The sequence below is a fragment of the Sorghum bicolor genome, chromosome 7, assembly GCF_000003195.3.
Source record: "Sorghum bicolor cultivar BTx623 chromosome 7, Sorghum_bicolor_NCBIv3, whole genome shotgun sequence".
Classification (NCBI taxonomy): domain Eukaryota; kingdom Viridiplantae; phylum Streptophyta; class Magnoliopsida; order Poales; family Poaceae; genus Sorghum; species Sorghum bicolor.
In genome coordinates, this window is record NC_012876.2 from 44873783 (window position 1) to 44945871 (window position 72089).

The 72089-nt window shown below is 46.0% G+C and overlaps 1 protein-coding gene and 1 pseudogene across 19 annotated transcripts; both read right to left on the reverse strand.

Annotated features, from left to right (window-relative positions):
* LOC110436757 (probable adenylate kinase 5, chloroplastic) lies at positions 15558–46120 on the reverse strand. 19 transcript variants are annotated; one of them, XR_002454592.1, is made up of 21 exons: positions 45853–46117; positions 45613–45744; positions 43538–43666; positions 43320–43454; positions 38608–38754; positions 32771–32845; positions 32581–32683; positions 22546–22613; positions 22309–22434; positions 22044–22079; positions 21873–21953; positions 21635–21773; positions 19734–19813; positions 19570–19635; positions 19020–19167; positions 18414–18921; positions 17086–17115; positions 16891–17000; positions 16653–16790; positions 15959–15988; positions 15558–15867 (listed from the first exon to the last, which is right to left on the reverse strand). XR_002454592.1 is itself a non-coding variant. In XM_021464217.1 (19 exons), the coding sequence occupies exons 1-19, from the start codon at positions 46036–46038 to the stop codon at positions 15843–15845; spliced, it is 1788 nt and encodes a 595-aa protein (XP_021319892.1). In that variant the 5' UTR covers positions 46039–46120; the 3' UTR covers positions 15558–15842. The 19 variants fall into 19 exon arrangements, 8 of the variants coding, with proteins under 8 accessions (XP_021319892.1, XP_021319890.1, XP_021319889.1 ...); XR_002454590.1 differs by lacking the exon at positions 19020–19167 and having other exon boundaries at positions 22546–22583; positions 45871–46120; XR_002454587.1 differs by lacking the exon at positions 19020–19167 and having other exon boundaries at positions 45871–46120.
* Positions 46744–47955, reverse strand: LOC110437266 (annotated as a pseudogene).

Consider the following 72089-nt stretch of genomic DNA (forward strand, 5'->3'; position numbering starts at 1 on the left):
CTTCAACAACAGCAGCAAGTCCAACTCAAATTCGAGGACAAAACCTACAACCCATATTTGAAGAAGAAGAAGAAGCTGAAGATCTAGAAAGTGATCAAGAGGCCATCGAGCATCCAAGACTCAAGCAAATCATTCAACGAGATCACCCCGTCGACAACATCCTTGGGAGTCTTCGAAAGGGGGTATTGACACGTTCTCATTTAGCAAATTTTTGTCAATATTACTCTTTTGTTTCTCCTGTGGAACCAGTCAAGGTTGAAAAGGCTCTTGAAGATGATGACTGGGTGATGGCCATGCAAGAAGAGTTGAATAACTTTGAAAGAAATCAAGTTTGGACATTGGTGGAAAGACCCAAGACGAACGTGATTGGCACCAAGTGGGTCTTCCGCAACAAGCAGGATGAAAATGGTGTGGTGACTAGGAACAAAGCAAGATTGGTTGCTCAAGGCTACACTCAAGTAGAGGGCTTGGACTTTGAAGAAACATATGCACCAGTGGCAAGGCTTGAGGCAATCCGAATGCTTTTAGCCTTTGCTGCCCATCATGACTTCAAGCTATATCAAATGGATGTCAAAAGTGCATTTCTCAATGGTCCTATCCAAGAGCTTGTCTATGTTGAGCAACCACCGGGTTTTGAAGATCCCAAGTTCCCCAACCACGTCTACAAACTCCAAAAGGCGCTCTATGGGCTTAAGCAAGCACCAAGAGCATGGTATGAATGCCTTAAGGAATTCTTGCTCAAACAAGGCTTTGAAATAGGCAAAGCTGATCCTACCCTTTTCACTCGCAAAGTCAATAAAGATATATTTGTGTGCCAAATATATGTCGATGACATAATATTTGGTAGTACTAACCAAGAGTTTTGTGAGGAATTTAGTAGGATAATGACCAAGAGATTTGAGATGTCTATGATGGGTGAATTGAAGTTCTTTCTTGGTTTTCAAATCAAGCAATTAAAGGATGGAACTTTCATTAGCCAAACTAAGTACACCCATGATATGTTAAAAAGTTTGACATGGCGAATGCAAAGCCCATAAAAACTCCCATGCCAACCAATGGACATCTTGATCTTAATGAGGAAGGGAAAGCCATCGACCAAAAGGTATATCGCTCCATGATCGGCTCTCTACTCTATTTGTGTGCATCTAGGCCTGATATTATGCTTAGTGTGTGCATGTGTGCTAGATTTCAAGCTAACCCAAAAGAGTGCCACTTAGTGGCTGTTAAGAGAATTTTGAGATATTTAGTACACACTCCTAACCTTGGCTTGTGGTATCCTAAGGGCTCCAAGTTTGATCTACTTGGGTATTCGGACTCCGATTACGCCGGTTGCAAAGTGGATCGAAAAAGCACTTCGGGGACATGTCAATTCCTTGGACGGTCCCTAGTGTCTTGGAGTTCTAAAAAGCAAAATTGTGTAGCCCTTTCCACCGCCGAGGCCGAGTATGTTGCAGCCGGTGCATGTTGTGCTCAACTACTTTGGATGAGGCAAACCCTTCGTGATTTCGGATGTCGTTTTACCAAAATCTCATTATTGTGTGACAATGAAAGTGCCATAAAGCTTGCAAACAATCCCGTAAGCCATTCAAGAACTAAGCACATTGACGTCCGACATCACTTCTTGAGAGACCACGAAGCCAAAGGAGATATCGAAATTCGCCATGTGAGCACCGAAAAGCAACTAGCCGATATCTTCACTAAGCCTCTTGACGAGACAAGGTTTTGTGCTTTGCGTAGTGAGCTAAATATACTTGATTCTCGTAACGTGGTTTGAAATTTAGCACACCTTTGATTGATCAACAAGTATCTAGGCAAAAGGCTTGCAAAAAGGTTCATAATATGGTTCAAAATGCTTTATCAAAAGAGAACTTGCATTTTATGGTCATTACTTGTTCTTGTTTATCTGTTGCTGACCATAACTTGTTAAGTGTGTTGTATCCCTCCTTCCTTTCTCACTTTTTGGTGCTTGTTGCCAAAGGGGGAGAATGAGAGGGGGGTATAATTTTTTTTCCTGGCCTTAATTGATTGTGTGCATACTTGTCATACGCATCACATATATTCTTGTGACACTATGTGCAGCACCCCACAGAAGCATGGATGTAGGGGGAGCCCCATCACTTAACTTTGTATGTGAAACGTGAATTTTGGCCTCTTATGCCATTTTGAGAATTCAATTCTCCATTCACATATTTAGGGGGAGTCTCTACACCCATGACTTCAAAATCTCAGTTATACTTTGAATATTTTTGTAAGCTCTAGTTGTGTTGTCATCAATCACCAAAAAGGGGGAGATTGTAAGTGCAATCAAGCCCTAGTGGGTTTTGGTGTTAATGACCACACAATTAGAGGACTAATGAGATTTGTTGAGATGATAAGCAGGTAAAATAAGAATGAGGATAACACATGAGATGTGAGATAGAAAAAGCCCAATTTACCAAATGTGTTGGTCCTTTGATGGAGTTGAACGAAAACATTCGGTGAATCATAGCACCCCAAGTTTTCAACAGATGAATGGCGTTTCGACTCAAGTGGCTACAAAGTTTTTATCTTTTGTTGAGTTTTAGGAAACGCCGCACTATCAAGAGGGATGCAAATTAAGTTGGTAAGATGAGGATAGGGGTGCTCAAGTCAAATTTAATTAATGCGCATGAGAGACACACTTGCACTCACAGGCACTCAGGAAATTTCTTCTCTGCCAGGGTGACCTGGTAGTACCAACCCTCAGGGCCGGTAGTACCGGCAGTGCCAGCCCTTCTCCTGAGTTTAGCGAGAAAATGAACTACCGGTAGTACCGGGCTCGGGCCGGTGGTACCGGCCAGCACCAGTAGTACCGGTGTGAAACGCCGGTAGTACCGGCAGGCCAAATCTGCGCTGACTTTGATTGCGGAGATTTGAACTGCCGGTGGTACCGGCCTTCCACCGGTGGTACCGGCAATGGTCGGTAGTACCGACAAAAGCCCGGTGGTACCGGTAGGCTTATTTCTCGCAAATCATAGAGACTTCTTACCGTTAGATCTGAGGGCCGGTAGTACCGGCGTCTGGCCCCGGTAGTACCGGCAGTTGTTCAGGACCTATGTATAAATAACTTTTCCCTCATTTCTAACCGTTGGCTCTTCCATTCCTTCGTATCCACATCTGAGAAAATAGTCTCCAAGCTTTGACTCACCCACTCTCTCTCCCTCTTTGCTCCTAGGCTTCAATCCTTGAGAGATTCGAGCTAGAGAAGTGAGATTAGAGAGTTGGGAGCTTCGATTCGTGACTTGAGCACTTGGTTTCTTCGTCTTGCCCGTTGGTTTGCATTTGTTACTCTTGGGTTCTTGGAACCCTAGCCGGCTAGGCGTTCTTCGTGGTTGCCCGTGTTGTTTCACTTGTGAGGGCACCCCGAAGTGTTTGTATTACCCTTTGATTCTTATTGAAAATCTCTAGCTAACCTTCGTGGTTACTTCAGGGAGGAGACCTAAGTGGTCGGACCTTTGTGGTCACCTCAACAACGAGGACGTAGGAACTCCTTAGTGGGGATTGCCGAACCTCGGGATAAATATCTTGTCTTGCTGTGGAGGTAGCTTCGACTATCCTTGTTCTTGTGTTCTTCGTGTTCTTCCTCTCTACCCCTTTTCATAGGAGAACAAGGGCCGATCTACGTTTTGGAGAAGAACCGAGTCAAGGGAACTTCAACATCATCCTCAACTACATCTAGGAGAGTGGGTTAACTTCAAGATCTGAAATCAAAACTCATTATACTCTGATTTCGTAGCTCTCTTAGGAGGCCGGTAGTACCAGCAGTTTGTGTCGGTAGTACCGGCTGTCTTACACCAGTAGTACCGGCCCAAACTGTCGGTGGTACCGACAGGCATTTAACTTCTTCAACTTGAGTTTTTGAGTTTCAGGTTTTTAGATAAGCCTATTCACCCCCCCTCTAGGCTACCAAGGATCCTTACACATTGCCTCGGCCCACATCTTCTCCGAAGTGTTGTACTCATCAAGCATGGTTCTAGCCAAGGTGATCAATGTTCGGTTCTTTCTTTCTACTATCCCATTTTGCTGTGGTGTGTATGTTGAGGAGAATTCATGTTTGATCCCAACTTCATTACAATATTCTTCAATGTTGGTGTTGTCAAACTCTTTCCCATTGTCACTCCTTATTTTCTTGATCTTGACATCAAATTGATTTTGGGCATTCTTTGCAAACTTCTTAAATATTGATGCAACTTCGGCCTTGTCTTGCAAGAAGAATATCCAAGTGTACCGGGAGTAGTCATCCACTATGACCAAGCAATATTTGTGGCCACCAAGACTAGCATATATGGTTGGTCCAAATAAATCCATGTGCAATATCTCAAGCACTCTTGAAGTAGAGAGATAGGCCTTGGTTGGATGAGTGTTTGCCACTTGCTTGCCCGCTTGACATGCACTACACAATTTGTCCTGCTCAAATGTCACATCCTTTAAGACTCTAATCAATTCTTTCTTCATCAGCTTCTTGAGTGTGCCCATTCCAACATGTACTAACCTTCTATGCCATAACCACCCAAGAGAGGTCTTGGTGAATAAGCAAGTCTTGATGTTAACTTCATCGGAGGAGAAATCAACTAGATATAAGATGTTGTGCCGGAAGCCTTTGAATACCATCTCATTGTCATCCTCCTTGGTCACTATCACTTTTTTCTTGTTGAATAGGCATTGGAAGCCAAGATCACAAAGTTGTCCAACCGAAAGCAAGTTGAAGCTAGTGAAGACACATAGAGCACATTGGTGATGGAGTTGCAATTTGATATAGCAATCTTTCCTAGACCCTTGACCTTGCCTTTTGAATTGTCACCAAATGTGATCTTCTCTTGATTATCTACATCTTCATCAAGTGAGGTGAACATCCGGGGATCTCCGGTCATATGTTGAGTGCAACCACTATCAATTACCCAATGTGATCCACCGGTCTTATAGTTCACCTACACACAAGAGATGAAGCTTGAGTTTTGGGGACCCATATTTGCTTAGGGCCCTTAACCTTCTCAACTAGTTTCTTTGGCACCCAAATCTTCTTTGGCCTATTCTTGTTGGGTGGCCCCATGAAGCTAACCTTGACCTTGCCACTCTTCTATTGCCTTACAATGTTGTGAGCATTGAAAGCAAATGGTCTTGCATGCTTGGGCAAAGGAGGTGGTAGTGGTACCTCACACTCATGAGCAAAGTGACCTTCTTGTCCACACTCAAAGCATATCTTTGGCTTAGGCTTGCTTGGTTGATTATGAATTGCTTATGACTTGATAAGCTTGCTTTGTTGAGCCTTGTAGCCAATTCCAATCTTGTCCATCTTCATAACGGTGTTCATGAAGAGCTCCCTTTGTAGGTCCTTCCCTCTAGTGAACTTGGCTAACCCCTTGGTGAGATGTTCCTTCTCTATCTTGAGCTTGTTGTTCTCTTGAGTTAGCCTCTTGATGATTGTCATTCTTGCTTTCTAACTCTTCCAAGATGAAGGACTCATCTTCTTCTTGCTTGTCATACAACAAACCAAGCTTGAGATATTTATTCTCTTATTTGAGCTTCTTGTTCTCATAAGCAAGGTCCTTGTCTTGATCAAGTGACTCAATCACCACAGTTTGTGCTTGGCTTGCTTTTGCATTTTCTTCCTTGATGATGATAGTGTCCTCATAGCTCTCGGCCACTACCACATTCTTGCCTTTGCAACCAACACATTTGCTAATGCTCTCCACAAGTAAGTCATCACAAGATGTGGCTACATCAAGCATAGCAATATGGTTAGTAGCAACATGTGTTTTATTAATAGCAAGATCATAAGCTAGCTCAAGATTGTCATTGTTTGCTTTTAGAGTGGTGAATTCTTCCTTGAAAGCTCTATGTCTAGCAATGAGCTCATCATGCACACTCTCAAGATTATCATGTTTATCTTTGAGCTCTTTTAGAGAGAGTTTGAGCTCCTTGAGCTTAGTGGTCATGATCTCATTTTGGTCTCTAAGCTCATCACTATATTTAAGCTATAGAAGAAGAGAATCACTAGAGCTTTCATCATCACTTTCATTGACGGAGGAGTCACCACTAGAGCTTTCAATGTCGGTGAGCCAATCACCAACAATGTAGGCCTTGCCATTCTTCTTCTTGTGGTACTCCTTCTTCTTGCCACCTTTCTTCTTGAATGCTTTCTTGTCATTCTTCTCCTCATCACTTGAATCATCTTGGCCTTTGTTCTTCTTCTTGAATTTGACCTTCTTGGGTTTAGGACATTGATGAGCAAGATGACCAGGATCACCACAATTGTAGCAATCCATCTCGGAGATGGGGTTTCTCTTGCTACTTGTGAAGAACTTCTTCATCTTGGAGTCAAAGTTGACTCTATTCTTATTGAACTTCTTCAACATCTTGGTTGTTCTTCTCACCATGAGGGTGATGGAAGCATCATCATCACTTGAAGTAGATGACTCAACTTCAATCTTCTTTGATTTGCCCTTATGAGAAGCCTTGACAGCCAAGTCATTCTTCTCTTTTTTGGCCGATGAGGAGCTATCTTTGGGGTTCATGTGCATGTACATCTCATGAGCAGTGATCTTCCCCAAGATGGATGTTGGTGTGGCGGTTGAGAGATTGCCTTGATGAAGCATGGTAACTATGTTCCCATATTTCTCAATGGGGAGAACACATAGTATCTTCCTTGCCACATCTACCGGACTTATTTGATTGAGCCTAAGTCCATTGAGCTCCTCTACAATCACATTCAAGCGAGAATACATTTCATTAGCATTTTCTTTGGGAAGCATCCCAAATGTATTATGCTTGTTCATGACAAGGTGAAAGCGCTCCTCACGCTCACTTTTGGATCTCTCATGGAGCGCACAAAGTTCCGACCATAGTTCATGGGCGGTTTTGTGGTTCCGCACACGGTTGAACACCTCTTTGCAAAGACCTCTAAAGATGTGGTTTTTGACCTTTGCATTCCATTTTTTGTTTTCTTGCTTTAGTGGAGTAAGAGCGGTGTTCTTTGCCGGAGGGGTGAATCCTTCGGTCACGACTTTTAGGCACTTAACATCACAAGCTTTGAGGTACGACTCCATCCGTATTTTCCAATATGGAAAGTCATTGCCATCTAACATGGGTGGCGGTCCATCCGTGTTAGACATCTTTTCTCTAGGCGATGAAGCCTAATTTATGAGCACTAGGCTCTGATACCAATTGAAAGTGTTCGTGCAAAAGCTGATCTGCAAACACAAAGGGCTAATACCCGATCTAAACGTTAAGGCGTGCCAGCCGATTTGACCTTACAATCGACAAAGGTGGTAACTCGAACACTTTGGTCCCAACAATAGCGATGCGCCCGGATTTCACGTCCAAGAGGTGCTCACGCGGAACTTGAGAACACGCCGAGTTTGACTCGACGAATTCCTAAGAACTCGTAGTAAAAAGAAAATATGACGAAGTCGCCGAAAAAAGTAGATGCTGGAATATGTGTAAAAACTTGTGTTTGATTGATTGATAGATATCTTGTTACATTGCCACGGGGTCTAGATTTATACCATCTCCCAAAGAACTACAACCAGATACGACTAGAACTCGAATTCCAAATTAAACGGAATTCGTATACAAAACAAACTCTAATAACTAAGGAAAACATTAAACTGTCCTCCACAACCGATCGGTACACGGTTATGAGCCAATCGGCAACCCCTGCGCTTTCCTTCAGACTAGGCAATAAATGACCTCAAATGAAAAACTGTTGAATGCAAAGGAGTTAGATCTCATCATGGTCTACCTTTTATACATAGTTAATTTTTGCATTTGTAAGTTTTAGTAAACTCTAGTCACATGTTTTAAAAATCCAAGGTGTGACTTGGTCAAGCCTCGTCAAACGAGGCACTAAATGACCTCAAATGAAAAACTTTTGAATACAAGGGTGCTAGAGCTCATCAAGATACACATTTGATACATAGGACATTTTTGCGTTTGAGAAAGGTTTGGTAAACTCTGGTCACAAAGTCTTGAGTCTCACACAAACTTTATGAATCTATATGTGAGACCTATGGATTTAGAACTACACTTTCATCACGCTTTGTCAAATATAAAAATGTCCTATGCATCGAATGTAGATCTTGATGAGTGGAACAAACTTGATATTCATGACATTTTGAGTTAGGGCCGTCTATGGTTTCGTAGTGTGTAGCTATGAGAATTTGAAATTTCAAAATTTTAGTGGTCGAAACTCTCTCATATGAAAAGTTAACCATTACACCAAATGTGTATCTTGATGAGCTGGACAAACTTTGTATTCATGACTTTTGTAGCAGAGACTATCTATGGACCGGTCAAAGTATCTTTTCAGAAAAATCTAAGATTTGACTAGGTCAAACCAGGTCAAACTAGGCACTAAATGATCTCAAATGAAAAACTTTTGAATACAAAGGAGTTAGATCTCTTCAAGGTCTACCTTTTATATAGAGTCCATTTTTGCATTTGGAAGTTTTAGTAAAGTCTAGTCATATGTTTTAAAAATCCAAGGTGTGACTTAGTGAAGCCTGGTCAAACGAGGCACTAAATGACCTCAAATGAAAAACTTTAGAATACAAGGGTGCTAGAGCTCATCAAGATACACAATTGATACATAGGACATTATTGCATTTGAGAAAGGGTTGGTAAACTCTGGTCACAAAGTCTTGAATCAGACACAAACTTTTTGAAACTCTATGTGAGACCTGTGGATTTAGAACTACACTTTCGTAACGCTTTGTGAAATGTAAAAACGTCCTATGTATCAAATGTAGATACTGATGAGTGGAACAAACTTTCTATTCATGACTTTTTGAGTTAGGGCCGTCTATGGTTTCGAAAGCGTGCGTGTAGCTGTGAAAATTTGAAATTTCAAAATTTGAGTGGTCCAAACTTTGTATTCATGAATTTTGTAGCTGAGACTATGTATGGTCCGGTCAAAGTGTCTTTTCAAAAAAATCCAAGATTTGACTTGGTCAAATCTAGTCAAACGAGGTACTAAATGACCTCAAATGAAAAACTATTGAATACAAAAGAGTTAGATCTCATTAAGGTCTACCTTTTATGTATAGTCCATTTTTGCATTTGGAAGTTTTAGTAAACTCTAGTTACATGTTTTAAAAATCCAAGGTGTGACTTGGTCAAGCCTGGTCAAACAAGGTACTAAATGACCTCAATTGGAAAACTTTTGAATACAAGGGTGCTAGAGCTCATCAAGATACACATTTGATACATTGGACATTTTTGCGTTTGAGAAAGGGTTGGTAACTCTGGTCACAAAGTCCTGAATCTCACACAAACTTTATAAAACTATATGTCAGATCTGTGGATTTAGAACTACACTTACGTAACGCTTTATCAAATGTAAAAATGTCCTATGTATCAAATGTAGATCTTGATAAGTGGAACAAACTTGCTATTCATGACTTTTCGAGTTGGGGTCGTCTATGGTTTCGAAAACCTACGTGAAGCTGCGAAAATTTGAAATCTCAAAATTTGATTGGTGCAAACTTTGTGTTCATGAATGTTGTAGCTGAGACTATTTATGGTCCGATCAAAGTGTCTATCAGAAATATCCAAGGTTTGACTTGGTCAAACGTAGTCAAACTCGATACTAAATAACCTCAAATGAAAAACTTTTGAATACAAGGGTGTTAGAGTTCATCAAGATAAACATTCCATACATAGGATGTTTTTGCCTTTGAGAAAGGATTGGTAAAATCTCATCACAAAGTCTTGAATCTCACACAAACTTTTTGTAACTATATGTGAGACCTGTGGATTTAGAACTACACTTTCATAACGCTTTTTCAAATGCAAAAGTGTCCTATGTATCAAATGTAGATCTTGATGAGTGGAACAAACTTGCTATTCACGACTTTTCGAGTTAGGGCCATCTATGGTTTCGAAAACATGCGTGTAGCTGTGAAAATTTGATATTTCAAAATTTGAGTGGTCCAAACTTTGTATTCATGAATTTTGTAGCTGAGACTATGTATGGTCCGGTCAAAGTGTCTTTTCAAAAAAATCCAAGATTTGACTTGGTCAAATCTAGTCAAACGAGGTACTAAATGACCTCAAATGAAAAACTATTGAATACAAAAGAGTTAGATCTCATTAAGGTCTACCTTTTATGTATAGTCCATTTTTGCATTTGGCAGTTTTAGTAAACTCTAGTTACATGTTTTAAAAATCCAAGGTGTGACTTGGTCAAGCCTGGTCAAACAAGGTACTAAATGACCTCAAATGGAAAACTTTTGAATACAAGGGTGCTAGAGCTCATCAAGATACACATTTGATACATTGGACATTTTTGCGTTTGAGAAAGGGTTGGTAAACTCTGGTCACAAAGTCCTGAATCTCACACAAACTTTATAAAACTATATGTCACATCTGTGGATTTAGAACTACACTTACGTAACGCTTTATCAAATGTAAAAATGTCCTATGTATCAAATGTAGATCTTGATAAGTGGAACAAACTTGCTATTCATGACTTTTCGAGTTGGGGTCGTCTATGGTTTCGAAAACCTACGTGAAGCTGCGAAAATTTGAAATCTCAAAATTTGATTGGTGCAAACTTTGTGTTCATGAATGTTGTAGCTGAGACTATTTATGGTCCGATCAAAGTGTCTATCAGAAATATCCAAGGTTTGACTTGGTCAAACGTAGTCAAACTCGATACTAAATAACCTCAAATGAAAAACTTTTGAATACAAAGGTGTTAGAGCTCATCAAGATAAACATTCCATACATAGGATGTTTTTGCCTTTGAGAAAGGATTGGTAAAATCTCATCACAAAGTCTTGAATCTCACACAAACTTTTTGTAACTATATCTGAGACCTGTGGATTTAGAACTACACTTTCATAACGCTTTTTCAAATGCAAAAGTGTCCTATGTATCAAATGTAGATCTTGATGAGTGGAACAAACTTGCTATTCACGACTTTTCGAGTTAGGGCCATCTATGGTTTCGAAAACATGCGTGTAGCTGTGAAAATTTGATATTTCAAATTTTGAGTTGTCCAAACTCTCTCATATGAAAAGTTGACCATTACACCAAATGTGTATCTTGATGAGCTGGACAAACTTTGTATTCATGACTTTTGTGGCTGAGACTATCTATGGTCCGGTCAAAGTATCGTTTTAGAAAAATCTAAGATTTGACTTGGTCAAACCTGGTCAAACTAGGCACTAAATGACCTCAAATGAAAAACTTTTGAATACAAAGGAGTTAGATCTCATCAAGGTCGACCTTTTATATATAGTCTATTTTTGCATTTGGAAGTTTTAGTAAACTCTAGTCACATGTTTTAAAAATCCAAGGTGTGACTTGGTCAAGCATGGTCAAACGAGGCACTAAATGACCTCAAATGAAAAACTTTCGAATACAAGGGTGCTAGAGCTCATCAAGATACACATTTGATACATAAGACCTTTTTGGGTTTGAGAAAAGGTTGGTAAACACTGGTCACAAAGTCTTGAATCTCACACAAACTTTATGAAACTATATGTGAAACCTATCGATTTAGAACTACACTTTCGTAACGCTTTCTCAAATGTAAAAATGTCCTACGTATCAAATGTAGATATCGATGAGTGGAAGAAACTTTCTATTTATGACTTTTCGAGTTGGGGCCGTATATGGTTTCGGAAATGTGAAAATTTGAAATTTCAAAATTTGAGTAGTCCAAACTTTGTATTCATAAATTTAGTAGCTGAGACTATCTATGGTCCGGTCAAAGTATATTTTGTGAAAAATCCAAGATTTGACTTAGTCAAACCTGGTCAAACTAGGCACTAAATGACCTCAAATGAAAAACTTTTGAATACAAAGGAGTAAGATCTCATCAAGGTCTACCTTTATACATAGTCCATTTCTGCATTTAGAAAAGTTTCAGTAAACACTAGTCACATATTTTAAAAATTCAAGTAGTTGAAAGGTCCTTGTTTGGTTTTGGTAATTGAGCGACAACTTAAGTGGACTAATAGTGTTTATGTCAGATACACAGGAGATTAGTCCACAGGTGATTATGTGATGATGGAGGAGCTCATTGCATATGAGACATGACATGGAGTCATGTGACCAAGGTGGAGAAGGTCAAGATGAGAGGCTAACTCCCTTGGAAAAATATCTGTGAAAATGTTAACACAAATGCACATGGTGGTGTACACTTGGTGGTGTTGGCACATTTACAAATGAGGTGGAGTTCCTAGGGTAGAGAGGGGTTTGGGTTCCTCGGCGCTTTTGAGAAAATTAAGTGTATATTTTCTATTGCGCCGGTGGGAATTTTAGAGAAGTTGTGGGAGTGTTTCTCACTCACCGGACGCAGGTGTTGGCAACACCGAACGCTGCCCCTATGCCCCTATGTATTTACATTCTTTATATACTTGTGGTTGTGTAGTTGCTTTTGTAATTACTTTAGCTTGTGTAGCTTGCTAGTTACCGTCTTGCTTGTGTAGCTAGTAGTTCCCTTTCGTGGCTAATTCGGTTTGTGTAACCTTGTTAGTCACATTACTTAGTTTGTGTAGCTAAGTAAGTTGCGCTCTCTAATTTAGCATTAGTTGCCTTGTTATTGAGCTTGCTAGTGAGCATAGGCTTTGTGCGCTTTGCCTTACTAGTTTGTGTAGGAGCTCTCCCGGTTTGCAAAGTACTAGTTGCATAGGTTTGTGTGACCTTGCTTTTAGAATTGGTTATATGAGCTATTGCTAAGGTAGCACCTTGTTTTTTTGTTTAGGATCTTTTACAAGGTGCTAGAGAAGATAGAGGGGTGTAGTCTTGGCTAGGCCGATAGATTTAATTCCGTATTTAATTCGGTTAGCCGATGCTTTAAATTTTTGAAAGGACTATTCACCCCCCTCTAGTCTGCCATCTCGACCCTTTAATTGGTATCGGAGCTAGGTCTCTCATTTGTGGTCTTCACCGACCCGAGAGGATGGTGGCTTATGGGCTAGATGTTGAGTGTCCACACTCTTTTGATAGCACACACTTTGCACGGTGGAGAAATTGGATGCAACGCAATTTTATGTTTATTTCTCCTCAAATATGGTGGATGGTAGATATAGTCTTTTCTAATGTGTTGGATGAAGATGATCTAACTCAAGCTCAAGAGAAATGCCTAGATCTAGACATCCAAGCTACTAACATCATGTATAGATCTTTGGATGATTGCATATTCGGAGAGATCATTGACATGAAGACCGCCCATGAGATTTGGGTATTTCTCAATGAGAAATATGGGGCAATCTCTGATGATGATGATGATGTGCCAAAGGTGGAGGCACATGAGGATGTTGAGCATGACCACAACACCGTGGTTGTGGAGGATTGCTCCACCTCATGGTTAAGTGATGATGACGATCAGTCAACCACAAGCTCACTTTACAAGATTGATGATGATGTCACAAGTGAGGCAAATGATGATACTACTTCATGCACACTTGATGGTGAAGATGATGGTTAATGCTCAAGCCATGACTATGATGCTACTACAAGCCCATCCACTACACCACATAGCTTAATGTCACAAGGTGACACCAAGGTATATAATGCTAATGTGGTTGATCATGTTGTCTCATATGATGAGCTGGTTAGTAGACTTGCTAGCATGGCCATGTCTTTAGAAAATGAGAAAGCTAAAACTTTGAAATTTGAAAATGAAAACTCATTTCTAAAGACCACATGTGAACAACAAAAGCATCTACTCTATGTTATTACTTTTTCACATTGGCTCATGTGGAACTTAGTGTTGCTCATGATAACTTAATACTAGATCATGCTTTTCTCACTAAGAGGCTTTCTAATGAAGAAACTAAAACTAGTGAAAGCTCATCATTTGGGTCAAATGATCTATCACATATTGTTACTAATCCTTGTGATGTAGGCAAGAAGCATGTATCCACCTCTTGTGATGATTTATTATCTATGCAATGTTCTTCACAATTAGATGCTTGTTCTACTTCTATGTCTTGTGAGACTAACCTTTTGAAGGAGAACAATAAGCTCAAAAGTGAAGTGAAGAATTTGAGAAACAAGTTGGAGAGGTGCTAAAGCTCAAAAGTCACCTTTGAGCATATATCGAAGACTCAAAGCAATTATGGTGACAAATGTGGCTTTGGCTTCAAGAAGAAGATGACAAAGGGCGGAAGAAAGCAAGATAAGAGATGAAGAAACAAGAAAGAGAGAAGCTCTCTCATTTCATGTGCTATCGGTGCCATGAAATGGGACATCTTGCTAATGGTTGCCCAAACAAGGAGAAGCTCAAGACGATGAAAGAAGAAGAGAGGCTAAAGCATGTCAAGTGCTTTAAGTGCCGCACTTGGGGTCATCTCACCTCAATATGCCCAACCAAGCAATTGGTGAAGCAACAAGAAGAGCCTCAACCAAAGCCACAAGTAGAGCAAGAAAAGAAGCCCCAAGCTCAAGTCAAGTTCAACCATCACGGTGATGACTTGATGATGAAGAAGAAGAAAACAAGAAGAGGTGGAAGAGCAAGGCATCCAATGCAAATCCAAGATGCCAAGATGATGAGCAAGGATAATGGAATCTTTGCCTCGAGGTGTCCTACCAAGCTTGAGAAAAAGGCTCAAGCAACTCTTAAGAGGCAAGGCAATGAGAAGCAACATACGAGCAAGGAAGAAAAGGCTCAATCCAAAAGAAGTTGCTACTTATGCCGGGAAAGGGGACACATGGCGCATTCATGTCCCCTAGGTGAGAATTCTAAGCCTATTTCAATTAATAATCATAATATGCTTAGAAAGGATGATGATGGTTCCTCTATGGTTACTATTACAAAACATCCCACTATTCATACTAAGGCTATGCCTAAGTATGTTGCACCTAACTTGAGAGGACCCAAACTAGTTTGGGTACCATCAAAAAGTGGATGAATCTATGTAGGTACCATCAGCATTGGAGGCTTGATTCAATTGATCCTATAATTGTTCATCATATGATTGAATCAAGTATTGAAGCCTAGTGCACATCCAAACCCAATGTCATGACAAGATAGTGAAGTCCAAATGTGCTACAACATACAAGTATCATATTTTAGTTGTGGTATTTTATTGGATTATTTGATGGCTTGCAAATACTTGAGTTGAAGCTTGCAAATTAGATGATCATGAGCTAACCAAGGTTATTATTTAGAGGGTACAAAATCTACCAGAAAAGTGACAATTATTGAATTGATCTAGAGTCACTTCAATTGAAAGGTCCTCAAGTTAGAACTGTCAAACATGAGAATATTGATTCACATGCTCAATGACATGCAAAATTTAGATAGCAGCCGTTCAACCTCTAAAGTCCCCTCCAGTCAACTTGGGCCCAAGAACCAAGCTGACGGGTATAATGACTATATTTCTAATCAATAATTTGCTGGAGTCAAAGATGGCTGGTAAGTGTAATACATTGATTATTTTGCATTTAGGTAAGGGTAGACATGCAACAACGAAGCAAAAAAAATTGCATTGGAGTTTTCATGGGATTTCGTGTTTCCAGAGAAGGCATGGATCTATCTATATTTGGGACTGGATGGAGTATGTTGCTACTATTAGACAATAAGCTGACCCAAGGAAAAGTCTCAGCAGAACCTTTTATAACTCCAATAAGCATTTCAAGCATTAAATCAGTATATATAGATATGGTGGAGAATCTAAGGAATGGGGGAAATAGGCGCTGCACTAAACAAAGGCAGAATGGGGCAAACACATGCTAAACCAACGAATCAGAGCTTTTCATAAGTGATATATCATCTTGCAAATAGAAAACTTTCTAAATTTGATTCTTCTGTTTTAACCTGATAAAATATACCAAGAAGGATTGCATCGTCATACAGTAGATCGCTTGCCTTAAAATATACCATTTAAGAAACCCCTACACAGTGATTGAACAGTTCAGTATCCCATTTTCATACTGGAAAAAAGTTATATTTGAATAGAGAAACAAAAATAGCGGCATAAGTTACCAGAATCCAGAAGGTGTCTTTTCTTCTTCCCTGCATCAAATATAAGAAAAATTATTCCAACTTATTTTACAGTGTTGAAAAGGTATCCAGAACCATCTCCCTAATAGATGGCCATTGCCAGCATGATATGTTCTTTTTCTCAGTGCACTACTCCAAAATTTGTGAAAGCAATTCTTTTATGAAGGGCCATTTCCTTGTGAGTCTTGAAAACAATTCATGTGAGATAATATTCAACTAAACCAGAGCTCCTGAACCCTAAGTAGTATGATAGCACTACATGAAAGATTATTTTGAGTATAGATATAGGTATATAGCAGTACTCTTGTTATGAGATGAGCTGCAATAAGATAAAACTCAGTAAACAGAAAATGGTCCGTGACAATACACAAAAGTGTGTGTAGATTTGCCAGCAATTGAACCATATAGAAACTCAATGTGGACACCTTGTTACGATGATACAAGGGAAATTGCATGTGTAGTCTGATTCATAAGTGTTAGACAAGCTGTTAGACAAGTCTGATTCATAAGTGTTAGGCATAGCATGGGCATGGCCACGTCACGTGGTGCCCGCCACTTTCTCATTGCCCCATGGCTGGAAATTCAGTAGCTCATTTCACTTCATACCCCCACCCCCCCACCCCCCACACACACTATCGAAGTGAAAAAAATAAATATTAAGTGTTCCCAGTCTTACTTTTTCCGTCCTGTGAAAGCGCAGGTAATATCATCAGGAGTTGGCTTGTTCGTGAATTCGGCTATAAGAATATACTTCTCTTTCCCATTGAGCTCGTCAACCCTTCGATAAATCTCATATCTATTTGGATAAGACATCCTGAAACAATAAGCTAATATAAATCGTAATGGTTGAAACAAAACAGAAGCAGTAGCAAGACAGTATGCTATTTGGAAGAATAAAAGTTGGTTAAACAAACCTTAAAGCTCCCATAATAGGATAGAATGAACCAGCATAGTAGAGAAGCCGGAATGAATAGCACGTCTCGAATGATGCAGCATACTTCAGCCTAATATCCCTTCCCATTGTCTGATCATCACAAATTAAGAAGCCAACTCAATAGTCAATACTGGCAGCTAAGGTAAGATTAACATTAAGTTAAAAAATAACTTACTTGCATCACACCACTTGATCCAGGCATATCCTGGAAATGCAAATTTGGGGACATAATTAGCACCCAGTAATTTTTTCTCGAACACGCAGGAGAGTTGCGTATCATTGTGTTAATAGAAGGATTTTTTTCTGTGACTAGTATTAATAGAAGGATAAGAGTCATACAGAGACCCAAAAACACACACACATAAACTAACAGGAATTAATTACCAGAAAACAGAAAGGTGAGACCTGACCCAGAACCAAAGGCACTCTAAACAACACCTCTTGCTGTGAGCAGGGTTAATCCCTTGGCTCCAGCCAAGCACCAAAGATGGGCTTCATCCCTATCAAGGTTCAAAGCAGTAGCCTTTATGTATAATCCAGAAATATGGGACTTTGAACCACTAAGATTGGAAACTGAGAAAACATAAATGTTACTCCTCCAGTGTCACATTTTTTCCTTAATGAAATGATACAGAATTCTCTCGTGTTCAAGAAAGAAATGTGACATGTGACAACTACTATGACATTCACATCAAATTAAAAATTTTCAAATATGAATCCAGTGATACCAAATACTCCCTCCATCCCAAATTACTGTTGAATAATTTGCTGCTGGACTTGCTAAGAAGTCTGCAACTGCAGACCAATCTTCAGTCAAGGCTGCAGCTAGGTGACTAGAAATGTGAAACTAAAGACCAGCTTTGAAAGGTTGAACAGCAGTCAAGCTGTAGTGGGAACACTTGACTAGGAGTAGTGAGGACACAGATTTTTGGTAGGCTATTGTGTCCTTAGCTAATAAGTATTGCAGGCTTATCCTACAGCTAGGATAGTAGACTTTGACTGCAATACAGCAGCCCACCTTCAGTAGCTTCAGTTCATACACAAACTGAACCTACCCCTTTGTATATATAATAGCAGCCCTAGTAATGTACTTTTCAGTTCAGTTGCCACAAACCAAAGAGCAGAGCTCTGGCCAGCGCTGGTGCTTGTGCTATGTGTGTGTGTGCTTGAGCTCAACCCCTTCTTCTACCTCTAGCCACAGTGAGTGTGTGGGTGTGCTGGTAAGCTTACTGCTTACCTGTGCAGCGATCCCATTACCGTGTGGGAAGATCGTTAACAGAGCAACCAAAAGGGTCAAATTCCACATAACAGTTATTGTCAGTGGCGAAACGACGGACAGAAACAAGGTTTTAATGAGATCGGGGGAAACAAGGACGTTGTTTAGATTAAAATTGTAAGGAAGGTGAGTGGTGCCGGTGGCAGTGATAGGAAGTAAATTGCCATTGCCAACAACAATAAAAGAGGGAGAATGAGCGGGAGGGGGGGAGAAGGAAGAGAGAATACCAGTGTCGGACGCCATGTGGCTGGTAGCACCGTTGTCGAAGTACCAGTCCCGCTGTGGCGGTTGAGTAAGAGACATAGTCTCAAAGCTTGCTGCAAGGGCCTGCTGATCCCAACCAAGAGGTGGAGGAGATTGTGGAGCTGGGACAGGGGCGAGAGGAGGGACGCCCTAGTGGCCAGCCCATTGGGCGGGTGGACCAGCAACATAGGCGTGATGCATAGGTGGCGCCGGTGCATGAGGAGTAGGAGCCCGGGGACCAGGCCACATATAGATGGACCCAGTCCACATGTTGTAGTAGTTGGCTGTAGTAGCCACAGGGGGTTCCGCTGCCTCCGATTGCAGACCACCAGGGGTGACCGAAATCGAGATCGGGTAGACCAGTCTACGCATCCTAGGATTGGAGCCTTCTTCCTCCGTTGATGACTCCACAATCACAAGATCCAGCTCCGACGGAATCAGGGCCAGGTTCGAGAACCAGGCCACCACTTTGAACACGTCACGACGCCCAGCCTATCCGGAAGAACGCCAGCAATCCAGCAGTGATCACAAAGTATTAGTTCCACTGTTGCCAGTTCCCAGGCATTGGCGGGGATGCCGCAGATGTCCACCTCCACAGGGGATCTCAAGGAGGCCGCCGTGGAGTTCAGGAAACGCGTCCAGCGCATGACATGGAGTCAAAGTGACAAGGAGATGAAGGCACAGCCGCCATTGTAGACGCGCTTCGCTAGCACAATGCTCAGCAATATCAAAAGGAACCTCGCATCCCCAAAACGCTTGCTTTAGCATCTACTTTAGCATCTCTGGAATATACTGTAATCCTTTCTTAAGGACCAAGTATGCTACCCTATATGTATCTTACATACTACACAATATTTCAATAAATTTGGTTAATGAAATCTAAATCTAGCCCCAAACTTGTGATTTGGTTCCAACAAATTTTAGCTCAGTTTCATCAGATGAATGTATCTTACATACTACACAATATTTCAACAATGAGGCTCTCTTGGGATTAGTTTAAATTTTCAGAACTGCTACCTCCAATATCCAACCAAACAGGCACGCTTGGGCTGTTAAGATTTTTTCGACTAAGCACGATAGCATTGATTAGAGGGAGGCAATAAAGCCAAAAATCAAATAAGTTTATTTGTAAAAGAAAACCTTTAGGCGAGGATTTATAAGAATCACAGGCCTGTCACCAGCAGCATCAGTCATAGCTCTCATATCCTGCAATTGTTTTTAAAAAAATGACAATGAAGATCAAGGAGGTGAATATTATACAAGTATTTTTAAAACAGGAGTGGAACAGGAAATAGAAGATTTACATCAATTATGCAGTTTCCAACAGCATTTTGCGGAGCAATGAGGACAAACATATCATCTTCTTTGTCAACCTCACTAGCACCTATAGTTTCGGTAAAAAACATTATGGTATTAAAAAATCAGGATTCCCAAACAGACAAATGATGTGAGGGGAACAAGAAATTTTTATATCCTATGATATCTTCTGAGCAATAATTTAGTACCTAGAAGAATCAACTGTACAAAAAAATTAAATTATAATATTAATTTCAACACAAGATTCAATGGGTGATGATTCAACCTAAAAACAAGAACATGCATTGCACGTATTTCATTAAGAGAAGGAAATATCATGCATATACTTGCTCACCACTCACTGCATAGGAAATATCAGGCCTTGTATATCAATCGACCAATCTTTGATATGTTTCTCTATTAACAAAGTCTCCAGACCGGGCATTGATTTGATGATTTTTGTCAATTGGAGTGCTACATGGCCAACACCCAAGCATTCCAGTTTCTTCTAACAAATCAAGAACATATTTCCTTTGAGAGAGAACAATCCCCTTAGGCGATCTAGCAATCTCAATTCCTAGGAAATACCGAAGTGGTCCTTACCTAAGGCTCTTCCTAGATTCTCCTGTAAACATTTGCTTTTCTCTGCATCATCTCCAGTAATCACTATGTCATCCACATGTACTGCCATAATGGTGATAAATGTCCTATGCTGATTATTAGGATATGTATATATTAGGATCCATTCGAGATATTAGGATCAATTAGAGAGACACCCTAGATTAGCTAGTTGCTAAGTATAGCCTAGTTTCCATGTACAGGTGATAACCTGCTGTATTTGTACCTTCCATGTATGCCTAATTGGCACTATATATGAAAGGCTCCCCACCCACATTGGGTGTGTGGTGATTCTCTACATGGTACCAGAGATTTAGGTTTTCCTCCCTCCCCACCATTTGTGCGCCTCCCCTCTGCCTCCTAGGTTGCCGCGCCTCCCCTCTGTAGCACCACCCCTCCCAGGTCGCCATGTCGACCTCCTCTACCTCCTCTGCCACCACGGCAGCCCCTGCCACCTCCTCTGCCCCAGCTCTCCTCGTCGCCCCCTATGCGACGATCTCTGTCAAAAACCATATTCTGCTGACCCTGGAGCTGAAGCACCCCAATTTCAATCAGTGGTCGCCGATCTTCACCTCCCTCTACGGGAAATTCGGTCTCCTCCTGCATGTTGACGGCACAGAGGAGGCTAGACCTACTGACCCTGCTTGGGTCATCGTCGATTCCTGCGTCCGCTCCTCGGCTCTGTCGGGTCCGACGTCCATGGCCTCACTGCTGCACCAGACCAGACCATGCGCGAGCTTTGGGTCGCCATCAAGCGCCTCTTTGAGGCCAACAAGGCGCCTTGCGCCATATTACTAAGTCACGAGTTTCATTCCATGATGCAGCCAAATTACTCTGTAAAGGAGGGTAACCAAGGAAGACACACGCCATGGAACGAGGAGACAATTTGTGGCGAGTCGTGGCACTTAGGTTAGGGTAGATATTGAAGGCACCTAGTTGGCTCTATTGTATTGTGACTGGCTGTCTATATCCAGCACCCGGGTGTGTGGTGTGATTCCTATACTTCTCTGCAACCACTTATGTTCCATACCCATAATTGTCAGTGAATAAGAGATTAGGCATGAACTCTACAACCAAAAGACCATCTAACCACCTGTCCTGAAGAAAGTGGAGGCCCTGAACCCAATCTCGGCCGATAAGCAAGTATGAAAAAAAGGTTTTTAAGTCACTTTCGACTTCCATGTGGAAGGTGACCTAGGTACACAAGCGTGATGATTCAATCTAAATTTACAATACTTCATTTTATTTGATAATTGATAATATCTGAGTATAGAATAAGTGGGCAACAGACCTAGTGCCCCAATATTAATGAAGGTGCCCTTTGCCCCATAGTCACCCCAGTCCATGAATTCCAAAATTTTTCTGATTCCTGCCAGTTGGAGTGGGATGCCAGCAAATGCACCTTGCCCCATGGAGCCTTGAACACAGACCTGCTATCAAGTGACTAGTCACGTAACTTTGTTACAAAGGGAGGAGAAAGGAGGGGACGGCTGAGCAATAATATACGCATTTGTTGCAAGGATAATCACCTTGACACGTTTTCCATCGTCAGCAAAGGATAGAGAAAGTTCTCTTACAAGTTCCATAAGGGTTCCTATGCGATAAACATCCTACCCATAAAAGAATTTGGTTGCAGTTAAAATCAGCAGTGTTTTCTGACAGACAATACAAAATATATAAATAACCACGTGTACTCTTACCACTTCAGGGTTAAGCTCAGGAATATTGATATCTATCTGCATGTTTGGGGAAGTGAGGACAGAGATTAGCATATACCAGTTTATTCTTAAAAACAATAGGTAGACAAACTTGAAATAAGAATTAGATTGTTCAGTTACATGAATTAATCACATGAAGCTCTATGCAACAGAAACTGAATAAATAAATAACACAAGGTGTGTTATGTCCTACTGTAATTATAATCTTTTAAACAAATTAACATAAATGAAAAAGATAAGTAGCAACCTGCAACCGAGTCTTTTTATCTTCAATAGCAAGTTTTGTAGCTTTTACCACATCGTTGTAGAAGTATTCCCTAATTTCCCTAGAATGTGGAATGTTATTCAACCTTGTTGGAATTCCACGCCATTCCTGGTTAACAGCCGTAGGGTGCATATGAACCATACAGATCCAAATCTTTGTAGTTCACATTAAAAATTCTTGCACAAGTCAGATGAAACTAAAGTATTATCTTGTGCATACATTTTTTGAAACTGTATCCACAGAATCTGGTCGTTTTCCTATAATAAATGAAAAGGTTTGATCATTTCCTATGAATAATAGAAGTGTGTGTTAATGTAACTGTTAGAAAAATAAAAACAATTAGACCTGAAAATATAATGCTTGATCAGTAAAATGTTTCAAAATTCCTGTGATTGGGTTCAAAAAAGAATGGAAAGTTAAAGTGCAATACCATGAAACAGTAGCTAAAGATGTCACCAAAGTCTTTTTTATAAAGTAAATACTGTTAGGATTTATTTAATTTAATTAAGAGAAAAGCGTACAATTGTACAACAGAAGAAGGGGGAGCTACGGATAGAGCCCTCCTATCTTGGGCCATTTCAAGCCTATGCAAGACTTCACGTGCTTGAGCTAACTGAGTTTTTATGTTTCCAACTGTTTTTGCACTCCAACTCTTTTTCCATGAGAAGGTCACCTTGGGACAAGTTCATATTAGGCAGGTCCAACTCTTTTTGCACTGCAACTCTTTTTTTGTGCTTGAGCTAATGTGATGACGCCTGTTAGAGTATGTGTAATGCAGGCCCATGTGGCTAGGCCCATGAGGCCCATGTATTTCTAACTATATGGCCACCCTGGTTAGGGTTGGCCTAAGTAATGAATTACAGTTCTCTAACATGGTATCAGTAGGCTAGGGTTTCTCTTCCCTGCTCTCTCCTCTCCAGGCGCCGTTGCCACTGGCCGGCGCGCCGCTGCCGGCAGCCATGGCCGGCCGGCCACCTCCTCCTCTCTCTTACTTCCATCACTTCCCCTCCCTCCCTACCTCGACTTGGGCACAGATTACGGCCGCTCCTAGACCAGGACCCGCCAGCGCCGCCGCCTCCCTGCCCGCGGACGCATCGGTGGGTGCCGCGCCAGGAGCAGGCGCTGCCGACGCTGGGGGGCCAATGACAGCGTTCTCCAGGGCACGCCCGTCAGGGATCCGGCCGCCGCCGCCGCCTACGCCCGCGCCGCCGCCACCACCGCCGCAGCTGGCCTCGGGATGCCCCTGGCGGCGCCCACTCTCCCTCCTCCTGCGCCTTCTCTGCCCGCAGGGGCGCCTCCTGCACTAGAGTTGGGCGGGAGGCACCTGGCTGCGCCCGATCTGCCCGGAGGGGCGCCTCCTGCACCTGCACTAGCAGTGGGCATCAGCAGCTCGCTCCTGGCCACGGCTGCTCTACCCAGGGAGGCCGCGGGCGCAGGCGATCTGCTCCAGGCAGCGGCCGCTTGCCCCGGTGCTGCCTTCCCCGCTCCGCCCCCACCCACGTCCCGCTCTGCCGTCGCAGCCGCCCTCGTCACAGCCTGGGCTGCTGCTGCGGAGGGCATAGCCCGCGTGCGTGAGGCCGCCATCGCCTGGGAGCGCGAACGTGATGCGGATGATGCCTTGGCTCGCCAGATCGCCGAAGCGGAGCAGCTCCTCGGCCTACCTGCCTCGCTCGACGTTGGGGCCACGTCCTCGGGATCGGCTGGTTCCCGCGTGTCTAACACCGCGGTCCTCTGGCACGACCCGGCCGACCCACTCGTGACCCAGCTTCACTACCAGGCTAGAGGGGTCCAGAACATTCGGCTCCTGGTCCCGATCATCCTCGAGCCGGAGTCGCCTTCCTATGGCCGGTTGTGGGACCTGCTCCTCCTCACCCACCGCCGCTACGCCCTCGACGACCACGTCCTCCTCGACACAGTGGGCGTGGCGCAGACCGCCTCGTGGCTGCACCTCAACAGCATCGTCCTCTCCTGGATCTTGGGGACGATATCCCTGGACATCCACGACCTCGTCCGCAACACTCCGACCGCTTGCGGGGCCTGGCTGGCGCTCGAGGGCCAGTTTCTGGGTAATGATGAGGCTCGGGCTCTACGTCTCGATGCATGCTTCCGGACGTTCGTCCAGGGCGACCTCTCCGTCAGCGAGTTCTACCGCCAGATGAAGGGCATGGTGGACTCCCTCGGCGATCTGGGCTAGCCCGTGGAGGACCGTATCCTGGTCCTCAACGTCCTTGCAGGCTCAGCGCTCGCTACGCTCACCTCCGGACGTGGATCACTCGTCAGCGGCCTTTCCCCACCTTCCTGCAGATCCGTGACGACCTCGTCATGGAGGAGCTCCAGCAGGGAGTTCAGGCCCCCTCGACCTCCACGCCAGAGTCCTCATCCTCCTCGACCGCCCACGCCGCTACTCCTCCACCCCGTTCGACCGCTCCGCCACAGTTGTCGCTCCTTGGTCCTCTCCCTCCCGGGGTGCGCGGGGATGGGGGGGCCGTGGCGGCCGCCGTCGCCGCGGCAGAGGCCATGGAGTTGGTCGTGGGGGCACCACAGCACCGACACCTCCACAGGGTGCACCCTGGCCATCCGACAAGAACCCATGGTCAGGGCGCATCTCCATGTGGCCGTTCCAGGCTTCCGGTGGCGAGCCTCGCCCGTCGGCGGCCATGCTCGCAGGTGCTCCCCCGGGGTTCCCCTCAGCGACCCGGTGGGCGGCCCCGTTCCCCGCGTCCCCGTGGGCTACTCCACCCGCGGCCTTGCCCGGGCCTGCCGGCTGGGACCAGGCGGCCTTGGCCCACTCCTTCGGCACCATGGCCCTGACACCACCAGTTGCGCCAGAGTGGGTCACCGACTCTGGGGCTACTTACCATACCACTCCTAACCCTGGTATCCTTTCTTCTGTCCACCCTCCATCTTCCTTTCTTCCTTCGTCCATCATGGTCACAAATGGGTCTTGTCTTCCTATCACATCTGTGGGTGCCGCCGGCCCCCATGGTTCCTTTCATCTTCCTGATGTTCTTGTTGCTCCTTCTATGGTTCACAACCTTCTTTCAATTTGTCGTTTTACAGCTGACAATTCTTGTTCTCTGGAGTTTGGCTCTTCTGTTCTTACTGTGAAGGATTTGGCTTCCCGGCGTCCTCTGCTCCGCTGTGACAGCACGGGGCCTCTTTACACTCTTCGCTTTCTGGCGTCTGCCTCGCCTCCTTCGCCAGTTTTGTTAGCTGCTTTCGCCACAACTACTTCCACTACTTCGCACCAGCGTCTCAGCCATCCTGGACGTGATGCCTTGATGCAGCTTAGTCATAGTTCTGATATTCGTTGTACTCGGGCTCACGATCAGCATGTGTCATGCGTACCAACTGGGTCGTCATGTTCGTCTTCCTTTTCATAGTTCTTCTTCTCATGCGGCCCACATTTTTGACCTTGTACATTGTGACTTATGGACATCTCCTGTCATCAGTATTTCTGGATACAAGTACTATCTTGTGGTGGTGGATGATTATCCACATTATTCCTGGACTTTTCTTTTACGTGCGAAGTCTGATGATTTCCTCGCGCTCGTCCACTTTTTCGCTTGGGTGTCCACACTCTTGATATCCTGGAGCGAACTGGGATGACTGACTGCAAGCCCTGCTCCACTCCAGTTGACACACAGGGCAAACTATCAGAGGACGAGGGTACACCAGTGACATATCCCACTGCCTATCGGAGTCTTGCCGGTGCACTTCAGTACCTCACCTTCACCTGGCCGGACATCACCTATGCAGTTCAACAGATATGTCTCCATATGAATGATCCCCGGGAGGCACACCTTACCACTCTCAAGCGGATCCTTCGCTACCTCCGCGGCACCGTCGACTACGGTCTCCTCCTTCACCGACGGTCGTCCTCCACTGAGCTCGTCGTCTACACTGACGGCGACTGGGCCGGGTGCCCGGACACTCGCCGCTCTACCTCCGGCTACGCCGTCTTCCTAGGTGGCAACCTGGTGTCCTAGTCGTCCAAGCGCTAGTTGATCGTCTCCCGCTCTAGTGCCGAGGCGGAGTACCACTCCGTTGCTAATGGCGTGGCTGAGGCTTCCTGGCTCCGGCAGCTCCTTGCGGAGCTCCATAGCCCTCTCTCACGGAACGCGTTGGTCTACTGCGACAACGTCAGTGCGGTGCACCTCTCCACCAAACCGGTGCAGCACCAGAGGACCAAGCATGTGGAGATCGATCTACAGTTCGTTCGTGATCGGGTCGCCATCGGCGATGTTCGGGTCCTCCACGTCCCGACTACCTCCCAGTTGCCGACATCTTCACCAAGGGTCTCCCGTCCTCGACCTTCACCGAGTTCCGTCTAATCTCAACATCACCAGTGGCTAGTTGCGTCTATGGGGGGCCTCGTGTGTTGTACTTCTTTTCATGTTCAGTCTGCAAACTCCGCTGCGCCGGCAGTTCAGACTGCGGGGGTGGGTGTTAGAGTATGTGTAATGTAGGCCCATGTGGCTAGGCCCATGTATTCCTAACTATATGGCCACCCTGGTTAGGGTTGGCCTAAGTAATGAATTACAGTTCTCTAACAACGCCAAAGTTATTGGCTTTTTATCTCCCAAAGTGCTTATGACGTAATACCCATTGGATCCTCTATACCATATTATTTGTTGGATCACTTAAACTGAACGATTTCTACTACCTACTTTGTCTTGTTGAGTTGCCTGTTTACAATCATCACAACCATGTGATATACCACTAGCCTAGATGGATCTCCATGCAATGCAGCTTATTATATATAGCATTTGATATTGTACCATTATAATTCCATAACTATTATGTAGCACGTGATAGTTACTGATAGATTGATTAGCCAACAGGCTTGAATACTTAATGATGGATTACAGAGGGTTTACATATATATAGGGACTAGGGAGCACGGGAGAGTGGCCCAAGGGGCCAGCTGAGTGTGAAAGGGCCTGTCCAGCCTAGCGGACGACACAGTAAGCTAAGAGATTACATAAAGGAGTAACTAATTCTAACAACCCCCCCCCCCCCCGAAGTTGGAACGTCGATGGAACGAACGTTTAGACTAGAGCGAAATTCGCTGAAGACAGATGAAGGAAGCCCCATGGTGAAGCATCGGCGTAATGTGACGTGGTGGGAACGTGGAGGACGCGGACAGGACCAATGGCGACCTTTTCACGCACGAAGTGGAGGTCGATTTCCATGTGCTTGGTGTGCTGATGTTGCACGGGGTTGGTAGAGAGGTAGACGGCGCGGACGTTGTCGCAGTAGACGAGGGAGACAGTCTGTAAGGGGTGCTGTAGTTCCTGTAGAAGTTGATGCAGCCAGGAAGCTTCAGCAACACCGTTGGCGACAGCACGGTACTCAGCTTCGGCACTTGACCGAGAGACGGTGGGCTGCTGTTTAGATGACCAGGAAATGAGACTGCCGCCGAGGAAGACCGCATAGCCGGAGGTGGAGCGCCGAGTGTCCGGGCATCCATCCCAATCAGCACCAGTGTAGACGACGAGCTGAGATGGATTGGACCGGGGAATGACCAGGCCGTAGCTGAGGGTGCCTTGCAGGTATCGAAGAATCCGCTTGGCAGCAGTCAGGTGAGCTTATTGGGGGTCATGCATGTGGAGGCAAATCTGTTGGACAGCGTAGGCAATGTCGGGCCGAATAAAAGTCACGTACTGGAGGGCGCCGGCGAGACTCCGATAGGCAGTGGGATCAGCCACCGGGGAGCCAGCATCGGCGGGTACCTTGGCGCAAGTATCAACAGGGGTGGAGCAGGGGTTGCAGCCGGTCATGCCATGTCGATCAAGGATGTCCAGAGTATATTGCCACTGAGAGAGAGTGAGAGTGTCCTTGTGGCGCTGAACTGCCACGCCGAGGAAGTGATGTAGGGGGCCAAGGTCCTTCATGACAAACTCTTTTTTCAGAGCAGTAATCACTCGGAGGAGGAGCTGCTGAGAGGAGGCGGTGAGGACAATGTCATCCACATATAGGAGTAAGTAGACAGTTTCAGTTCCACGATGGTATATGAACAAGGAGGTGTCTGACATGGCTTCAGTGAACCCTAGGGTGAACAGATAGGCAGCAAACCGACTGTACCAGGCACGGGGCACTTGCTTCTGCCCGTACAGAGACTTGCTGAGCTTGCACACGTGATCTAGAAAAGCAGGATCAGCGAACCCGGTGGGCTGAGCATTCTTCACATCAAGTTGATGGATTGGCCAGTTCCAAGTGTGCGCCAAGGTAATGACGGTGCGGACGGTGGCTGGTTTGACTACAGGGCTGAAAGTCTCGTCGTAATCAACACCGGGACGCTGGGTGAAACCGTGAAGGACCCAGCGAGCCTTGTATCTTTCCAGGGAACCATCAGCATGAAATTTATGTTTGAAAATCCACTTTCCAGTGACCACATTGGCCTTGTTCGGACGAGGAACAAGATCCCATGCGTGGTTGTCCAGAAGGGCAGCATGTTCTTCCATTGCTCGGTGCCAGTGAGGATTGGCAAGAGCATCACGACATGAGCGCGAAACTGGAGCCAGCGCTTCGGTGTGCAGGGCAAGACGAGGCTGGCGGTACCCTGACTTCCCACGGGTTGCCATGCTAAGGGAGTTGGCAACCGGCGGGATGGGGACAGCCGTTGGTGGAACCGGAGGGCCGTGCTTGACGTAGCGCAGTGGAGACGGGACGATGCTGGAGCGGCGCAGAGGGCCCTCCGCAGCGAGCTCAGGCGAGGAGCTGGGTGTGGGGGCGCCTCGAGTAGACGTGGACAACCGGCGGCTTGATGAAGCGAGGAGCCAAGTGCGCCACGGGCGGTGTGGGTGCCACTGAGGTGGACGCCGAGGGCGCCGGGGGTGACGCCGCGGGCGCCGGGGATGCCGTGGGCACCGAGGGCGGTGACTGGGAAGGTGGCGTGCGAGGCGCCTGATGATCTGGAGGCGACGCAGGAGTGGCAGTGGACATGCCATGTGAATGCGAGCTAGGTACCGGGGCGATCCGCGGCTGAGGTGCGGGAAAGCCCGCTGGTGGCGAGTGAGGCGCCGGGTGGCCGTGTCCAGCCATCGATGGGCCGTTAGGCCCGGGTGTACCTGCAGGGAAGGGTAGCACTGGCAGGGGATCATCGTTAGTTAGAAAATCTAGCTCCTGAGAAGGAGGCATGGGCCGACGGAGGGAAAAAGGGAATGTTGTTTCATCGAAAACAACATGGCGAGAGATGATGACACGATGGGTGGCAAGATCTAGGCACCAGTAGCCCTTGTGGTCAGGCGAGTAGCCGAGGAACACACAAAGAGTTGAGCATGGCCGAGGAACACACAAAGAGTTGAGCATGGAGCCAGTTTGTGGGCAGCAGTGGCAGTGAGGTTGGGGTAACAGGTGCACCCGAAAGCGCGCAGGTCATGGTAAGAGGGAAGGGTGCCATGAAGCGCAAAGTGAGGGGTGCTCATGTTAAGGGTTTTGGTGGGGAGCCGATTGAGGAGGAGAGTGGCAGTGGCAAGAGCATCGGCCTAGTAGGAAGGGGGCATGGAAGCCTGAAAGAGGAGGGTTCGGGTGACATTGTTGGTGGTGCGAATCATGCGCTCGGCTTTCCCATTTTGCTGTGAGGTGTAAGGGCAAGACATGCGAAGAGTAACACCATGAGCAAGGAAGAAAGCACGAGAGGCTGAGTTGCCAAACTCGCGACCATTGTCACATTGAACTGTTTTGTTGGTGTAGCCGAACTGAGTGTGCACATGAGCAAAGAAATTGGAAATAGTGGAAAAAGTATCGGACTTCAACCGAAGAGGGAACGACCAATGGAAATGAGAGCAGTCATCAAGAATCGCCAAGTAATATTTGAAACTTGATACACTTGTGACAGGAGAAGTCCACATATCACAATGAACTAAATCAAAATTTTTAAGAGCTCTAGATAGGGAATTGTTAAAGGGTAAGCGGAATGGCGGCCTAGTTGACACGCATGGCATAGGGGTGCGTCGTTGAACTTGCTGCAAATGATCGAAGAAGACTGAACAAGGCTTTGAAGAGCAGCCTTGCCGGGATGAGCGAGGCGACGATGCCAAGTAGTCGAGGAGGGAGTGGCCACCAGAGCGCAGGGGCTGGAGGAAGACGAGGGCAGCTATAAGGTGTACAGAGGCCCCGAGCTGTCACATCGAAGGAGGGTGTTCTTGGAATCGAGATCCTTCATAGAAACACCAAGAGGGTCAAATTCAACTAAAACAGAATTGTCAGTGGTGAATTTACGAACAGAAAGAAGATTTTTAATAATATCAAGAGCAACAAGGACATTGTTGAAGCGAAAGGGTTCAGGAAGAATGGAGTAACCGGTGCCGACCACGGGAAGGGTGGCTCCGTTGCCAAAAACAATGGAAGAGGGAAAGGAAGAGAATGGTGAGGCGGAGACCATACCAGGGTTGGAGGCAATGTGAGAAAAAGCACCAGAGTCGATGACCCAGTCGGAGGTGCCTGGTGGCGGAGTGAGGGCGACGGTGCTGAAGGCGTTGGCGAGGGACTCATAGGTCCAGGACGTCGGCGACCAGGAGTAAGGGGATGCCTGCTGGGGCGCCTAGTAGTATGCCGAAGGGGGAGGGAAATTCCCTGGTGGAGCACCGGCCATCGGTGCTTGCTTTGGTGATGGTGGCGCAGCAACACGAGGCGGTGGACCGCGAGGGCCTCCTGGGTTGGACCCAGGCCACATGTGGATGGACCCGGTCCAAGGGTTGAAGATGGAGGGCCACTGCTGACCGTCGGCGGACTGTTGCCCACTTGGATGGCCACCTTTGGGGCCGCCTTGGGAGCCACCTTGGCCACGGCGACCGCGGCGGCGGCGTCCGCGACCATTGTCGTTGCCCCCGAGCTGCCCACCAGTAGCCTGATGAGGGCATGGAACAGCAGGGGCAGACGGTGCGGAGGAGGCGTGCGGCTTGGCGGATGAAGAGGCAACGAGGGCCGAGGGCGGAGCGGACGGTGTCGCCATGTTGAGCTCGGCGAGGCGCAGATCGGCATGGACGTCGGTGAAGGAGGGAAAAGGCCGCTGTCGAGTGACCAGCTGCAACATGAACTGAAAGCGTTCATTAAGGCCGCGGAGGACGTTGAGCACCAGAGTGCAGTCCTACACGGGCTCGCCGAGGTCGGCAAGAGAGTCTGTCATGGTCTTCATTTTCCGGCAGAAATCATCAACGGAGAGGGTTCCCTAGCAGGTGGTGCGGAACTCGGCGTCGAGGAGCATGGCGCAGGATTCGCGGTTGTTGAAGAAGTGCTGCTTGTGGCCAAGCCACGCTGCTCGAGTGCTGATGCCATCGCGCTCGTGAACAACGTCGAGAAGGTCGGGGGAGATGGTGTTGAAGATCCACGAGACAACGACGCAGTCCATGTGGGACCAGGCCGCGTCGTGGAGACGGGTGGCGTCGTTGAGGACGTGGTCCTTCAGAGCGAACCATCCGAGGACAAGGAGGATGTAGCCGCGCCATTTGGAGTAATTGGAGGCCTGCAGGTCAAGGACGATGGGGATCAAGTTCTTGATATTCTGCAGGGCGGCGGCCTGGCTGTGCAGGTTAACAATGGTCGCGGCCTCAGAGGAGATGGAGCGCGTGTCGTCGTCGGCGACCGAGTCGTCGTCGCGGAAGGTCTCAGCGCGAAGTCGCTCCCGAAGGGCAGATGTCTGCCGCTCCAGGGCGTCGCCCTGCGCGCGCTCCAGGGAAAGCGGAAGCAGGGGATCGGGTGGGAAACGGGACAGGACCTATAGTTAGTCCTTTGATACCATGATAGATTGATTAGCCAACAGGTTTGAATACTTAATGATGGATTACAAAGGGTTTACATATATATAGGGAGCACAGGAGGGTGGCCCAAGGGTCCAGCTAAGTGTGAAAGGGCCTGTCCAGCCTAGCGGACGGCACAGTAAGCTAAGAGATTACATAAAGGAGTAATTAATTCTAACAGTTACTACCAATGGTAGTAGTTTTTTTGTCAAGAAAAAATCATAGTAGTGAACCGAAAAGGTGGACTTAGCTGATATTATTATCACCATTTGGCATGAAAAATCATAGTACCAATGACAACATAAGAAGGGCAGGCCTGGTGTAGTGGTGAGAGCTGTCTCACTGAGTCATCAGGTCATGGGTTCGAAGCAGCCTCTCTGCATATTTTGCGGGGGGGAAGGCTTACATCGTGTTTTCCCTTCCCCAGACCCCACTCATGTGGGAGCCTCCAGCACTGGGTATGCCCTTCAATGACAACATAAGTTATTAGTAGAGAACTTCATGCACTCACCATTTGTTTTGGTCAACTTGTTCGCTGAAGTGTTCACACAGATCTTCTGTAATAGGGAATCTATCTCCTGAAAAACAACTTCGGCTAGGCAGTTTCCATCAATCTATATTCTTGCACAATATAGCAACAAAGGATTACTTTCAATCTATACTTTGGGTTGCTCTGGTAATGACTAGGAATACACAAGAACCTGATTAAGCAAATCAGAGTACGTAGGAAGAATAGCTTCAGAATTTCTCTTGTACGTATCAAGGCGTGATTTAACCTGCAAAATACAGAAGAAACTTACAGTTCAGGAAAGACATGCCACCATTAAGGTAGTATTACTACATAAAAAAAAGAGGCCTTTGAACCATGTAAGTAGTACACTAAGCCAATTGGCATGTCTCAGCCCCGTCGCAAAAATGTTGATGTTACAAGGAACACTGTCTTATAGAGTTCAAAATTATCATTCACAATTTGGCATGTCTCAGCCCCGTCGTGTTCGATGAAGGGCGAGGCTGGGCATGGGACAAGGCGGTGGACGATGGCTCGACTTCGACTCTCGGAGACTTTGTAGTCGACTACGTCCAATTCGGTGGAGCCGGGGGAGCTAGCAGCTCATCCTCACCGAGCTGGTCCACCTCGGCACCCGGCTCACCATCAGCTCTAGTGAGTTCTCCATCGTCTACACCACCAGCGAGTCTGTTGCAGTATGAGTAATCTAGGCCCATGAGGCCCATGTATGGAACTATATGGTTACCCTGTCTAGGGTTAGCCCAGTGAGTGTAAATCATTTTCTATCATGGTATCAACAGATTAGGTTCCTTCCTCCCACCCAGCTGGCCCAGTCGCCGCCGTCGGCCGGCCAGCCGCTGCCGCCGCCGCTGCAGGCCATGGCCAGTCATCTCGAGCGCCTCCCCTCCCTCCCCACCTCCTCCTGGGCGCACGTGCCCCGTTCCCCTCCTCCTGCAGCAGTCGCGGGCTTTCCCAGCACCGCCGCCGCCACTGCTCCTCTTCTCATGGCGGCGGGCGTGGGGGGCCCTCCTCTAGCTGGCGTCGGCGCGGGCGCGCTCCCTCTTCCTCGCGCGGGTTCGTCTCCTCTGCCCCTCGCGGGCGCACATCCTCTGGTCTCCGTCGCGGTCGCAGACCAACTCAAGGCGCTCGCCGACCGTTTCCACCGCGTCGCGGATGGCCCAGGCATGGGCCCAGGTGCGCGCGTAGCCCCTGGCCCTGCCCCAGGCGCGGGCGTAGCTCTCCCCGGTGTGGGTGCACCTCCTCTGTCCGCGGAAGGCCCTGGTGCGGCCCCTGCAGCGCCGCCCCTGGCGTGGGTGTGTCCCTAGCGCGGCATCTTGGCGCGGGCGCTGCAGAGGCTGCTACTACCGCTACTGCCATAGCAGCAGGTCTGGATATGTCGTTGCCCTCCATTGCGGTCACGGCTGCCCCGCCACGCATGCATGCTGCCGGCGCTGACATCTCGAACTTCCCCGACCCGCCTTCATCAGGATCCTCGTCGTCCCCGGCTGCCTTTGCTGCTGCTCCTCCGCCAAACAGGGGTGGGGGGCCATGACGGCCGCCATCGCCGCGGCGGGCGACGTGGTGGCGGTCTTGGCGGTGAGCCTTGCCCGACTATGCTCCCTGGTGCTCCTCTGTGGGCTCAGGCTCCACCTCCCGGCGCCTCACCTGGGCCCGTCGGTTGGGACCTGTCGTCCTAGGCATTTTTCTAGGCTCCCAGTGGTGCACCTCGCCCGCCGGTGGCTATGCTTGCTTGTGCTCCTCCAGGGTCTCTCTCCGCCTCACCATGGGCTCCTCCTCCTGACGTCCCACCCGGGCCTGTCGGTTGGCACCCGGCGTCCTTGGCCACCTCTTTCAGCACCATGGCTCCACCCCTTCTTGTCGGGCCTGCCTAGATCACCGACTCAGGCACTACTTACCACACTACTCCCGACCCGAGTATACTCTCATCCGTTCGCCCTCCCTCTTCAGCTCATCCTTCCTCCATCATGGTCGCTAATGGCTTGTGTCTTCCTGTCACGTCCGTGGGTGCCGCTGGCGCTCATGGCTCTTTTCGTCTTCCCGACGTTCTTGTTGCACCTTCTATGGTTCACAACCTTCTTTCTATTCGCAAGTTTACTGCTGACAACTCCTGCTCTGTTGAGTTTGACTCTTCTGGTCTTACTGTGAAGGATTTGGCCTCTCGGCGTCCCCACTTTTGGTGCAACAGCAAGGGGCCTCTTTACACCCTCTGCGTCTTCTTCCTCGCCTCTTGCTTTGTCAGCTGCTTTCGCCACCATCCCTTCCTCCACTGTTTGGCACCGCCGTCTCGGCCATCCTGGTTGTGATGCTTTGACGCAGCTAAGTCGTAGTTCCGACATTCGATGCCCTCGCGCTCACGAGGAGCACTTGTGTCATGCGTGCCAGCTAGGCCGTCATGTTCATCTTCTTTTTCCTTCTTCTTCTTCCCATGCTACTCGTGTGTTTGATCTTATCCACTGCGACCTGTGGACTTCTCCTGTCCTCAACAATTCTGGCTAAAAATACTCTTGTGGTGGTCGATGATCTTTCGCATTATTCTTGGACCTTTCCCTTACGTGCCAAGACTGATGCTTTTCCCACGATCCTCCACTTCTTCGCTTGGGTGTCCACAAAGTTCGGCCTCACCATCAAGGCCGTCCAGTGCGACAATGGTCGAGAGTTCGACAACTCTGCCTCCCGTGCTTTCTTTCTCTCTCACGGTGTCCAGCTGCGCATGTCTTGCCCGTACACCTCCTCTCAGAACGGCAAGGCTGAGCGCATGATTCGCACCACCACCGAGACCATGCGCACCCTCCTTCAGGCGTCGCTCCCTGCGCGCTTCTGGCCCGAGAGCCTCCACACCTCCACCTACCTCCTTAACCGCCTGGCTTCCGCTGCCTACCCAGCTCCCACGCTTCACCATGCTCTGTTCGGCACCCCTCCTCGGTACGACCACCTTCGTGTCTTCGGGTGTGCGTGCTACCCTAACACCACAGCCACTGCTCCCCACAAGCTGGCACCCCGTTCGACTCACCGCGTCTAATTCGGCGGCGACGGCGGCGGCCACCTCGGCCCCCCCAACCCCCGCTCGGCCCGGGGGGAGGAGGGCCAAGAGGAGAAGCCCGGGCGACGACGAGGGTGGTGGCGAGGGTGGAGACAACAGTGCCATGGAGGGGCGCGCTGGTTCCCGCAGTGCTAGGAGAACCGGGAACCGCGTCCGGAGCAGGGGCCACTCCCATGGGCGGAGCAGGCACGGCAACGGTCACAGCAGCGACCGCAGCGCCATCAACGCCGGATACGGTGCCAGTTTCGGTGCCCGCACCCATGGCCATGGCAGTGACGGCAGCGGGTGGCCCCTGCAAACCGAGCTGACGGCCGGGTGGCGCGGCGACATGCTGCTGGCCGCGCGGGCGAGCCCCAGGCGTAGCTCCCTGCGGAAGTTGTATTTGTTTTCCAAGTTTACATCCCTTACAGTGAAAGCTAGACTCAATAGATGTAGGACCTAAACACCCTTGATTTATTAATGAAGACAAACGTGATCCACAGAGATGACCAAGACGATGATGCCATTTAGCGAAGGAAGATGCAGATGACAATGCAGCAGATGACACAGAAGCTGGAGACCCAACAGAGGAAGGAAGGTGCAAGGTGTCCAAAACGTAGAGGCTAGAAGCACCTTTACGGCGATGGCCAGTCCCAATCACTTGTCCGCTGCGACGGTCCTGAATAAAACAAGATGAGTCATCAAAACCAACAAAACAATTTTGGTCGGTAACCTGACCAACCGAAAGGAGATTCATAGACAACTGTGACACATAAGAAACATTGGGTACAGCAAAATGAGTATTGCAAAGTGACCCTTTGTGAGTGATAGGACAAGATGTACCATCAGCTGTCTGAACACAAGCACCATCTGTGACGGGTTTGCAAGAAACCAAGCTAGAAGAATCAGATGTCACATGAAAAGATGCACCTGAATCAAGCACCCAAGACGACGAAGGAGCTGTAGTAGATGATGTAGCAGCAACAGAAACTGATCCAACAGATCCTGATCCTCCTGAACCTCGAGGAGTGGAAGAGGTACCACGACCACGAGCAGCACGGCGGGCACGAAATTCAGCCAATTTCTCTGGATACTTAGCAAAACAAGCATCTGAACTATGAGTGTTCTTGCCACAATGCTGACAGGGTTCTCTGGTGGTACTGGTCTTCCTATGAGAAGTGGCCAAGACACTGTGAGGCTGAGACACAGAGGAGGACAGGGACTGTAGACGTGTCTCTTCAGCAAGTAATTCTGACAATGCTTGTGCCATAGTCAGAGTAGAAGAAGTATGAAGCAGCCTTGTACGGATAGAATCGAACTCTGCCCTAAGTCCCATGACAAATCTGTAAGTGAGAAACTGCTCAATAAAAGAAAGTGCTGTACAAGTCTGACCAGCTGTACATTGAGGTACCATGGAGATCAAAGAACCCATCAACCGATCAAAGGCAGAATAATAGTCATCGTTAGACATGTCCCTCTGTTCAATGACATGAAGTTGCTGCATAAGAGTGTGCTGAAGAGCACCACTGTCCTGAACATAGCGTCCCTTCAAATAAGACCACATGGGTTTAGTCTGTCTAAACTTACGCAGACTCATGATCATGGTGGGTTTAACGCTGTTAACCATAGCAGCCATGACTTTACCATCACTGATTTCCCAGCTTTTGACTGCAGCAGCATTACTACCATCAGACTTGAGAGTTGGTGGATCATCAGTTAAGTGAGAATGAAGACCAACACCTCTCAATGCAGTTTCAACACAAAAGGACCATTCCAAATAATTCGGACCATCAAGAGTAATATTGATGACAATTGCATTAATCTTCTCAGACTGAGACATTGTTGATGTTAAAAAGAAGAGTTACCACCAGCACAGAGGATTGATGAAGATTTGCAGTCCCGGAGCACCACAAGTATCCTCTGTTTCCTCTGTTTCCTGACAGAGGAGAATGACCAGCAGCAGAAGCAGGAACAGAGGACCGGCGGCTGGGAACAGAGGACCGGCGGCTGGGAGTTGTCGATCCGCTGGACTCCCGCGGAGGAAGAAGTGGCGCGTGATGTTCCGCGCGTGAAGACCCGCAGGCGCGCGTGTAGACCGATCGACGCGTGACGAACCGCCCGCGGGTGAAGTAGCGGATGGGAACGGCGCGGCGCGCGGTCGGTCGACGGGCCACCCGCGGATGCGGAACGAGGACGATCCACTGGAATCCCGACGCGCGGATCACAGGCGGACGGCGGACGGAGAAGGGCGCGGTGATGGGCCGCACGGAGGGACGGCGCGGCGACGGGCCACGCGAAGATGAAGTGGCGACGGGCCACGGGATGAATGGGCGGCAACGGCCGCAACGAAGAACAGCGGACGAATCCCAAGTAAAAAAAATGGATCGTGGGTGATTTAGAGGAGGCTAAACCTAACCCTAATCCATGGCTCTGGTACCATGTTACTAACCTTGGGATGTGAGAGCATAACTATTCCAGAGGTAGAGCTCTGATTATATAGAGGCTAGAGAGCCTATATTTAGAGTACTGGAGCTCCAGGAGACTAGCTCCAGGAGACTGGGCCATAAAGGCCTAATATAGAAGTCTTCATATCTTTAACAGCCTGGCCTACAGGGCGTGCCGCGAGGCCTGTTTGGCGTGTGTAGAGACACACCTCACGCCCAATATGGGGGAGGTCTATGTGATTAGGCAGGACTATGTGTCTAATAGCGTGCCATGTCCCAGGATAGGCCGGGCATCCCATATAGCCATCTATAAGTAGCACCATATGTTTGATCGAGGACTGTTCCTACCATTTTGTAAGCCTAATAAAAATTATTTGGTTTATACTTATGTGTCTGCTAGACAGGCGGTGCTTAGAAGGATGCTAGACAGGCGGTGCTGACTTTTTTGTCTGCTAGCTCCATAAACTAGAAAATTTTACTTAGGATCTTTGATCTTATGATGACAGGAAACAAAACAAAACGTTACTAAGTGGACATCAACAAAACCTTCTCAAATGTGTCGTCAGAACGTGTAATAAGTCGGACAGAAATCTCCTCATTCTCCGGGGGGAAGTTTGTTAAATGGTAAATCTTGCCAGTCACAGGATCCAGCCGTCTTCCAACACATCTATCAATTAGAACGTCATCAGGAACCTGAATTCAACAAAATAAAATATTGAAATTAATAGAGATATGTATAAGTCAATTCATGTATATTGTATTTTGGATATATATATATATATGAGATCCACCCCTCCCAATGGAGTGAGATGTTATCCCAAAATTCTACATGGTATCGGAGACCAGGCCACTTCCTGGTCTTCTCCTCTGCCCTAACTCCTATGTGTCGTCGCTCCAGGCCGCACGTACATCGGGATTCTTCATGCGTCACCGCATCCCTTACGCACGCGCGCGCGCATCAGCACATCCTTTCCCCTCGCTCACACGCCTACTCGCGTAACTCCTTCCGCGCCTGCACGCCAATGTTTTCTGCGTCTATCTCGGCGACAGTCTGGTTTCCTGGTCCTCCAAGCGCCAGACCACAGTGTCCCGCTCCAACGCCGAGCCTGAGTATCGGATTGTAGCTCATGTTGTGGCTGAGTGCTGCTGGCTTCGACAGTTACTCCAGGAGCTCCACATCCAGCTGCCCTCTGCCACCATTGTCTTCTGCGACAATGTCAGCACCGTCTACATGACGACCAACCCCGTCCACCACAAGCGAACGAAGCACATCGAGATCGACATTCACTTCGTCTGTGAAATGGTGGCCCTTGGTGAGATTCGGATTCTCCATGTGCCCACCTCTCACCAGTTCGCCGACATCATGACTAAAGGGCTTCCGACAGCACTCTTTCGAGAATTTCGATCCAGCCTTTGCGTCCTGGAGCCTCCCGCTGCGACTGTGGGCGGGTGTTAGGCAATAGAATATGTCGTTTGTAGATATCCTAGCTGCTATAGACAGCAAATGTAAATCAGGGATTAGTTACTATAGATAGCAGATCAGCAGATGTAAATCAAGGATTAGTTACTATAGGTAGCAGATGTAAATCAAGAGAATTATCCTTGCCTTGTACAGCAAGGCCAGCCGCCCCTATATAACAGAAGGCGCCCCCTCCCATTGAGGTGTGGCTAATTGCCCCCTAATCTAATTCTCTACAGCGAGCAGCAGCAAAGGATGGCAGCACGTCCTTGTTGACAATGTCGTCGGCAGTGCTAGAGTAGCGCGGGTTGAGACCACGCAGAAGGTTCAGCACGAGCTGGGAGTCGAGGATGGTGTGGCCGACGTCGCGGAGGGAATCAGCGGTCTGCTTCATGCATTGACAGAACTGGTCGATGGAGAGGTCGCCCTGGGTCATCGATTGGAACTGTTCCGCAAGGAAGACAGCACGCAGCACCTTGTTGGCCTGGAACATATCCGCAATTGCGACCCATAGGTCACGAGCCGTCTGCTCGGGAGCCATGGCGAGGTCGAGGACGTCGTTAGCGACGGAGCCGTAGATCCATCCACGAACAGCGCAGTCCATAGCAACCCACGATGCATCAGTGGGAGCAGGCGCCAGGGAGTCGTCGACATGGCTGCTGAGGTAGAACTTGCCGCAGAGAGAGGTGAAGGCAGCAGCCCACTTGTTGTAGTTGGGGTGAGCCAACTCCAACATGACGGGAACATGGTGCTTCACGTTGACGGCGGCGTACGGGGGCGCAATGATGGGGGCGCCTTCACCAGATCCGAGAGTGTTGGAGACGTCGGCACCCTGGGTGCCGGAGGTGGCAGCAGAGGTTGCAGAAGAGGTAGACATGGTGGGAGGTGGAGCGGCGGCTTGAGGGAGGCGGCGACTAGTGGATTAGCGGCACCCTAGGGCACGGCGGCTGTGGAGGCGGCCAGAGGGTTAGGGCAGCGGAAGGGTAGGGATCGGGAGGTTATAGACCCGGTAGCTTGATACCATGTAGAATTATGGTAAACATCTCATACCCCTTGGGTTGGGTGGCTTTGGTTATATAGTCAATAATGACTTGAGTTACAAGCAAGCAATATACAGTTAACCTCCTAGATATACATATATCTAACAGGTGCTACCACAGCTCCTCCGTCACATACCAACATTGAGCAACCATGCCCTACTTCGGTGGTTATTGAGGAGCTGCAGGACAACCCTGCGATCCTCCTTCGCGGCCCTCTAGTGGCTGCTGCCCCTGCTTGGTTAGTGGTGGCTGCACCACCACCAGCAGCAACTGCCCATCCTCCACCACCCCGGGACTTTCGTCTGACGTATAGTAATCGTCCACGGGCACCTCCGGTGCCCCCAGCGGTCCAGCCACCTCCTGAGCAGGCTGCTGCAACGCCGGCACCTACACCAGAAGCAGCCCCTGTACCAGCACCCAGGATGGTCACCCGGTCGCAGACCGGCACTCTTTGTCAAGTTTAGCGCCACGACTTCTCCAACCACTCCGTCATCTCGCCGGTACCTGCTAATTACCGGAGTGCCTTGGCCGACTCTAAGTGGAGGGCTGCTATGGCTGACGAGTACAAGGCGCTCGTTGATAATGGGACCTGGCGCCTCGTCCCTCATCCTCCCGACACCAACATTGTGACGCGCAAGTGGATTTTTAAACACAAATTCCACTCGGATGGTTCCCTTGCCCGCCACAAGGCATGTTGGGTGGTTCGCAGCTTCTCTCAGTGCCACGGCATCGACTATGACGAAACATTCAGCTCCGTCGTCAAGCCTGCCACCATATGCGCCGTCCTGTCAAGCCTGCCACCATATACGTCGTCCTCAGCCTTGTTGCTACGCGTTCCTAGCCGATCCACCAACTTGACGTGAAGAATGCTTTCCTTCACGATCATCTACAGACTGTGTACTGCTAGCAGCCTCCAGGCTTCGTCGACCCTGCTCGCCCTTATGATGTTTCTCTTCTGCAGCATTCTCTATATGGCTTGAAACAGGCTCCTCAGGCTTGGTACCAGCGGTTCGCCACCCATCTCCACCTACTTGGCTTCGTCGCATATGTCTCCGACATGTCTCTCTTTATGCTCAAAGAGAGGGATGCTACTGCCTACCTGCTGTTGTATGTCGACAACATCATCCTTACGGTGTCCTCGTTCGACCTGCTACAGCGCATCATGGCATGTCTCCACTCCGTGTTTGCCATTCCTCGGCATCTCCGTCACGCGTTCGCCAGAGGGTCTGTTCGTCTCCCAGCGCTAGTGTGTTGTGGATCTTCTTCAACGGGTGGGCATGGCCGAGTGTCACTCCACCATAACCCTAGTTGGCGCTTGTGCCAAGCTCTCTGCCACCAACAGAGCTCTAGTCGTGGATCCTTCTCAGTATAAGTCTTGCTGGCGCTCTACAAAACCGGACACTCACCCATCCCAAGCTTGCCTACACGGTCCAGCAAGTGTGCCTCTTCATGCACGATCCTCGGAAGCCTCATCTCGCGTTGATCAAGCGCATCCCGCTACGTGAAGGGCACTTTGTCCACCGGCCTCCACCTCAGCTTTGGGCCAGTTGACTCTCTCATTGCATACGCTAGTGCGGACTAGGGAGGCTGTCCGAACTCCAGGAGTTCCACGTCTGATTACTGCATTTTCCTCAGTGACAACCTGGTCTATTGGTCCTAAAAGCGCCAGACAATCTCCCGCTCCACTGCTGAGGTTGTATACCATGAAGTTGCCCATGCCGTCCACTGCTGAGGCTGTATACCATGCAGTTGCCCATGCCGTAGCTGAGTGTTGTTGGCTATGCCAGCTTCTCTAGGAGCTTCACACGCCCAATGCCTTTACGACCGCCGTGTATTGTGACAATGTTATCGCCGTCTATATGACCGCTAATCCTGTCCACCATCGTCACACGAAGCACATCAAGATCGACATTCACTTCGTCCGCGACCAAGTTGCTTTGGGACAAGTTCAGGTGCTCCATGAGTTCGCAGACATCATGACCAAGCGCTTATTTAGGTCCAGTCTTTTCGTCTGAATCCTCCCCATGCAACTGCGGGCAGGCGTTACACATGTATAGCCTGTTTCTATATACGTTGTATTTGGACATGTTGTAACCCTAGCCTATTGGACTATATATATGAAAGGTCACCCCCCTAAGAGGGTGTGAGGTGTTTCCTATCTCTCTACATTTATCTCTCTACATAGCCTTCTACCAACTAATGTACTAGAGGTGGCCTATTGCCTTATTAGTGCTACAGCAACAGAGAGCTGACCAAGTGTCTGCTCCTGATGCAGAATCAGAGAGAGAGATCAGCAGCATATGTCTTACAGTTATCCAAGTACAAAAATAATTGAGGAAAAAAAATATGGCCTGATAAAGAACTGAATATATATAAGATTCCACTTTAACTTTTAAGTTATTGACTTGTTTTCGCAGCTAATGTATAAATTCACTGCACAAAATCATGGACTATTAAAAATTCGTAAAATCTTATTTGGAAAGAAAAATCTGAATCGACGACATATTAAGCTCATACTAGAAAGGTTTTTAAAGAAAAGGTTCAAGCATCCTTCATTTTGTGGACACTTTGATCTGTATGAATTGCACACACAAAATGTAATATTCAAAAAGGATTACAGCCATTCCGAAAAGCAAAAAGCATGGCTAACATCTTGGCAGTGCGATCAAACACACCGGCATACCACCATCAAAACTAAATATTAGAAGCACATGTAAGTTTATATAATACTCATCATAAATAGTTAGTTTTTGACTTACTTCTAGCACAATGAAAATATCAGGTCTTATTTTCAGATTTTCAAGGCTTTGTGCTTGACCAAAGCTCCTTGGGTAACCATCAAGAAGCCACCCTCTTTCTTGTACATCTGGTTGTGACAGTCGTGATACCACCATCTACTTGAAATAGCAGGAAGTTAGATAGTTCCAAGAAATCTAACAGCTAAAAAGAGCATATGTGTGACAAATAAACCACATACATCAGTCACAACTTGATCCGGAACAAGCTTTCCATTGTCCATGTATTCTTTTGCTTTCTTGCCAATTTTTGTGCCAGAAGATACTTCAGCTCGCAGAAGATCACCAGTTGATACGTGAACTAAACCATACTAAATCAAAGGAAAAACAAAAGAAATTGACATTAGAAGACTCTCAAACAACATAAATTTTGCTACAGCCACTCTTCTCCTGAATAGTCATTTACCCTGTTGAACGCCTGCTTAGCCCATTTAAACAGCCACAAACCATTTAGCCTGAATAAATGGCTAAACAATAGGTGACCGAATATTTAGGTTCCAGCATTTAGGTGAACACACGATCGAGCCCAAAACTAGAGTCTAAAAATGGGGCGATGTATAAAGGGACAGTACAGCGCTGGTGTCTAATAGGTGGGTCTTATGCAGTGCCGTGTAATCTTGAGGTGACTTAACAGACAATGTGTACAATTGTTATCTTTTAAGTTGTCTCATAGCAACTCATAATTCTTTAACTGTGAATAGACCAAAAGAATTTTGTGAGTTGCATGGCAACAACAACAGTGATGCAAAGGTTGTCTCATAGTCATAAATTTTAGTTTATGAGACAATTATTTAGCGAAACAATGACCTCTTTCTCTCATCTCCTCTCTTTCCTCCACATCAACAAAACCTACATGACACTGCATGAGATCAGATATAAGACCACTAAATGTCAATTTTTTTTGTCTGGCTGGTTGCTCACAACCGATGTTGGACAGCGGATCGCCTTGCACGCCGTGGGCTCACTCATCCTGAGCGTTGCCCATTATGTGATCAGGCTGCAGAGACTATTGATCATCTCTTAGTCCTTTGTGTCTTTGCAAGAGAGTTCTGGTTTCAGCTTTTTTCTCAGATTGGACTCCGAGCCTACTCCCCACAGCCCACAGATATATCTTTCCATAACTGGTGGGAAAGAGTGAGCAATGCTGCTGGTGAGATATTAAGGAAAGGAATTAATTCTCTCATAATCTTGGGAGCATGGACCTTATGGACACACCGGAACAAATGTGTTTTTGATGGTGCGGCTCCAAGTGTTGCTGGTGCACTTGCTGTAGCTGAAGATGAAGAAAGAACTAAATTTGGCAATAATCCTTGGGGCCTGGACATTGTGGAATCACCTAAACCGGTGTGTATTTGATGGGTAACGCGTAGCCTCTCCGGGGCCTTGATCGCTGCAGGGGAGGAGCGTCAGCTATGGTGCCTCGCAGCTGTTCGGGGGCTGTCCTTCCTGACTGCCCCACTCCCTAATGGTTAGCATGTATGGTTACGTCGCCTTGAAAGCTAGTTTTCACAGGCGCGAAGGTAATCAATCAAACAATGGGGTATGTTGTGTGAGTTGTAAAGGGTTCTTCACCCTTCTTTCTTCTTAATGTAATAAAGCACAGCTCTCCTACATTTTTCGAGAAAAAAAGGGCCCTGATTGAGTGGTGTGAGTTGTAAAGGGTTCTTAACCTTTCTTTCTTCTTAATATAATGAAGTGCAACTCTCCTACGTTTCTCAAGAAAATAAAAGGGCCCCTAATTTGAGGGGTCCTGCTGGAGATGCTCTAACCCCAACTTGAAAATTTGCTCTCATGAAGAGTCAAACTCAGACCTAAGAAGTGGTACTTAAGCCAGCTAGCCAACTTAGCTAGAGGTCATTTTGCAACCTTTTACTCATGAATGAAAAAAGCCTGACATTATTATGCCAATTAGAGAAGACTAGAAACATTTTTATGTTAAATGATCATATGGATATTTTCAGAGGGTTGATTTTGATAATCCCAACTATTCCTTACTGTATTATGCACTAATGCGTAGATTCAGATTCAGATATCTGCATATATATTTGATAAAAGAAAAGATATCTGCTATTGGCACAACATAACTAATTCGCAATTTAGCATTAACACGTTCACATGGTCAAGTATGGTTCACATAAAATCTAGATTCTGAGAAAATTGGATCCAACATAAACAGAAGGAGCATTCCGATCAAATGACACTGAAGAAAATGTGGGCACAAAGCGAAAGGAAAACAATAATTGGTTCCACATTTCACCTTCTCGACAATCATGCGGCATTGGGTTCCTTTTCCCGACGCGGGCGCTCCCGACATCATCACCTTGAGCGGAGGCTTACCCCGCGCTGGCGGTGACGACTCCTCCGCGGCCTGGCACCTTAATCCGAGACCCTAATAAATTACACACGCATAGACAAAAGCGATTCTACCAATCGGTCAGATAAAAGCGGATCAAATGCGACGCACAACCAGACATCGGGGATCAAAGAAACACCAAACTGAAGCGTAGTTACGAACTCTGGGCTTGGGTTTGAGGACGGTGGAGATAGCCGGTGAGGAGGAAGCCGAAAGAGGCGGGTACCAGGAAGGCGACGGTGAGAGGCAGAGGGTCGAGAAGCCGGGGCCACGGTGGGTACCGGGCGCGGTGAGAGGAGGCGAGGCCATGGCCGGGGAGGAGACCGCCATGTGCGCGGTAAGGGAGTGAAGGAGCGATGGACCTCGCGTGCGTTGTGTGGAGGGAAAAACAGAGGATGCCTTCGAGCACGAGGATTTGGGGGATCAGGGTCCCGTCTCGTGTGGTCGTAGCGGCACGTGGTACCGACCAGACAAGTTGGCCTTGTTCATTTTCCTTTGTTTATCATAAATATTATCTAATCATACACTATCTATGATTAAAAGATTCACCATGCTATTTACACCTAAACTGTATAATTAATTTTTATTTTTATCTATGATAAAGAATGATTTAGGGAATTCTCCTTAATTTGTGATGAGTCAGTGTACATATATATATATATAAGCATAGTGGATAGGCCCACTTGCCATATTACACTAACACTCCCCCACAGTCTGAACTGGGAGCACCACGAACATTAAGACTGGGCTAAACTCTATGAAGACAGACGTCGGCAAACCTTTTGTGACGATGTCGGCGTACTGGGACGTAGTGGGAACGTGCAGAACGCGAACTTCACCGAGGGCGACTCGCTCCTTAACGAAGTGTAGATCAATCTCAATATGCTTGGTTCGCTGACGCTGAACCGGGTTGGTGGAGAGATAAACGGCACTGACATTATCACAATAAACCACTGTAGCACGACGAAGTGGACAGCGAAGCTCTAGCAATAGCTGTCGTATCCAGCAAGCTTCGGCAACTCCATTCGCAACTGCTCAATATTCCGCCTCTGCACTGGATCGAGACACTGTCGGCTGATGCTTGGACGACCAAGAGATGAGACTGTCGCCAAGAAACACCGCATAACCCGAGGTGGATTTTCGTGTGTCGGGACAACCCGCCCAATCTGCATCGGTGTAGACAGTGAGATCATCTGGGGAGGTCCGGTGAAGATGTAGCCCAAGATCCAAAGTGCCCTGAAGATACCGAAGAATACGCTTCAGAGCGCTCATATGGGGTTCCCGAGGGTCATGCATATACAAGCAGACCTGCTGAACTGCATAAGCGATGTCGGGCCTGGTGAAAGTGAGGTACTGCAGAGCCCCAGCAAGACTGCGATACTGGCTGGGATCAGAGACTGAAACACCATTAGCAGGAAGCTTTGAGTGTGTGTCCACAGGAGTGTTGCTTGCTTTGCAGTTACTCATGCCAGCTCGCTCCAGTATCTCTAGCATATACTGGCGCTGAGAGAGAAAAAGACTGTCACCTCGGCGCTGGACGCTGACACCCAGAAAATGATGAAGAGGCCCTGTCTGTCATAGAAAATTCCTGACGAAGTGCTGCAATAATCCGGTGGAGAAAACTTGGAGAGGATGCAGTAAGCACAATATCATCAACATAAAGGAGGAGAAAAGCCATATCAACACCTCTGCAGTAGATGAACAGTGATGTGTCGGACTTGGCCTCAGCAAACCCAAGAGAGGTGATATGAGAGGCAAAGCGAGCCAGGTGCGAGGAGCGTGCTTCAATCCATATAGTGATTTGTTCAGGCGGCAGACATAATTGGGCTTAGTCTAGTCAACGAACCCAGTAGGCTGAACGCAGTATACTGTCTCGTTCAGCGTTCTATGGAGGAAAGCATTCTTCACATCGAGCTGGTGAATAGACCAGGAGCGAGACAGAGCCAAAGTGAGAACCATCCTGATGGTGGCTGGCTTGACAACTGGACTAAATGTTTCATCATAATCAACTCCCGGACGCTGTGTAAAGCCGCGAAGAACCCAACGGGCTTTATAGCGATCAAGAGTGCCATCTGCCTTGAACTTATGACGAAAAACCCACTTTCCAGTGACAAGATTGACGCCGGGCGGGCGAGGTACAAGGGTCCAGGTGTCGTTGGCGAGTAAGGCATCGAACTCGTCCTGCATGGCGTGACGCCAGGACGGGTCCGAGAGAGAGGTGCGGACGGAGGTCGGCACTGGAGACATGGCCGCAACCGTCGTGGTGAGGATGAGACGGTCCACGGGCTACCGAAACCCGTCCTTGCCACGAGTGCGCATGTTGTGCGCATTGGTGACGGGAGCAGTCACCTCTGGAGCTGTGGCGGTGGTGCGGCCAGTGGTCCGTCCAGCGCCGCTGGCAGCAGCCTGGGACGTGATGTCCACAGGGGCAGCGGCACCAGCCGGAGCGGGGAGAGGGCCGTCGTGACCAGAGGCGGGACTGCCCTGGTCGCCCTGGCTGCAAAGGAAAAGTCCAGATGTAATGAGTGCAGTCATCAAGAATAACTAAATAATATTTATAGCCCGATACACTAACAATTGGAGATGTCCAAAGATCACAATGAATTAAATCAAAAGGATGAGCAGTACGTGAATTTGACACACTAAACGGTAGGCACACGTGGCGACCGAGCTGACAAGCATGACACATGTGATCAACTGACTGCTTATTACATGAAATTGCATTGGAACTAATGAGTTTGGATAAAGCCACGTGACCAAGATGACCAAGGCGGCGGTGCCAAAGCGAAGTGGGCGACGCAGTGGCGGCGAGGGCAGTGGTGGTGCTGGATGCTGCGAGAAGGAACAGGTAGAGGTCACCCGTGCTATTGCACCTTGCGATCACGCTCCGTGTCTGAAGGTCCTTCACAGAAAGGCCAAAAGGGTCAAATTCGATGGTACAATTATTATCAGTAGTGAAACGAAGTACGGAGATTAAATTCTTAATAATGTTTGGTGAAACTAAAACATTAGAAAGAACAAGAGGATGGCGTGCTGTAGAGAAAGAGTGTGACCCAATAAATGTAACGGGAAGCGAAGCTCCGTTACCCACAATGATAGATGAAGGACTGGATGATGACAATGGAGAGTGAAGATGGGAGAGTATACCAGCGTTGTTGACCATATGAGCACCGGCACCGGAATCAGCATACCATTCGACCGATGGGGGAGGCGTCAACGTCATGGTGTTGAAGTCGTGGACGAGTGCTGACGGATCCTAGGACGCTCCCTGCATGGACGTTCCCTGCATGGGCATCCACTGGTGCTGCTGCTGCTGGGGCAGCAAGGGTCCTCTGTAGCCGAACCCAGGAGGAGGGGCGATGGAGTACGACGGCTGCTGTGGCATGTACTGCTGCTGGGCGAGGAACGCGGGTGGCACCGTACAGAACGGTTGAAAGGTCCCAATATGGCTAGAGGGGGTGAATAGCCTATTTAAAAAATCTACAAAAACACTAGAGCAAGAGGTTAGTAAATAACAAAGCGAAGCTTTTTGTTCTAGCTCTAAAAGGGGTGTTTGCAAGCCACCTATCCAACAATTCTAGTTGATATGATCACTAGGCACACAAGAGCTATGTCTCTACTTACACTAGAGAGCTACCTAAAGTTTCTATACAAGTATGTAAGCTACTCTAGTTTGCAAGAAAGTAATAGAGATGGTTTGAACTTTATACCACCGCGTAGAGGGGATGAACCAATCAATAATATGACGTCTAATCAAGGTTTTAAATAGCGGGCTAAGGTGTTTACCGGTTTATGTCTAAAACAGCTAATAGCTAAATCGGGCTATAGCGGGATATAGCGGCTAAATTGTACATAAACACAAATAGCGGTACGCTGCCTCAAAAGACTATAGCGGGCTATAGCGGCATCAATAGCGGGAGATTTAAAACTATGAGTCCAATCCTTGGGAGAAATCCAAAGTACAATCACAATGGAGACACAAGATTTTCTCCTGAGGTTCACGTGCTTGCCGGCACGCTACGTCCCCGTTGTGTCGACCAACACTTGGTGGTTCGGTGGCTAAGAGGTGTAGCACGAACCTCGTCCTCACTAGGACACCACACGAACCTACCCACAAGTGAGGTAACTCAATGACACGAGCAATCCACTAGAGTTACCTTTCGGCTCTCTATTGACGGTCCTTAAGTATCAAATTTAATTATCAAATAAACAAAGAAAAGGATCCAAATGCAACCAACATCCAGACTTAGGGTTTTATCTGACAGAATTCCACGAGTTTTGGTGTTTGTCTATTTCTGCAGGGGGTTATCAGGAAATACGGAAGAAAGGCCCACACGTCAAGATTACATAGAGATATTAAAGTACCGCGCAATTATCTTACATCTAGAAGACTCCAGAAGCCACGGGAACGAAGTGGAGGCAGAACGGGGCCTGGCCCTGGGCGCCCGCCCCCCTTCGGAGTCCAATCACGACTCTCTTCGCAGATTATGCTCCACCGACCTAAAGGATCAAGGATAACCATTCAATCAATGTCGGTTTGATCCGACGGCCCATATTCACTTGGAAGGACTATAAAACCAGACCCCCTGGCCCCTGGAGGAGAGCACCTCTCAACCCTAATTCATTATTCATCAGGGAGAAGAAGCCTCTGATCAAGCCTAGAGCCACCACATCAATTAGATCTCTAGATTAGCATAGCTACATAGGATTAGAACTAAAAGGAGTCAATCTTCGATTGGTTTCCGGATCTGTCAAGAGGATTCTTGGTAATTCTCTATTGTTCTTCAATTGTTCATCTTTGTTCTTCGATATTATGAATATGACTTTGTTCTACTTCAATATATTGATTATGACTTTACTCTACTTCTTTATATTCGCAATTATATTGTTCTTAGTTTATCATAGTTATATACTTGGCTTAGTTAGATTGGAATTATATACATGTTTAGGATCGTATACGTTTATCCATCAGATCCATGGGTAAATGATAGATATTGTGTAGGCGTGGTGCTTATACCGTATTTATCTGCGATTGTACCCTATATGCCAGATCGCGGGGTAGTTCGTGGTAGTGACAGCTCCATTGATTCTTATATAGTCCCTCTCTCGTGTATTGGGCTGGCAGAGCAACATTATTATAGGGTAGTGATTGTGATGTTTCTCATATTCCTTGATAATATCACTATGCATGGGCGTAGTCCTGTCTCACAATGATTGCTAAGTATAATTGCACTAACTATGATATGCTAGACTGTATAGTTAAGAATAACTTAGGAAATATTCTTGTACTTCATCCTAATTCCATGCTAATGACTTGCTAGAATATCTAATTGAGGTGCTTATCATATTTATATGTGGCTAAGTTACGCTGATCAGATTAATTATCTTTGTCACTATTCATTACTTTATATATCTTTTATGTGACACTTATCCCTGTATGAAAGACTTAGATAAATGTTCTCAATTATACATGCAATGATAGATACTCAATCTTATATTCTATTCTATAATCAACATTGATGATTACTAATCCCTTTCTAGTGATAAAAATATAAATAACGATACCTGGAATACTTCCCGGTTAAAATGCTACATCGGTATTAATCTGCGCGCTTGCTGTCATCTACGCTAGTGCTGCCAAGATCACTTTCTACATCAAAGGGAGGAAGGAGACGTTTTCCTTCAAGAACAAGAGTACACAAATCCCAGAGCAATCCCGACGTGAACCAAGGAAGAGGACCAACAGGAGGAATAGGAACAAGCAAGTGTGGACCGAGTCAGCTAAGATGGTTACTTAGTTTAAGGAGGTCAAGATCATCGACTTAAGTCACCGTTTCTGACCAAGAAGGATGACCCAGGAATGCCAAGCATCTATTGGTCCATAAATGGATACAACTTCTACAAGACGACTTGCGACACCGGATCGGGCGTCAACATAATGGCAGCAGTCACCTATCGGCTCTTGTTCGGAACCATGCCCTTAAAACCAACATACATTCAGCTCCAGATGGCAGATCAGACATTTCGAGAGGTTAAAGGTATAGTAACTGATGTCCCTATCAAAATAGACGATCATTTTGTCTACACAGACTTTCAGGTCATTGACATGGGAGAAGACGAATATGATCCACCCATCATCTTTGGAAGACCGTTCCTCAGCACCGTTAAAGCAATCATCTACATTGGAACTAGAGAAGTCCATATGCACTTCCCCTCAGAGAAGGTACGCCGCTATTTTATTGATCCTAATTATATCGTTGAAGACTCTAAGCAGGTCAGGACAAGAAGAAAACGTCGCAACCACAACCATAAGAGGCAAATCATAAAGGACGGATGGGCAGACTACGAAGGAGAAGTTATAAGGTCTGAAGGCATACAGCTTGAACAGAACTATCCTGAGGAGACCGTAGCACCAAGTCAGGTGTGGAGAGAGAAGATAACTATACACGAAGAAGAGGCGCCGTTGGAAGCACCGACTGCGCCACCCAATGAATCCCAGAACAATTAGAAAATGGAGAGTCCTGTTCGGAGGACTTAAAAACACCGAACGGCTTGCCAAGAGATAAACTTGGTAGTTATCTTTTCCCTTCCAAATATTTAAAATAGTTTACTTAGTTAATTATGTTCATACCATCCTAAAAAGAAAATAAAAATGTTAAAAAATAGTAAGCCCCATGTGAGTATACGAGTGGCATAAAACCCATAAGTACATTCACCGTGGTGGCATAAAAATAAAATAAATATTTTTCTGCTCTATAAAATTAAAATATAAAAATAGAGAGTAATATTTATTGAGGAGTCTCAACATGATAAAGGCTAGATATTTATGCTAACACTTAATCAGTTCCACAAAGCTTTGTTGTCTATTTGAGCTCCACAGAGTTCAAGGATCAAGAAGACTATCAGACGGAGGACATTCTAATCGCTGTCTGGGTGTTGCCGACTTTCAAATACACATCTGTCACCTGCTAGCTACATGAGAAAAATTACGTCAAAATTCAGCTTGGGGGAGAGCACCCCTTTTTATCTCGCTAAGTATTTCTATCTATCTTTATACTTATACTATATTAAAATATAAATATACATAAACATGAAAAACCAAATAAAGATTTTGTGCTTATATATATATATCTTTTGCTTAGTGTGTTTAATAAATAAATAAATAAAGTGGCTATGCTAAAGTGAATATTAATAATAAAACTCTAGCATGGATATGATGAATAGTTGCTCTGCCTAATTTTCAAATTTGGGTTTTCTCTCAAGTTTAGACATAACTGTTATAATTTTAAAGCTTGCTCTAAATCTAAACTTGTGGGAAGAAAACTTGATCTGAAGTCTAAGTTATTAACGGATATGATATGGGAAGGTTGAGCTGTTGTTTATCTGTTCCTAGAGATGCTAGAATTCTGGAGAATTTTATCTTTAAAAATCTTTAAAATAACACATGATGAGTTTCTGTATGATGAGAGTTTAAATTCCTACCACAACCATATATACATCCTTGCTAGACTTTAAGCCACATATTTACTTTTTACTGCTTATGAGCATTGATTGTGGTCAAGCTGTGTAGACCCTTAGGAGCTTGTCATGTGGTTAAAACAAGATTCACTTGCACGTTCACTCACACATGTTGCTTCTACCTCGGATGTACGCAACCACATATATCCACTCATTTCCATCTCCAAAACCACCCAAAAATATTCTACTCCTAATCCGGGAGAGAATAGCCAAAATATTTATGTTCCCCTGTGAGATAAATGCTCAACTTATCTTGGTTACTACCACTTGCTATATTATTTCACGAGATGAGTGCTCTAAAAAAGAAGATATGAGGAAATAAAAAGGGGCAAGTGCCTGGAACCTCGAAAGAAAAAAAAAAGTGAGACGAGAGGTAAAAATCGACAAGTGTCCGACAGTAGAATTAGGGGTACAAAATACCCACCTGAGAAGAAAAAGAAAATATAGAGCATCTCATTCTCCCCAAAAGTTTCAAAAGAGCAAGGAAGGTATGTATCCCCTCAAAAGAGCAAAAGTAGAATTAGACTTTCACCATTGTTATCACCATCATCACCATACACCATTCATTCGCCACACATGCACATCTTGATTTGACTTATTGACTTATTTCTTTGGATCCATGGTTTGACTATACAATAAATGTCTTTTGAGTATGTATACTTTATCTCCCACCTATGAGCTCCAGATATTAAAGCCTTATTAGAGTAGGATGAGAGAGAAGGCATATACCATCACTACCTTGGTAAGGATCCAGAAATACCACAAAGGAGAGATCTAAGAGAGTTCATACAAGGAATCTCTGAGTTTTATTTGAAAATCTGCAAAAAACTCCAGAGCTATAGCTGATCAAGAATAAGAGACATGACACTTGATTAGACCGTTCTATCTTTTAACTACTCAAGACAGAAGTGACAGTTACAAGTCCCATGGTGAGAGGTAAAATGAATAAGTTTTAAGTCTTAACAGTTTACTCTAACTCAGAGATGAGATCTTATTTAAAAGCATGTGTACCGTCAATCTTTAAAGGCATTACAACAACTTCTGATCCATCGCTGATATTATCCTTGCTCAGGGACGAGCAAGAGGTAAGCTTGGGGGAGTTTGTTGACGTTCCTTAAGTATCAAATTTAATCATCAAATAAATAAAGAAAAGGATCCAAATGAAATCAACATCCAGACTTAGGGTTTTATCTGACAGAATTCCATGAGTTTTGGTGTTTGTCTATTTCTACAGGGGGTTATCAGGAAATACAAAAGAAATGCCCACACGTCGGGATTACATAGAGATATTAACGTACCGCGCAATTATCTTACATCTAGAAGACTCCAGAAGCCACGGGAAGGAAGCGAAGGCAGAACGGGGCCTGGCCCTGGGCGCCCGCCCTAGAGACCAGGGCGCCCGCCCCCCTTTGGAGTCCAATCAGGACTCTCTTCGCGGATTACGCTCCACCGACCTAAAGGATCAAGGATAACCGTTCAATCAATGTCGGTTTGATCCGATGGCCCATATTCACTTGGAAGGACTATAAAACCAGACCCCCTGGACCCTAGAGGAGAGCACCTCTCAACCCTAATTCATTATTCATAAGGGAGAAGAAGCCTCTGATCAAGCCTAGAGCCACCACATCAATTAGACATCTACATTAGCATAGCTACATAGTATTAGAACTAGAAGGAGTCAATCTTCGATTGGTTTCCGGATCTGTCAAGAGGATTCTTGGTAATTCTCTATTGTTCTTCAATTGTTCATCTTTGTTCTTCGATATTATGAATATGACTTTGTTCTACTTCAATATATTTCTTATGACTTTGCTCTACTTGTTTATATTCACAATTATATTGTTCTTAGTTTATCATAGTTATATACTTGGCTTAGTTAGATTGGAATTATATACATGTTTAGGATCGTATAGCGTTTATCCATCGGATCCATGGGTAAATGATAGATATTGTGTTGGCGTGGTACTTATACCGTATTTATCTACGATTGTACCCAATATGCCACATCGCGGGGTAGTTCGTGGTAGTGACAGCTCCATTGATTCTTATATAGTCCCCCTCTCGTGTATTGGGCTGGCAGAGCAACATTATTACAGGGCAGTGATTGCGATGTTTCTCATATTCCTTGATAATATCACTATGCATGGGTGTATTCCTGTCTCACAATGATTGCTAAGTATAATTGCACTAACTATGATATGCTAGACTGTATAGTTAAGAATAACTTAGGAAATATTCTTGTAGTTCGTCCTAATTCCATGCTAATGACTTGCTAGAATATCTAATTGAGGTGCTTATCATATTTATTATGTGGCTAAGTTATGCTGATCAGATTAATTATCTTTGTCACTATTTATTACTTTATATATCCTTTATGTGACACTTATCCCTGTATGAAAGACTTAGATAAATGTTCTCAATTATACATGCAATGATAGATACTCAATCTTATATTCTATTCTATAATCAACATTGATGATTACTAATCCCTTCCCAGTGGTAAAAATATAAATAACGATACCTGGAATACTTCCCGGTTAAAATGCTACATCCGTATTAATCTGTGCGCTTGCAGATCCCATTCATTATTTATTTAGATGAGCAATTGCATATTTCAATACCGCGTCTCTCATGTCATGCTGGGGATGACAACTTGGCTTAAGTGGTATGAGAGATAGGTTTGGCATTTTTGGCGCTGTTATCAGAATTAGAAAACTAAGTCTACTTTTGGTAATGATGTTAAGAATACCCAACAAGCATTTTTGGCGCCGTTGCCGGGGAAGGTTGATTACTAATCAGGAATGAATATAGGATTTTGAGTTATCATTCGCATCACTAATATGATTGAGCTTATCAATTCTGTCATACAGTTTTACCCCGATATTTTTCTATTTTATCTTATGCAGGGTAATGTATGAATAGAAGACATCTTCTAGGAAATTTTGTTGACAATCCTGAAGCATTATTCAGAAAAACAATAGCGAAGCTCAAGAAGAGATCATCAACACTTCAGCAAGAAGCTTCATCCAGTCAAGAAGATCTCCGGAGCTTGTCTTCAGAGTTCGAAGCCATGGCGAACAAATCGATCCGTGAGTTCTCAGCTCCCACTACGGACAACATCCGCACTGGACCTACTACAGAGATCGACGACAACTTTGAGCACAAGCGTGGACTTATCAACATGGTGCAATCCAATCAGTTCTATGGGAAGGCACATGAAGATGCTAGTGCTCATCTCCAACACTTCCTGGAGATTTGCAACACATTCACCATATCAGGAGTCCCCAGAGATGCTATACTACTTTGCCTCTTCCCATTCTCACTGTTAGGAAGAGCGAAGCAGTGGTGCTACGCTACAATGGAGAAGAATACTACGTGGGCACTCTGCTCCACGAACTTTCTGGCTAAGTTCTTTCCCATGGGCAAGACCAATGCTCTACGTGGGAAAATTACAAGTTTTCAGCAACAACATGATGAATCTGTTCCAGAAGCAAGGGAGCACTTCCAAGACTACATCCTAGAATATCCCCATCATGGAATGGAGAGTTGGCTACTAATGCAGACGTTTTATCATGGGCTCGGCAACAGTGCCCGAGAGACCATGGATGCTGCAGCCGGAGGAGCATTCCTATCACTTACCATATCACAAGCCACAACTCTTGTGGAGAAGATTGTTGACGGTTCTTAAGTATCAATTTTAATTATCAAATAAACAAGAGAAAGGACCGATATGCAACCAACACCTAGAATTAGGGTTTGATCTGACAGAATTCCACGAGTTTTGTTGTTTATCTATTTCTGCAAGGGGTTATTAGGAAATAAGGAAGAAAGGCCCACATGTCGGGATTACATAGAGATATCAACGCACCGCGCGATTTTACATCATCTAGAAGACTCCAGAAGCCACGAGACCGAAGCGGAGGCGAAACGGGGCCAGGCCCAGGGCGCCCGCCCTGGAGGCCTGGGCGCCCGCCCCCTGCTGGAGCCAGATCAGGACTCTCTTCGCTCGGGATATTCCACCGACCTATTGGATCAAGAAAAACATAGTACCACCTCGCTTATCGACCCAAAAACGCATAGAAGGGGAGGACTATATAAGCAAGGCCCCCCTGGCCCCTGGAGAAGACATGAAGAAATTATCATAGAGACTGAGGGGTGCCCTCGAAGGAAAACCTCTTCTCTAATTAATATTTCTTTTTAGGCTTAGCAACCAATGTAAAGTAGAAATAGATCTTCTAGTTTCTACTAGATTGAGAGAGATAGAGTGGAGGTGTAGATTGGAGGAAGCCCGGCCTGTCGGTGTCTACTCCAAGCTTGTACCTGCGGGATCAAGTTCTCCTAACCCGAAGCTTGCTCCTAGGATTCTTCAGTAATTCGACTTCTAAATTCTAGTAAGTTCTTGTTTTATTGTTCTTATGGTTTATGAGTTTACTTTAATCTCTTCGCGTAGAGTTTAGAGTAATCATTGCTGGCGTAAACGTGGTGTTTAGGCTAGGGTACTCATAGATATTCCCTGACTAGCTGGACCGTGGTAGTAGTAAGGAACGTGACAATTCCGAGCTACCTTTGTAGATCACATCTCGTTAGCAGGAAGGATAGGGTTTATAGGTGCGGGTTCAACATCCTTTGTGGTGTCTAGATTCCGTTAGCCTCCCCATTAGAACAGTAGATCATCCTTACCAAGGTTAGAAGGAGACTACGGTTGCAGTCTTCTCTATTTATCACTCACATCGAAAGACATTCTTTGTGCCTAAAGGTTAGTAGTAATAGACCGGTTAGTCAGATGCACTCTTTCTCCTAGTGGTAAAAAAATAAATACGATACTCTAGATAACCTCCCGGGTGAAGTGCTCACCGATATCCGTGCGATGCGGATCAATTCCTTATTGCGTTCCCAAATATCAACAAAGATGGCGTCCAATCAAGGTTGGAATGAAGAAAGGACCCAGACACGCAAGAGAGGTGGAGGTATGCATCAGCTCAAGGAGGTAGACATGCTGTCTGCAAAGCTAGACCTGCTCATGAAGAAGCTCGATGATAGAGCTGGAGATAAGAAAGAAGTTATGTACATCTACGACTCTCACATGACTTGTGAGGAGTGTGGAGACACTGGACACTCAGGCAATCACTGCCTTGAGATACTTAAGGATGTGAACTACATCAACAACAACAACTACTACTACTACTACAACCGTCCTCAACAAAATCAAGGTTGGAATCAACAGAGCCTAACTACTCAGGTAATTATCAAGGTAACAATTCTTACAACAATACTAATAATTTTCCACCTCTAAGAGAGTTAGTGTCTAATCAAGGAAAGCTAATGGATAACCTATCTAAGAAATTGGCATCTAATGATAAAATGCTAGAAAATATAAATAACAGAATGGATAATTTCTCTACTACCATCAAGAATCAAATTAGCTTTAATAAAATGATTGAATCTCAGTTAAATCAAATAGCTGCTACTGTTCCTACTACTAACCCCGGTATACCATCACAACCGGAAGGATTAGAATCTGCAAATCTTGTAGACATGTTTGATGCAGGTAACTGGAGTAACCCCGTCACCGAATTTACTACTGACCTTCTGCCGGTCAAGAGAGGTGATCCAGGACGCCCCGTCATCCTGATCTCCATCGGCATGGTGGACTTCCCTGAAGCATCTATTGCTCCATAAATGGATACAACTTCTACAAGACGACTTGCGACACCGGATCAGGCGTCAACATAATGGCCGCAGTCACCTATCGTCTCCTTTTCGGAACCATGCCCCTAAAACCAACATACATTCAGCTCTAGATGGCAGATCAGACATTTTGAGAGGTTAAAGGTATAGTAACTGATGTCCCTGTCAAAATAGACGATCATTTTGTCTACACAGACTTTCAGGTTATTGACATGGGAGAAGATGAGTACGATCCACCCATCATCCTTGGAAGACCATTCCTCATCACCGTTAAAGCAATCATCTACATTGGAACTGGAGAAGTCCATATGACTTCCCCTCAGAGAAGGTACGCCGCTACTTTACTGACCCTAATTATATCATTGAAGATTCTAAGCAGGTCAGAAAACAACGCAACCGCAACCAGAGGAGGCAAATCATCAAGGACGGATGGGCAGACTATGAAGGAGAAGTGGTAAGGTCTAAAGACATACAATTTAAACAGAATTATCCAGAGGATACCGTAGCACCGAGTCAGGAATGGAAAGAGAAGATAACTATACATGAACAAGAGGCGCTGCTGGAAGTACCGACTGTAACAGAACCGTCCAAATTATAAGAGATTAAGCCTGATAGTGACCACTTGCACAGTCAAACCACCGAGCTTAAGCTCATATAATCCCAGTAATCTGTGAAATCTCGAAGGATTTCAAACCACAACTCGTACATATAGCCAAGATCGTAATAAGTTCAGCGGTCACCATTCACAATTTCATCCAGTTCACAACATTCAACAAATACATCGGAGTACTTAAAATTATTACAAACCAAGTTCTCAAGTAGCGGAAGCTTCATAGTTTGAAAGTAACACACACACATTTAGTTTGATACAGTGCCATAGTTCGGTCATTCCCACAAAAGCAAAAGAGAAGATAGAGTGACCATCGCCCTTGGTCTAGTCATCGCCCATTGTTGGGTACAAGCAGAGGATGCAATAACCATAGTACATTTGACCATCTGCAAAATAACATGGGAATAGAACCCTGAGTACGAGAATGTACTCAGCTAGACTTACCCGTCACAAACCAAAAATAAAGACTCTTCAAGGATCATGAAGGCTGTATGGTGGGGTAGCTGAGACTTTTTGCATAAAAGCATTATTCCACTAAACATAGTCTAGAGGCCATTCTTCTTTTAATTAGCTCAAGTTCGATAATATCATTACCTATTATCTAGGTTTGCACCTGTACTATTACAAGCAAGTGTAGTAATATGATGGTACCTCATCATAGCATTCATAAATCATTTATCATCATAACCCAAGTGTTTCATAATCCTTACTACGAGGACGAAGCTCATGTCAAGTGCTCACTATCCAGGAGCGATGGCGATTCGAATCGATTTCTAACCAGCTGACGAGTTATTCCCCACACAAACCACACTCACTGATCAAGTGAGCTACAGATCACCGTGTTACACTATCCAGGACCAAATCACGGGTTCGGCAGGCACCGCCAGTACCCGAGGACCATTCCGGCGACCGAGGTATCCAAGGTATACCAAGGTTGCGCGCCGCGACCTCATCGTTCTCCTCAACCATCACCAATACAGCGCATGGCAGCTCGACTCTCTGACCGGATAGTGTTCAGGCTTCACGATAGGAACGACTTATCCTTCTAGCTAAGTGTGGGGCATGCGTTCAACATGACAAGAGGGCTTAATCGACACAGGCAGGGGCACTATGATCAACCCACCACAAGACTCTGCCCGGTCTCAACTTCCTTTCCTCACTTAGTTATTCTTCCCCATAGGAATTATAGCAAATCAAACAGGTGTCCACCTATATCTCGCAGGTGAGAGGAAATCACCCGACTTCTACCGGACTAAGCAAACTAAGCAGGGACTCTGTGCCTATCTACATAGGACAAGGTAGATAAACAAGTGGTGATATCAAGGAGTACTTATGCATCAACTGTATCAAGCAATTCCTATCACTTAAATGCAACATAGTAAAACAAGCATAATATATCATTTAAATTAGCGAGAATAGGGAGACTTAGAATGCTCCGGGGCTTGCCTTTCTCAAACGTGCTCGGCTTGTGATCCGGGCACTCCTGCAGCTCTTCTCCGGGCTCTGGTCCTCCCAGAGGTTCCTGCTCCTGGGTCTCCTCCTGCTCCTCGGGTCCCACCTCGTTCTCCTGCGAGCCTGTATGATGCATGTGTGCTCATGAGTGGAGTGCGAGATGCCCGGGGTGCAATGCTTATACAAGTGGATACCAGAGGACCATGACATGATGCATAGATGATGTAAGTGGTCACTTTTACACGGTAGTCAACATCATCCAAGAATAAGTAATCGAATTTAGCATCTATTGCATTCTCTTCTACAAGTTTCTTCATGGCTAACCAGCAAGCTAACATGATGCTTCAAAGATACACCAAACAATCTTTTATTCTATTTAATTCATGCATAACAACTCTTATTTTATTTAATCACTTTTGGACCTACAAAATAACATATATATCTGTTTAACAATAAATTCCACAAAAATTACAGTAGACTACTAGTCTACCATAAATTTTTCATAATATTTGGACATTTATTTTGGGCTACAAAATTTACAAGATTAATCCATATAATTAAGTATAATTACCCTACTGTTGTGTAAGTGTCAAACAGCAGATTTCATAATTTTATAATTTACTTAATAACATAAGAAACACCCACAAAAATTTCCAGATTAATTGCATGATCCAATTATTTATTAAAAATCATGGTGGGGTAGCTGAGACTTTTTGCATAAAAGCATTATTCCACTAAACATAGTCTAGAGGCCATTCTTCTTTTAATTAGCTCAAGTTCGATAATATCATTACCTATTATCTAGGTTTGCACATGTACTATTACAAACAAGTGTAGTAATATGATGGTACCTCATCATAGCATTCATAAATCATTTATCATCATAACCCAAGTGTTCCATAATCCTTACTACGAGGACGAAGCTCATGTCAAGTGCTCACTATCCAGGAGCGATGGCGATTCGAATCGATTTCTAACCAGTTGGCGAGTTATTCCCCACACAAACCACACTCACTGATCAAGTGAGCTACAGATCACCGTGTTACACTATCCAGGACCAAATCGCTGGTTCGGCAGGCACCGCCAGTACCCGAGGACCGTTCCGGCGACCGAGGTATCCAAGGTATACCAAGGTTGCGCGCCGCGCCCTCGTCGTTCTCCTCAACCATCACCAATACAGCACATGGCGGCTCGACTCCCGGCCCGGATAGTGTTCAGGCTTCCCGGTCGGAACGACTTATCCTTCCACCTAAGTGTGGGGCATGCGTTCAACATGACAAGAGGGCCGTCAACGATCGGTCCTTAATCGACACAGGCATGGACACTATGATCAACCCACCACAAGACTCTGCCCGGTCTCAACTTCCTTTCCTCACTTGGTTATTCTTCCCCATAGCAATTACAGCAAATCAAACATGTGTCCACCAATATCTCGCAGGTGACAGGAAATCACCCGACTTCTACCGGACTAAGCAAACTAAGCAGGGACTCCGTGCCTATCTACATAGGACAAGGTAGATAAACAAGTGGTGATATCAAGGAGTACTTATGCATCAACGGTATCAAGCAATTCCTATCACTTAAATGCAACATAGTAAAACAAGCATAATATATCATTTAAGTTAGCGAGAATAGGAAGACTTAGAATGCTCCGGGGCTTGCCTTTCTCAAACGTGCTCCGCTTGTGATCCGGGCACTCCTGCAGCTCTTCTCCAGGCTCTGGTCCTCCCAGAGGTTCCTGCTCCTGGGTCTCCTCCTGCTCCTCGGGTCCCACCTCGTTCTCCTGCGAGCCTGTATGATGCACGTGTGCTCATGAGTGGAGTGCGAGATGCCCGGGGTGCAATGCTTATACAAGTGGATACCAGAGGACCATGACATGATGCATAGATGATATAAGTGGTCAATTTTACAAGGTAGTCAACATCATCCAAGAATAAGTAATCGAATTTAGCATCTATTGCATTCTCTTCTACAAGTTGTCTTCATGGCTAACCAGCAAGCTAACATGATGCTTCAAAGATACACCAAACAATCTTTTATTCTATTTAATTCATGCATAACAACTCTTATTTTATTTAATCACTTTTGGACCTACAAAATAACATATATCTTTGTTTAACAATAAATTCCACAAAAATTACAGTAGACTACTAGTCAATCATAAAGTCTACCATAAATTTTTCATAATATTTGGACATTTGTTGATGCAAAATTGATCTGCAAACACAAAGGGCTAATACCCGATTCAAACGTTAAGGCGTGCCAGCCGATTTGACCTTGCTATCGGCAAAGGTGATAACTCGAATACTTTAGTCCTGACAACAGCGATGCGCCCGGATGTCACGGCTAAGAGGTACTCACGCGGAACTCGAGAACACGCCGAGCTTAAGTCGACGAATTCCTAAGAACTCGTAATAAAAAGAAAAAAGTATGACGAAGTCGTCGAAAAGTAGATGCTGGAATATGAGTAAAAACGTATGTTTGATTGATTTCTTGATAGATATCCTGATTACAAGGTCCTAGGGCTTATATTTATACCCTGCTCAAAGAGCTACGACCAGACACGATTAGAATTCGAATTCCAAATTACACGGAACCCGTATACAAAACGATGCGAATAACATAAGGAAATAATAAAACCATCCTTCGTGACAAACCGAAACTCCTCCACATGACAACTGGCAGCTTCCGGACTCCTCCTTCGCGTCATCGGCAATCCCCTTGCCATAGTCATCGGCAGACCCTTTTACTTGGTCATCGGCACCATATTACTGCCTGAGGACTTAGTCACATTCAACCTTTCCCTCATCGGCAACCATCCTTACCAGCAACCCGCATCGTACTGCCACCCTGTCCTGCCATCCTGGACACGTGCCCAAAAATGGTGTCAACACATGCCCCCCAGTTTCGGAGTATAAAACTATTAATGCTCCGAAATTCTCTGCAGTAATGATGTCTCCTCCGCAATTAATGCTCCTAATCTGGTAACCATCAACCTCAACCTGGACACATCTGATCCTAATCCTCCGCAGATCCCTCGAAATCTCTTTTAGTCGTACATCGGCAACAATACCGTTACAAAGATCTGCCGATGCTCTGCCCAGGAGATTCGCAAAAAACGGTTACTTCCCCTCTATCCGCCCATCGGCAGGACGACCGTTATAGAATATCACCGATGGACCGACCAGGAGATCGCGCACAGTAAAATATCTTTAGATAATGACCGCTTCCTGTCAAATCACCTGCACAATCCCTGGATTATCGTGCGAACAGTTACCATATCCACTTGAGTACCCTCGGGTTTCTCGGATGCGGCAAAGAAATAAGTCAGATTTGCCCTTGTCCATCTTGCCCTATAAATAGTTCCTTCTTGGGTACTCCTCCCCCATTACATCATTCTGCCATCCAACTTCACTTTTCCAGCGGCGGCGCCATTCTCAATCCTCAAGATCTCCGACAAGCATTCTTCTTCATCAACTCCGGCGTCTTCCAGCGTCCTGCATTCCTGTTCATCTGCGATTTACCTTACCGAATATTTTCCTTCTCCTTTTTCTTTGTATCTTTATTCCCCAAAACACTAGGAGTTATCCAACAAAATTGTCATTCCTACCGATCAACCACATCTTCAATGCCTCGGCCCTCTAGGGGATCCAGATCCAACCGACCTTATCAACGCAGAAACCAACAGGATTCCCTTTAGAGCTGAAAACTTTGCTCTAGATCTATGGAAGGACACCTTTCGCTCTTGGCCCAGCCCTACTGTAGGGTGGAAAGACTGGTTCTTGAGGGTCAGCAACTCTTATGAAGTTCAATGGGGTGAGAGGAAATTAGCTCAATGCATTAGGCTGTCCATTGCCGATATGCACAGGAATGAGTCATTGCTGATAGCTGCATCTTACTTTTGGTCAGACACTCTCAACGCTTTTGTTTTTGGCCACGGCCCTGCTTCTCCTACCCTTGCCGATGTAGCCATGCTTACTGGGTTAGACATATCTTCTGCCGATAGCACCCACTTTTTTGATACCGCCCCCAGTGCCAAAGTGGAGACTCGCGCTATCGGCGGCTGGTCAGGGTACATCCAGAAGTACCGCGGGAGAGGGCCTGTCACCATAAAGGAGCAAACCACCTTTCTGAACATGTGGCTAGACAAGTTTGTATTCTGTGGTCGATCGGCAGGACCGACTTCTGTCTATCTATCGGCAGCAGAAAGACTGGCTAGCGGTGGTCAATTTCCTCTCGGTCGTTATTTGCTCGGCGCTGTTTATCACCTTCTTCATCAGGTAGTCCAGAAACTCCTGCTCGGCCAACCTATCGGCAACTTGGGAGGTCCTTGGTGGTTTATTAATATGTGGCTCAATCTGCACCTGCACAAGCGCCTCGATCTCAACTTGTTCTCTCAGCACTTCCCAAGAGATATAGCCGAGAACCATGTGTTGGGTGAAGAGGAATCGGCAACACGTGCCCCCCTAAACTTTGGCGAAGCTGTTATAGTTTTACCTGGTTTAGGGAACATTCCGGATCAGATCGGCCGATTCTTCGAGACGCTGTATGAGGGTCTGGCCAGAGATGAACGACCATGGCTGGCTTATGACGACCCAGATAGCATGCTCCCTCTGACCTTCAATCCGTTCGACGAAGCTCTTGATAGGGACAATGAGGTGATGATGGCAATCGTGACTCCCAGAGCCATACCAGTGAACTTCTTCGGCAGCACGAAAACCTCTCCCCAAACCTATGAATTTTATAATCCATCGGCATTGGCTCGCTAGCTAGCTTTCGGCCAATTGCCGATCGCACTTCCTTATGCCGATGTAATAAAGCCCAGAGAACCCATCGCTAACCTCCTCGAGTGGACTCGAGTAGCCCAGCTACCACCAAATGCCGATACAGATGTAGATCTGTCAGAATGGGTTCCAGCTGCCTTTATCACTCAAGCATACAAGCTATGGTGGGCAGAATGGAAGGAGAATCAATTCTGCAGATCGGCCCTCTCATACCGCGGCATGATCGACCCCGAATACGAAGTCCCTGATGACACTGTAAGTATTTTAAACCGATGTCTCATTTTCCAATACTATTCCCATCGGTAACTTACCCCTGTATTCCTTTTGCAGATTGACAACACCCCCCCATCGGTTAGCAGGAGTGGCAAGCCGATCGACTTATTCCCATCAGGCCCGATCTCCTCAATCGGCCACAATGCTCCCACTCTGGCTTCCATCGTGCACCGGGGTGCGCGTCTCAAGAAAGTTACCACCAGGAAAACTCAGACATCACCAACGGTAACTGCTTCCACTCTGGCGCAAGCTTTCAAGGCAATCTGTTAAAACCCTTTTTTATTTATGCTGACTATCTTTATATCGGTTATCTGTGCTCATAAACTCCTTATCGTTGTTGCAGCAAACTGGTGCATCGGCAAAAGCCAAACGCCAAGGTGCCGATGCCCCCCAGTCTAGCCAGCCAAAGAGGAAAGGCGTCCAAGGTGCTAAGACTGGAACAAAGCGTCAGAAAGTGGCAACTCCTCCTCCTCCTCCGGTGTCCCCAATCCCGGTGGAATCTTCCCCTTCTCCTCCAGAAGTCCAGGCACAGCAAGCACCATCTCCTCAATCAATACAGGAAGCACCACAGATGGAAGAACCTCAGCAAGAAGAACCTCAAACGGCAGGTACATCAGCTGACGTAGGTGAACAAACAACTGGCCCGGCAGGTCCAGTTATATCATCAGCGGTCTCCTCAATTCAAACAACTGTTGTTCCTCCTCCGGGTAACATATCCCAACAATACTCCTACCGATAAACTTATTTTCATTTATTCTTATAATCCTTCCTGTCTTCTTTCAGGCGATATCGTTCTATCGGCAACATTTGCCGATCAACCTGCAGCTCCATCAGCCTCTCTGAGTCAAAGGCAAGAAATCGCCTTGAAGCAAGTAAGTCATCCACTTTTCCATCGGTATCGTCTGCCGAAGTTTTGACCATAAAATTGACCTATTTCATTTTCATTTTCAGGAACAAGATTCTCCCAACAGCTTGTTCTCCTTCGCTATTGATATCTTCGAAGAAGAAGGCGAGGAAGCAAGCTCCTCTCGGGCAGTTGGAATTGTATCGGCAGAAACCAGAGCTAAGCTGGAGGAGCTATCGGCCATACTTCATCAAGACACAACTCAACTGGTCAACGATTCTGACCCAGCCAAGGCCCTGTTCAAGACTCTTAGAGGCCAAATTCCTGCCGATGCCGAAGAAGCACTCTTCCACGCTGCACATCTAGAAAGCCGCCAGCTACAGTACCAGAGAGCTACTCGACGCCTTGCCGATAGAGCTGCTCAAATCCAGCTCTCTGAGGAGATGATGAAAGAAAAACTCTTAGCCGATGAGAAACATAAGAACATCGGCATCTTAAAGTCCTCAGGTGATGCACTGAAGCAGAAAGTGTCTGATCTATCGGCAAAAAGAGAAGCTCTGCTGGCTGAACTCAAGCAAGTAGAAGACGCTCTGTCCCAAGCCCAGCAAGAAGAGAGTCAACTGCCGGAGACCATCAAGCATCTTGAACAGGAACGAAACGTCCATGGTCGTAAAGCGCTGCAACTGAAGAGGAAGCTGAAGCCGATCGAAGGTTCTGCCGATGACGATATCAAAGAGATAGAGACAGCCAACCAGATTCGGCTGCGCGCCATATCCGCAATCCAAGCGCTGCTGAACATCTGAAGCTTTCATCGGCGACACACCTTTGTTTCTCCGCTTTTAGCTTTTAGTCTAGCCGATAAGACTGTTATCGGCATCTTTTGAAACATTAAGTCTGCCCTTGAACATTTAAATCCAGCCGATAGGAGTGTTATCGGCACCTAAACTTTTATGCGTCGATCCATATGCTGGGGTAGTACTTCTTCAAATATTTGCCATTTAACGCTCTGGGAAATTCAACTCCTTCGAGAGTTTCTAGAATATAGGCATTACCAGGAGCTGAGTGTTTTATCCGATAAGGACCTTCCCAATTAGGAGACCACTTCCCAAACTTTGAACTTTTAGTCCCGACTGGCAAAATCAACTTCCATACCAAATCCCCATCGGCAAACTCCTTAACCTTCACTTTTTTATCATACCATCTGGCAACTCTCTTCTTATTTTCTTCTATACTCATTAAAGCCTTTAACCGATGCCCTGCTAAATCATCTAACTCATCGGTCATCAAAGTGGTATAATCATCGGCAGCCAATTGATCTTGAAAAGATAATCGCCTAGATCCAGCCTTAATCTCCCAAGGCAAAACTGCATCATGTCCATACACCAATTGATAAGGTGACACCTTGGTTGATCCATGACAAGCCATCCGATAAGACCACAGTGCTTCATTTAACAATGTATGCCACCGCCTAGGATTTTCTTCAATCTTTCGTTTAATAAGCTTGATAATTCCTTTGTTAGACGCTTCGGCCTGCCCATTGGCTTGAGCATAGTAAGGAGAAGAATTCAACACTTTAATTCCCATACCGATTGCGAATTCATCGAACTCCCCCGACGTGAACATGGTGCCCTGATCGGTAGTAATCGTTTGGGGAATCCCAAATCGGTAAATAATATGCTCCTTCACAAAATCAATCATATTGGTCGATGTGACTTTCTTCAAAGGAATAGCTTCGACCCACTTAGTGAAATAGTCAGTGGCAACTAGAATGAACTTATGCCCTTTGCTAGATGGTGGATAAATCTGGCCGATCAGATCGATGGCCCACCCCCGGAACGGCCAAGGTTTTATTATAAGATTCATAGCCGATGCGGGTGCTCTCTGGATATTACCGAACTTTTGACAACCTTGACATCCCTTGAAATATTTAAAACAATCTTCAAGTATGGTTGGCCAAAAATATCCATTCCTTCGAATCATCCACTTCATCTTAAAAGCTGACTGATGCGCTCCACACACTCCTTCATGGATTTCTCCCATCAAACTTCTGGCTTCATCATCACCCAAGCATCGGAGAAGAATTCCGTCGATAGTTCGATAATACAATTCATTTTCAAGGAGCACATACTTGGTTGCTTGAAATCGAACCCGTCTTTCAACTTTTTTGGATGGATCTTTTAGATAATCAATAATTTCTTCCCTCCAATCACCGGCACTGACTGCCGATGTCGCATTAATCATTGGCTGATATCCCGAGGCATGCTGGGCTAACCGATTAGCGTCTTCATTATGCAATCGGGGAACATGCTCCAATCGGAAGTTCTTGAATTCCTTTAACAGTTGTATACTTCTCTCGAAATAGGTTATGAGAACTTCACTTCGGCATTCATAGCTTCCGGCCAATTGATTTATAATCAACATGGAATCTCCGAATACTTCAACAGCATCAGCACGAACTTCTCTTAACAACTCCAATCCCTTGATCAGAGCTTGATACTCAGCCTGATTATTTGTTGATGTAGCAACAATCGGCAAGGAAAACTCATACTTCCTTCCCTTAGGAGAAACTAATACAATGCCGATTCCTGCTCCCCGGTCACAGGCAGATCCATCAAAGAAGAGCGTCCAGGGTGCAATTTCCAAGGTTTCCACTAGACCGCAATGCTGAGTCACAAAATCGGCCATAACCTGCCCTTTGACCGCCTTAGCCGATTCGTAACGCAAATCGAACTCCGACAGCGCCAAAATCCATTTACCGATCCTACCACTCATAATCGGCATAGATAGCATGTATCGGACCACGTCATCTTTGCAAACAACAGCACATTCGGCCGACAACAGGTAATGTCTTAGCTTGATACATGAAAAATATAAGCATAAGCACAGCTTCTCAATGGCCGAATACCTGGTTTCAGCATCAATCAACCTCCTACTCAAATAATAAATTACCCTCTCTTTCCCTTCAAATTCTTGAACTAAAGCTGAACCGATAACCGATCCATCGGTAGATAAATATAATTTGAAGGGTTTCCCTTGTTGAGGTGGAACTAAAACTGGAGGATTTACTAGATACCTTTTGATTTCATCTAGAGCCAACTGCTGTTCTTTTCCCCAAACAAACTCCTGATCGGCTTTCAATTTAAGAAGAGGACTGAAAGCACGAATTCTCCCAGATAAATTCGATATAAATCTTCTGATAAAATTCACCATGCCGATCAAGGATTGGAGCTCGGTTCTATCGGTAGGGGCAACTATTTTATTGATGGCGTCAATAGATCTTCGACTAATTTCAATACCCCTCTGATGTACCATGAAACCAAGAAACTGTCCTGCCGATACGCCAAATGCACACTTGTTGGGATTCATCTTCAATCCATGCTTCCTTGTGCACTCCAACACTTTTCGTAAATCGGCAAGATGCTTTGAGAAATCTCCAGACTTAACCACCACATCATCAATATAAAGTTCCACGATCTTGCCGATGAACTCATGAAATATAAAATTCATAGCCCTTTGATAAGTAGCACCAGCATTCTTTAACCCAAAAGTCATGACTATCCACTCAAATAGTCCAACATGACCAGGACACCTGAACGCGGTTTTTGGAATATCCTCCTCTGCCATGAATATTTGATTGTAACCTGCATTACCATCCATGAAGCTGATGACCCGATGGCCAGCCGCAGCATCAACCAGTAGATCGGCGACAGGCATTGGGTATCCGTCCATCGGCGTAGCTTTATTGAGATTCCTGAAATCAATGCACACCCGCAGCTTCCCGTTCTTCTTGTAAACCGGAACAACATTGGAAATCCATTCGGCATACCGACACTGCCGAATAAACTTAGCTTCAATAAGTTTAGTGATTTCGGCCTTAATATCAGGTAGAATGTTAGGATTACATCGGTGGGCTGGTTGCTGATGTGGCCGAAATCCAGACTTGATGGGTAACCGATGTTCGACAATTGATCGGTCTAAACCAGGCATCTCTGTATAATCCCAAGCAAAGCAATCTTTATACTCCTTTAACAAACTAGTCAATTGTCGCTTACACTCAGGATCTAATTTAGCACTAATAAAAGTAGGCCTAGGCTTATCACCACTACCTATATCTACTTGTACCAAATCATCGGCCGATGTGAACCCCTGGCCTAATTTTCCATCATCGGCGAATCTATCCATTAAAAACCGTCGTCAGAACCGACTGCTTGGATCGGTGGAATCTCATAATCGGCAACTTTGAGAAAATCTTTCTCCCAAACTTCTCCTGAAATGCACCTAGTCTTTTCATAAGTATCCGCCTCTGCCGATGCGATAACATAAGAAGAATCCCCTGGGACGATCTCAATCTTGTCACCTACCCACTGAACCAAGCACTGATGCATTGTAGATGGGACACAACAATTGGCATGAATCCAATCTCTCCCCAATAATAAATTGTAAGCACCTTTTCCGCTGATCACGAAAAAAGTTGTCGGCAAGGTTTTGCTGCCGATGGTCAACTCTGCACATATCGCCCCCTTGACTGGAGACACGTTTCCTTCAAAATCTTTGAGCATCATATCGGTCTTGGTCAAATCTTGATCCCCTTTTCCAAGCTTCCGATATACTGCATACGGCATAATATTAATAGCAGCTCCACCATCAACTAGGATCTTGGTCATTGGCTGCCCATCGACCCTTCCTTTGAGGAACAAAGCTTTGAGATGCTGCCTCTCGTCATCGGCAGGTTTCTCAAAGATAGCCGTCATCGGATCCAGAGCCAACTGAGCTATCTGATCAGAAAATTCCAACTCATCATCACTGGCTGGTGCAAGAAACTCCATCGGCAACATGAAGACCATGTTGACGCCTGCCGATGGACCTTCCTTCTTAGTGTCTGACGGCTGCCGACTTCCAGAGTTCTCTCCTTTATTTAGCTCTTCCTGCCTTTCACGTTGCAATCTCCTTTTCTGTGTCTTGGTTAATCCTTGAGGGCACCATGGAGGAAGTGGCCTTTGCCTTGCCGTCGGGCGTTGGTTCTCTCTTGACTCCATGCGATGCGTGTTAGCATCCCTGCAAAATATGAATTCATCGGGAACCCGCGCATCAGCCATTCTTTCAAGCTCCTCTTGGTTCCTGGGAAAATACTGGACACGGTCACCGAGCCGATCGTGAACGCTAAGCCTGCCCCCCAGCCGATCATGAACTGACGCCCTTCCTCTGATCGGCC

What these genes read in the sequence shown, in the direction of transcription:
- LOC110436757 (XM_021464214.1), bottom strand. Translation starts at nt 46,038, where the DNA reads ATGGCGGTCTCCTCCCCGGCCATGGCCTCGCCTCCTCTCACCGCGCCC. An exon ending in CGGATCAAGTTGTGACTGAT is followed by an intron (nt 43,455 to 43,537) that starts GTATGTGGTTTA and finishes TATTTCAAGTAG; the next exon opens with ATGGTGGTATCACGACTGTC. An exon ending in TGGATACAGTTTCAAAAAAT is followed by an intron (nt 22,435 to 22,545) that starts GTATGCACAAGA and finishes GCTGTTAACCAG; the next exon opens with GAATGGCGTGGAATTCCAAC.